The 72,089-nt window shown below is 43.2% G+C and overlaps 2 long non-coding RNA genes across 2 annotated transcripts; one reads left to right on the forward strand and one right to left on the reverse strand.

Moving 5' to 3' along the window:
- Positions 1-4,157: 4,157 nt before the first annotated feature.
- On the reverse strand, positions 4,158-4,995 carry LOC140129011 (uncharacterized). The gene is made up of 3 exons (XR_011855249.1): positions 4,928-4,995; positions 4,367-4,452; positions 4,158-4,267 (listed from the first exon to the last, which is right to left on the reverse strand). It is a non-coding gene; the product is annotated as an uncharacterized lncRNA (long non-coding RNA).
- Positions 4,996-10,180: 5,185 nt separating this feature from the next.
- Positions 10,181-40,945, forward strand: LOC140129012 (uncharacterized). The gene is made up of 3 exons (XR_011855250.1): positions 10,181-10,264; positions 31,468-31,535; positions 40,556-40,945. It is a non-coding gene; the product is annotated as an uncharacterized lncRNA (long non-coding RNA).
- The last annotated feature ends 31,144 nt before the right edge of the window (positions 40,946-72,089 follow it).

The following is a 72,089-nucleotide window of genomic DNA, read 5'->3' on the forward strand; positions in this document are numbered from 1 at the left end:
CAGAAAAAAAGTGTCGGTAACCTGGGAGTGCAGGAAAAGTGTTGGGGAGAAAAGGCTGCGCCCAAAATTAGAAAAGTTCATTAAATGTTATGAGCATGATAAATAAATAAATAAATAGCTTGCAGTAGGTGCACCAGAAAAAAATGGAAGCCAGTGCCCCAAAAAACGGCACAAATAGCATAATGTGCTTATTGTTCCCTTGTCTTTTCTTATGGAACGTACAGGGCTGGATTTTAGGGAAGGCACTCACCATCCTGCTTGCATCTACTCCTTCAGCATGATCAGCCGTATCGGTGTCCTGTAGGCTCCTCTTACCACTTTTGCTGTTTTAGGATAACTGACACATATCTGAAGTTCTGATAACTAACAAACACATTTATGCATTTTTTATGTCAATTCAATTTTATAACTTTGTGTTCTAAGACTTTGCGTTTTGGTGTTTATATCAAATGATGACATCATATATATTTCCCTCATTTCTGTATACAAGCTCCATAACACCACTTCTGTCTGCTGTATAGTATAGTGAGAATTATTATTGCTTAGTCATAGGGAAACAGTTTACAATACAGTCCAAAGTGTAAGCAAGCTCAGTCTGCTGTTTGCACACATAAGTAGAGCGCGTCTCCACACCCTCGAATGCACATCTGCCGGAAACAGATGTAAAATCCAATAAAAACATTGGTGGCTGAGTGTGGGTTTGTGAAGTACAAGCCAAGCACCCAAGTACTGAAAGAGTCAAAGTATTATTTTCTGTACAGCACTGAGAGCAAAGCTCATGTTTTCCTCATTTTACTGGAGTCACTGACAAGCACATGGAAATTACTCAGACTAATATCCTATCTCTCTCTCTGTTCTATCTGAATTTCGATTGGGCTGGAATCCCATTCCTTTGAAATACAGCCTGTTTTCTTTGCAGCGTGGGTTTCCCTTGGGACGTCTTGCGTAGGTGGAAGTCTACCTCTCTGGCTGCCCAGAGGAGATGTTATTAATGTCAGAGATGTGCCATCCCTGCGCCCACACAAATATCTAGCTAAAGAGGCGGGATCACCACTGCAGTAACATAGCGAGGATCCCCATCAGTGTTGGTAATACAGGAGGAGGTCTCCCATCACTGTATGTGTATTGGAATGCAGCATCTGAGATTATCCGTCTCCGCTTCGTTTCACCTCATTTACACCAACCTACCTGGGAAAAGCACTGGGAAACAATATGCTTCCAGTACAACCTGGAATTTCTGGGGTTAATTGCATAATTAGGACATATATGTCCATATAAGGTAATACTGCACATTATTTTTAGGAGCTGTCTGCATTTTAATTGGGTTTGTGGGAGGAAAGATGAGTCAGTGCAGATAAGGAGGAAGACATTTGAATGAAACATAGAAAAATAGATAAAGATGAGTAATAAAGAATACTTAAGTGAGGTTGATATGGAAGAAAATAGCCTGACAGTGCAGCATAATAAACAGGCACAAGTACAGACCCTGGGGCAAAATATTTACAAGAATTCTGACCAAAATCAATCCTGAGAATATGGATGAGCCTGCGCTTATTACAACCATTGTATATCGTTAATTGTAAATCTTGTGTTCAATAAAGTAAGTTTATTAAAGTACTAAGGTGTTCTATTTTCCATTATTTATAATAAAAGCACACCTCATGACACCAGGATTATCTTGTTGGTAATTCTCCAATCCCTGTGTCATTGTCCACCCCCATTAGTCCCTACGCTACAGTTTTGTTTCTTGAAAAACAGCTTTATTTCTACACAGAAACAGTTCATTATTTGCTCCTTTATTTTTTTACTTTTTGGCTTTAAAAAGTGATATCTTGGAATAATGAATATATTTGTTTTTATAGGACTTTAGAATCGCTGCGTGGGTATCTCATCGCCTCCTAGTGTGGGAATTTTTAAAAGTTGATCAAGACCATGAGATAATACTAGAATATAAAAATAATGAATATTGTCATACAGTCCCTTTTATACATTTCTAGTCACTCTCAGCAATGACAAATTTTATTAAGACCAGATTGAAACTGTTCTTGCTAAAGTGACCCAAAACACATTTCTGGAGTTTCAGTCATGACTGCTGCCCCTGAGTATATGATCCGGTTTGTTCTGCACAACAGTTGTACAGTCATGTTCCTTTTGCCAGTATGGTTGATTGCTGGAAGGTATCATATGCTGGCAGTTGCCTTGCAGTAAGAGGTGTCCAGTGTCAGTAAGGGTCCAAGATGGTCTCAGTACTGGAGCCTAATACAAAAGCCAGCTGCTGCAGAACCTCATATACACACACCAGCTGTCACAGAATCTCCGAATATACATGCTAGCCACTGCAGAACCTCCCAATACATACGCCAGCCACTGCAGAACCTCCCGATGTACACGCTAGCCGCCTGTTGCAGAATTTACCAGATTTCTGGTGTGAAAGGTCACTATAATTCACTCTAGTCCCAGGCAGGAGTCAATTGTGGTGAGCCATGTGCCAAATATATGTTGAGGCCTGAATCTTCTTATGTATCAGGCACCCACTGTGCAGGGGGTAAAAGGGTTATAAAAGCAGTATGAAAAATGTCAGTACAGGCAGTCCCCGGGCTACATACATGATAGGGTCCATCGGTTTGTTCTTAAGTTGAATTTGTATAGAAGTTGAAACTGTATAATTTCTAATTGTAGTTCCAGACAAAAAATTTATTTGTGCTCCAGTGACAATTGGATTTTCAAAATTTTGGCTGTAATGGGACCATGGGTTATCAATAAAACATAGTTACAGACACCTTACAGCTAATCATTGCAGCCTGGGACTTAAGTAAAGCATCCAGAGAGCTTCAACAGAGATCACAGAGAGGTCTGTCTTTAACTAGGGTTCGTCTGTAAGTCGGTTGTCCTTAAGTAGGGGACCGCCTGTACTGATAAATGCCCAACAAAAAGCAAGTATATTATATATCTCGGCTGCAAAATCTCATTATACAAATTACAATATGATAAATGGTTGAGGCAGGCACTCGGGGGACGACTTATCTCTGGCTGATTCCAATGTGTTATGGAGGGCACTACTCCTTCTTCTCTTCCCTCCCTCTCCTATCCTCTGAGTCTCCCGTGCTGCTGACATGCGGAGCAGGGATTGCTACAGATAGGGATTCTCCTTTCCTCTCTGATGTTATTTCCTTCCTGATAAAACCTGCACAGATTTTAAGGAGCCAGCTTCAAGGAGGGAGAGGATGGTGCCCACCCCTTAATCCAGCCCTGCATAGTGCCCTGTGTGTGGTTTCAATGGTGCCACTGACATATAACAGAGGGTGGTTAAGGTAAATTTTTTACTATTGGGCTTTGGGCGGTCATGGGCCCCTGGAGAACCAGAGGCCCCGAGCGCCTACTCTTTCCGGCCGTATGAGGTTCCACCATTGCTTCTGCCAATGCTATCAGTTGATAATATTCAATTATAAATGTCAAATTCTGTTCTGTCATTATTCATAGCAGTAATTGCTTTTCACTTAAAGTAAATAGAGTACACACAACACACACAGATGACAGTGAAGAATATGTGGCCTGGAGCAGAACATTGTGGCTGTGCACCACATTATTCCTGTCCTCATCAAGACAAATTTACCAACAGTAACCTGACAAACTCACCCATGGGCTACGGAAATACAAAGGGAAACAGAAATGTGCACACAACAAGCTAAGAAGGATTCAGAGTACACTACAAGATTACCCAAGTTAGTGAAATACCTTTCATGTATTAAGATGATGAAGAAACAAGTAATATGACACAGGACATCTTTGAACCTTTACAGCACGTTTTCCTGTATAATTAGGAAAAGTCACTAATAATCTATTGGTTCCCTTACTCATCATAATAGTATGCACAGTGACAAGTTGTCAAATGTGAGATATGGATATTGAAATCTAAAAAAGTCACTCAAACTGAATCCAAAATAGCTTAAATCAAATATTGGTTTGATGGTGATAAGAGTATCAGTCCTAAGGTTATAACAAAGACCTGCAGTGATTACTTATCTCATAGAACAACCCTAAAACCCACCAACACATCAAGACGTTGATTTGTGCAACACATTTCATTTGGCCACCCCAGTTATAGACCTACATCACTTTCAAATAGTGACGTCAAATGTATGCAAACTTACTATTATCGCTGAACAGGTTGGATTTGTTAAAATTAGACAAACTTCAGAAAGCACAAGAAGGATGATAAACCTTATCTCTTCAGTGGCCGCTGTTGGACGCCTTTTTCTGTTTCTCTCTTTGGACACAGAGAAGAGATTTGACAGTTAGTTTTCCTTTGAAAAGAAAAATGGCAACTACCACTTGGGTGGTAGTGAAGTAAGCTAACTATACTTACCTGTCAGCAGCTTCTCCATGATCTGGGTACACATCTTCTTAACCCTTGATACGCTGGAGTTCTTGTGATATCACTGCGCAACATCACTGGGATAGAGCAGGGGAGAAGAGGCAAGTATGGCTGCTGGAGGTGTGCATAATTATTAACCCTGAGCGCTCTGTGTATGTCAACACACAAGGCTAAGTAGCATATTTTAAAAAGTTTTTTTTTTCACAGGAACGTCAGTGATACTTTTAAATCCCTATCGACAGTACTATACAAGCCCTATACTCAAGCATCTTAGCTAGAGTGATAACTAATGGTGTTTTTTCTAAGCCATCTAATATTACAAATTGAACATTAACCTAGAGCCCATTGCAAGATCCAACCTGCTTTTATGGAATAAAGATTGGCAATACTGTACAAATGATGTTTGCAGACCGCATTATCCTTACACTACAAAACCAACTTGCCATATTTTTCAGACTATAAGACACACTTTTTAGTGTCAAGAATATCAAGAAGATCCAGCACTGCCAGTTCCTCCTGACCACCGTAATAGAGATGGGGGAAGACACTCACAGAGCCTCTGACTGCTCTCTCTCTCTCCATCCACTGGCTGCTGCGACTGTAACATTCAAGGAACTTACATGACATCATTGGGTCATGTGATTATTAAGTCACATGACCCAGAAAATAGACTCTGAATACAAAGGATGAGATGTATGTGTCTTGCCGCTACATGTAGAATGTGAGTAGCTGTAGGCTGCAGGCTGGGGAGCTGGAGGAGAGGGTAGGGAAGGATATATACTGAGGGGACGAGAAGGTGAGGGGTTGCTGTATACAGGGGACAAAGAGCTGATGGTTGGGGGGGTTATTAATTATAAGTGTCTGATGGCTGACTGCATAGCTCCCAACCGTCCCGATTTTGCCAGGAAAGTCCCGTTTTTCTTACCTCTGCCCCGCGTCACGGGCAGCTATGAGATTGTTACGGATTTTCTCCCCAGGTCCCGCTGTGTCCCCATAGTAAATACTTTGAAAGCCAGAACTGATAGTACAGAATGGCTTCTACAGACATCGGGCAGGGAATCCTTTTAAGAGAAGTGTCGGCTTAGCGAGAGCAGGGACCACATCATCAGGTTCAGATCTCTATCCATATATGGTCACTGCATCTCCTAGGGTTCCCCAGAGCAGACATCGGGCAGGGAATCCTTTTCAGAGATGTGTCGGCTTAGCGGAGAGCAGGGACCACGTCATCAGCTTCAGATCAGCATCTGTCCATATATGGTCTCCAGGGCTTCCCCAGACACAAGCTCTTTCTTTAATTAAATTAAATAAAGTTTTGCCCAGGCTGAGATTTGAATCTTGGACCCTCTGCACTGTAGACAGGAGCCTTAACTAACTGAGCTATAAGCCCAGTGGTACTTATCACAGGATTTTTGGTAACTAAGAAGTGTTATCTGCCACTGTTACATTGTGACACAGACTTAATGTACTGATATATAGAGAGGGATCTTCTCAGAGATTATTATTGTAATTATTGAGACTATTGTTATTATTAGAAATTTTATTATTTTTATTATTATGGAGATGATTATTAATAATAGTAAAAATAATAATAATCTCCATAATTATAATAATAATAATAATAATAATAATAATAATCTCCATAATAATAATAGTCTCAATAATTACAATAATCTCTGAGAAGATCCCTCTCTATATACCAAGGCATTAAATCTGTATCACAGTGTAACAGTAGTCATAGTTCTAAGTTACCAAAATTCTACACCTTGATAATCATTGAGATTATAGCTCAGTTGGTTGAGGCACTGTGACATTATTGTTCATGGACACTGCAGGTTCTGGGTTCAAATCCCAATGAGGATAATTTTTTTTTTTTTTATTGAGATGATTTTTATTATTATAATATGGCTAAAATTTGGGGCGTGGCCAGGGAGTGATTGGGGTGTGTGGCTTAGGGGGATCGCGTGCCGCCACTTTGTCCCTCTTTCCCTTTCACAAATGTTGGGAGGTATGTGACTGTATGGGGGTGTTATACTAAGGGAATGGAGAACTTATATGAGTTAGTAAATATGGTGGACAGGAAGCCGAGGGTATGGAGGGGGGGGGGGGTTAGTCACTATGAAGGGTTGAAAGCTTATGGTGTATGTAGGGAGAGCATACACGCACAAGGGCTTTATCTGTAAATGAAGCAGCGCTAAATATGTGTGAATGTAGCAGAGCTGTGTGAAATAATGTAGCATAGCTGTCTGTGTGAATGAATGTAGAAGAGATGTCTGTGTGTCCATGTAGCAGAGATATTGAAGACCTAGGTGTGTGATCAGCAAAATTGGTGTCACATATATTTTTCCTTTTTTTGATATCCAAATCTTGGGGGAGTCTTATGGTAAGGTGATATATACACAGTACTATACAGTGCAAAGGAAAAGTCAGAGTCCAGCACTGAGACAGTGGGCCTGCTGCCTCGGAGTTATAGTTATAACAAAGACAGAAGTGGAGAGATAGCAGAGACAGCAAAAAGAGACAGTAAATGTTTGAGGACAGTGTCCTTCAGGCCAATGGAGGAGGAGCTAGTACTCCACTGTATTAAACACTGCTGAGAGATCCAAAAGAAGCAGGAGAGAATAGTCCCCTTGGGAATTAGCAGCGTGGAGATCATTGTGGACTTTAGGAAGAGCATAGTAAGAAAACTCAATTGTAGGGGGTCAAGGAGGAAGTTAGCTGAGATAGTGGTTTAGCCGAGAATAGATCAGGCGTTCCAGGAGTTTGGAGTTGAAAGTGAGATTAGAAACTGGTCAGTAATTAGCAGCACTGGAAGGGTCCAGGGAAGGTTCCTTTAGTAATGACAGCATGCTTGAAAGAAGAGGAAACAACACCAGAAGAGAGAGAGAGGTTGAAGATTTTAGTGAGGTAGAAGTGACTGCTGAGGGAGAAGGATTGTAGAAGATGTGAGGGGATTGAATCACTGATGTAGGTAGTGGGGCGAGCAGATAAGATGAGCCTGGACACTTTAAGGGCAAACTGAGGTGTATGGAGGCTTAAATCCTACTTTTCTATAATACTGCTGCTGGATATTGGCAAAGTCTATAGTTGGTACAGTAAAAACTCCAGTATCCACAACAGCTGATAACAAATGATTAGATTACTGTTCCTATGTCAGCATCCTAATGCTGAGCACTTATACATTGCTACATCACATTCATACATAGTATCATGTTAAAGCAGGACGGATATAATATAGCCACTTCAATATGTATTTCATGTAGCTAGGGATCTATTTGAAGTTTATCTGACCTACTTACTGAATTCATCCTTTGGGGAAGAAAAATGAAAAATATCTTCAATGCTTTTTGCATTGGGATTTCAACATCTGTAGTGTAGAGAATATAGTTATTTCTAATCCTGATGGATACTTATAGCATTTAATTACGAGCTCTGTAAATGAATAAAGGAAATAAAATGGCACAATTGTGACAATGAATGCTGGACATTCCTCTACATATTATAGTATTTATAGATTCCACATTTAATCAATGTAACTAGTAACTGAAAACACTTCCCATTGTCATGTGCTTAGGATACGTGTTGTTGCTATGGAGACCCTGCCATCCCATACAACCTTATAATCAGAGGATAAAGGGAACATTTCAATGCAATGTGCTAATACATTATCAATTACAAGATATTGGGTGAAAGTTGGTGTAATGTACTGGAATTCAGACCAGAACACATTTGCTTGCTCAGCAAATTATGTTTTTTTTGTGCTGTTTTTATTTCAGTTTTGAGGGCAAGTTTCATTTTCTTTCTGCCATTGTCCTGAGAAAGGGAAATAAAATATTTGATCACTTAAATTCAATGTTCACTGCATTGCTTTCATTTGCCAATTATTGTTACTGCAAAGCAGAATATTCATGTTCTACCAATTTTTTTTTTTCATGTGCTATCTATATGATAGATAGATAGATAGATAGATAGATAGATAGATACTGGTTCAAGCAGTGGCATTTTATTGTGTGCAGGGGGCATGTGGTGAACATTTTTCTAATAAACCTCATTAAAGGACATCTACCATCAGATTACCTCCCCGTCTCATCCCAAAGCAATATTCTATATTTTTAATGTTTCAGAATGTCCCGGTTTCCTAGAAAAATAGCTTTATTAACTATGGAAATGAGCCTCATGGTTTCCGACGATAATTAATTTATGCATGCCTCTTCCCTGGCCATTTGACACGCCGATACAATGCTGAGGGAGACGGTGACTTCACCGGCTCTCCCTCTGCTATTCTTGCGCTATGCTATCGTAGTGCTTAGGGCGAGAATAGCAGAGGGAGAGCCGGTGATGTCAGCATAGTGTAGGCGTGTCAATCAGCTGGGGGGGGTGGCATGCACAAATAAGTGCCCCAGGCTAACATGCAATTGAAGATATACATATAAATATATATATATATATATATATTTGGCGGATGAATTCAATTTGACGTGAATGCCCAGACAGGAATACCCCTTTAAGTCAGCTTGTCACATTTCGTCCCTCCTAGATATTCTACAACTAGTAGTGGCTAAAGGATTACTGAGGCATCTGGGGCATTAAAGACGCTAACATTCTGTGAATCCCTATCTGCAGACATCCAAACCCCTTCTAATATTAACAACAGCATAGGAACTGGTGTGCCGGGAGCTTCATGGCATGGGTTTCCATACAAGTTCTTCATTACCAAGCACAATGGCGTGTGTTGGGTGGAGTGGTTTAAAGCACAATGCCACCACTTGACTCAATAGTTCTGTAAAGTGATGGATCAGGCTTCTCAATCTGACACTCTGATAGATGACTCTGGGTTTGGTGAAGTAATGAAACTAAATTGTGCCAATTGTAAAGTTTGGTGGAGGAGGAATAATGCTGTGGGATCCGCATAGGCTGCTTGGTTCCTTTGATGAGAATTGTTAATTATTCTGCACTTTGTGTAGTTAAATGCTTATATATGTTAGAATGAGTTTGGTGAAGAATTACTATTCTGAGCCATGACATAAAAAAGAGATTACGGGTCAGGCCCTTTCATCCAATATCTCCTAAATTCTAAAAATAAATGATTAAAACTAGAATTTTTGTTTTCCGGTTTGGCCATCTAGTTTCCTCTAGTTTTTTTAGAATCCCTGCATGAGAACCACATGCTGATGGTCTGTATTCATACTCCTGCCATGTACCAAGTACTGTTCAATATTTAATTGAAAACTTTATTAAACTATAGAGAGTACTGCGAATGGGTTTACTGCTTAGTACATAGTAGTTAGTATGGTTAAAAAAAGACATCTGTCCATCATAGTTTTTCATCTAATCATGAGGCAGAGAGATGAGGATGAGTACTGTATTTTTCGGGCTATAAGGCGCACCGGATTATAAGGCGCACCATCAATAAATGCCTGCTAAAACGTCTAGGTACATATATAAGGCGCATCGGATTATAAGGCGCACCTGATTATAAGGATGAATGACCAGCAGGTGGCAGACCTGTGCACAGTTCAAGGCAGCTGTTGTCTGTAAGTACAGTTCATATTTAAGGCGCACTGGACTAAAAGGCGCACCTTTGATTTCTGAGAAAATCAAAAGAATTTTTTGTGCGCCTTATAGTCCGAAAAATACGGTATATGGGATCAGGTACATAGCCTTTTAATCAGTACCAGCAAACATAAGGCGGCAGTAGCATATCACTAGAATGATGGCTGATTTACTCCCTGTGGCTTCCAAGTTTTCTGGCAGTTGTCATGGCAACCAAGCCTCAAGAACTCCATGACAAATGGGGGGGGGGGGGCAGAGGTTTTCACGGGACAAAGGTCCTCCTGCTGTCGGAATTCAAAGCTTAAAATAAAACATTGGGACGGCATTGTTTTAGCGCAGGTAATCATTTCTGTTCTACCTCTAGTTTCAGAACACTTGAATTATCACAAATGAATGCATTTAGAAAGCTCCGGATGCTGCTGTAATTCGCGTTCTTGGTATCATGGCAGTTATAATTTAGGCTATTTTGTGCATTTACTTCTTTCACATGAATTGTATGTAGTTGTCATGGTTATGTTCCGCTGCTTGGATAAACCAAGCTATTGACTCTCCTTTGTTCTATAACAGTTAACCTCGTCCCTGCCGCTATTCCTTCTCTGCTCCTCTGACAGATGGAATATATCCACATAGTCAGCCAGGTGTAGGGTTAATGGTGGCTTTTATTTAAACATGAACAGTGGGGCTCATGTCACCCAGCTGATTTCTTCGCACATACACTTGAACACCTTTCCCGAAATAATTGTTCGGCTTTTGATTGTGAGTGGTGCTAAGAATAAATACAAGTACTAATTCCCTGAGGCATTTATTTCCTTCAAGACAACAATATTCCCTGCCTTACTAAAAATACCCAAATAATGCTGCTCCCCTGCACAATTGGCTTTCTTCTATGTACTTATCCTTTCCAAGTACATATATATATATATGTATCTGTCAAACATAAAGGTAGAATGGGTTGAACAAGATTGATGGTCATTGTGTCAAACATACTTGTAAGCATTCTACTAAAATCAAGTCAAATTCCTCTATATAAAGTGACTGAAAGAAAGTATTAAATATATTTACAAGGTCATTTGTCATCACTTGCCTTTAGATTTTTTCACAGTATCTGAAAATGTATTAATGGACAAAAAAAACCCAAAATTACACAGAATAAAGAGGAATTTTTCGTAATTCTTTTGTAGAATAACTTTTTAAGTCAGCTTCCTCGTTCACCATTAGGAATAACTAAGTCTTGCTTTGTTAAGTCTATGAATAAAAGTGCATTAGAAAAAAATCCATTACTTTTTGCGAGAGCAGAACGCAACCTCTATGACTTATATACAATTTTACAGGATTTCAATTATTACCTTAAATAGTACAACATAAAACAGTTTTTCAGGCTTCTTTTCAGATGGATTAAAAAAATAAAACACGTTTGATCCTCTCTAGTCACTACTGTAGATTGTTGGTAAACTCTTTACAGAGGGGGAGGGGGGGGGGGGAGAATAAACTAGGCAAAATGAGCCACAATTCTAAAATAACTGGAATAGAATTTCAACTCATCCCACAGGAATGGGAGCAAAATTAGGTGGGTCTTTTTTTTGCATAATGTAATAAAATATTAATAAAATGTCTAAAAATTTAACCATATTAACATAAGCAGAGTAAAGTTAACTAGTTACGTAATGTGCAAAGTGAATGCCATAAAGCCAGAACCTAAACAATTCTACCTCTACAGGAATACCTAAGCTGGACCAAGCTCTGATGTTGTGTCTTGTGGATTATTCTTAAGGAACAAGGATCAAAATAAATCCAGAAGCAGATTATTTAGTATTGATAAACTCTGCTTAGGAACTTTCCTATGTAAAGCCAATCCAGGCTTGTTGCTAGGCAAATCGTATATCATGTGATAATGTGTATTGAAGCAATAGACAGAAATCTGCATGTCCTTGCTGCACTTGCCTGTGGCATTTGAGATTTCTCATTATTGGGTGTTATTAGTTATTTCTGTAGTACAGAATGAAAAAGGAATGTAATACAAGATTTTTGTTGTTGGAAACAACCCAAATCACCTTGTATCTAATGCTCTTCTTCAGCCTGTATTAGCTTGATATTGTACACCAGTCACCTATGCACCTTGGTCAAATACACAGCTTTTCTACTATATAAGTCATGCAGAAGATCTATAAAAGGCTCTTGGCCACAGGTATTTGAGATATCACAGCTGCATACTTTGGATAACCAACAAATAGTCAGTCTGAAGCTCAACTACCCTAAAAAATGTTTTGCTTATTTTTAGTTTATACTGCTAGGATACTCAACTGTATACCCAACTGTCAAAATATACATAAAGTGTCTCCAAATCCTTAGACCTGTATTTGCTGTTTGAAAACTTTGTGATTCAATATTTTGTCAGTTATGATAACAATAATAATTCTGTTATTTTTATAGCGCACACATGTGCCCAGTGGGGCTCACAATCTAATCAAACTACCAGTATATTTTGAAGTGTGGGAGGAAACCTGAGGCCCCGGAGGAAACCCATGCAAACATGGAGAGAACATACAAACTCTTTGCAGATGTTGACCCTGGGACTTGAACCTAGGTACCCAGTGCTGAAAGGCTATTATATTTTCCTAACATAACTTTATTATTTTGGTCCGTATTTATAGAATAATCTACATGTTAAATAGGCAGTTGGTGCACCACGGACATGTATTCAGCACCAGGAGCTCTGCTATTCCTGCCTTAAACACTTTCCACTTCTTTTAGGGTCACCCCATGCAACTCAAAAGACAAATCTACTACCAACTACCTTATTAGCAAACTTATTCAAAAAGGAGTTGCTCAAATTATTGCTATAATAGTAAAGGTGTATTTATTGGGGGTGGGGGTTGTGCGAGGTGCTGCCTCTTAGGTATCATCTGACTGTGGTACCTTGGCTACCCTGGTATATTTGTTGGGGGCTTCTGGGGTTATATTTAGTGCTGCAGTCTGCTTGTCAGTTCTTGGGTGTGCTCTACTGTTTTACTTGCGGCATCTACAGTAAATGTTGGAGCCTTGATGTCGAATAATATGACAATGTGGCTTTCAGAGCACAAAGATTTTGCACCACTGCTCTAGCCTATGAAATGTAATATTTTACTGGAGATTACTTATGTTCTGGGCTGGTGTCTCAAAAAAGGCACTTACACCTACAACAAAGACAGTAGCATTGTTGTAATTGAAACATAAATATATTATAACTCTGTGTTAAAAGTGTCTATAATTATTTCATAAAGGGATTAGATCAACAAGAAAGAAGCATATTACTTATTTAGAGGCTCAGCTGGTACCAACAAAAGTAGAGCTGTAATTATTTTGCAGCCTGGTTATCTCTCTGTCTGACATAATATAATATGTTTGATAGGACAGGAGTTGTATGATGAGCATATCACCAGGTATCTTATGTTATTTACACACTCATGTAGTGCTGGTGCACTAGTAAATGTATACAGCAGTTGGCGTCTGTAACTCCAATCTAATATTCTGTTATTTTTTTTTAAATCCTTCATAATTCCACAACTTGGTTAAAGGGGTATTCCAGAAATAAGCATAATTCATATGCAAATGGGCTTTCGAAATGTAAGCTAATGTTTAATTAGTTGTTATTTAAAATTTTGTTCCCCTTGGCAGAAAAGTGCTGTTGACTGTAATAGACTGTAATGAAGAATTGGGCTACTGGCCCTTTAATCAGTCCGTTAATTTTCTCCGTGCAGAGCAGACAATTAACAGAAGATGGCCGCTGGTCACATGTCCACATCACATGTCCTGCACCTGCCTGGGAAGGTCATGTGATCACCTCTATGTTTGGCTCTAGTCGGTTGGTTGAAGTGCATCCACAGTGGCTAGTGATGTGGTGAGATGTCATCTCAGTGAGGTAATGTGCTGTGATGGCAGTTACACACATCATAACTATGGTAACAGAGCAGGACAGTCTCTTACATCATCACTGGGAGCAGAGCTTAAGAGGGAGGATGAGTTACTGAGAACTAAAGGATCATGGGACTTGTAGTTTCCAGTGGGGACCATCTTTATGATAACTTCACCTACTTTACAGTGGCCATAAAATTTTGGGAATCTTAAAATCAAACTATTTAAGCTCCATTTTGTGACTAATAACATTGAGTATTGTTATATTCATTTATAGCAGTATGGGTTTTTGTATCAGATGTTCATATTCCCAGAATAACCCTTTAAAGTGTTTATTTAATCCAGGATTTTAGAATCTAAAGTGATGGTCATGTTTCCACTAGGGGTGCTCATGTATTTTTATGTATATAGCATGGAGAGTAATAAAATAAGGCTTTGATTGACCCACAGGTAAACGGGTAAATCCCCCAGTGGGTCCTTCAGCTTGGTTGGCCCCAACCACTGCATGGTGGTACATGACAAAGTGCCCTCACTATACTTCATCCCGATTTTCAGCATACAGCACCTTCACCATCCTACGCATTCCATATAATAATATGGGTAAATTATGTAACAACCTTCCCAATCTATTTTTATATAATGTAATACATTGGGTGACTGATATAACATGTAAATTAGGTATCTCTTCTACCCAGACTCCACTTTCTCAATCACACTTTTGGGCCCCAATTACCTTTTACTATCCTGCTACTGCCACTTATAGCTGCTGCTGTGTGGACATATATTCCTGACTTACAGAGCTAAGAGGCCTTAGTCCTAGGCTAGAAGCAGACAGCAGGTTACTGACTGGGCTCCCAGGACAATGCCAGTAAGGTACAAAGGATAGGATTCAAGCTTCTACTGAAAGCAATTTGTGTCGGCTATGTTTCAGTAATTTGCGCATGAGAGTCAAATAATATTTACATATAACTGCATATTAACTGGATTTGCTGGCAGCTTCTAGATCCCAATCTAACTCTGGTTATACAGTGCACAATCCATGTGCTCTATATTTCCCCTAGTGGTGGTTACATGAAGTCAGTATCATAGGGGGAGATTTATCAAATGCCAGTGTATACGGTAATAAAGCCTGGACCCCCGCTGCCACTGTGCATACAGTGGGTATGGAAACTATTCCCTCTTTGTTTCATTGCAGCCAATTGGTAACATCAAAAAAGTCATTTTTGCTCATTAATGTACAATCTGCACAACTGTTGTTTTTTTAAACAAGAAAAACTGAAATATCACATGATCATAAGTATTCAGCCCCTTTGCTCAGTATTGAGTAGAAGAAGCTTTTGAGCTAGTACAGCCATGAGTCTTCTTGGGAATGATGCAACAAGTTTTTCACACCTGGATTTGGGAATCCTCTGCCATTCTTTCTTGCAGATCCTCTCCAGTTCCCTCAGGTTGGATGTTAAATGTTGGAATGTTGATGGAAGCCATTTTCGAGACTCTCCAGAGATGCTCCATTGGGTTTAGGTCCGAGCTCTGGCTGGTCCAGTCAAGAATGATCACAGAGTTGTTCTGAATGCTTTGTCATTTTAGCTGTGTGCTTAGGGTCATTGTTTTGTTGGAGGGTGAACCTTCATCCCAGTCTGAGGTCCCAGGCTCTGGAAGAGGTTTTTTCCAGGATATCTCTGTACATGTCCACTTTCATCTTTCCTTCAATTGCAACCCAGTCGTCCTGTCCCTGCAGCTGAAAAACACCCCCATAGCATGATGCTGCCACCACCATGTTTCACTGTATTTGGCAGGTGATGAGCAGCGCCTGGTTGAGAAAGAATGCATGGGGAGACTGAGACAAATGCACTCTGCTCCTTTCCTGGGACTCACCACAGGCTGCTGGCAAGGAGCCAGGTAATGTGAACTCAAGTTTTATAAAGTAGTGGCAGCATTACAAATGCTGACAATTTTTTTTAATCAGCTTAGCATAGGCTATTGGAACCTGTCACCAGATAGAAATGACATTCCCACTGACATGTTTGCATTAAGGCTCTTTAGGGGCAATAGAAGGGAAATAGATTATGATATGGCTAATAGGGGCAAGAGGGCTAAGAGGGGCACTGATGTGGCTACGTAGCCCCACATATATTTAAGTGTTTGCACCAGTTTTCTGTCTGACTTTGCACTGAAAAGAACATTTAAACTGCTTGTACATGTATTTATAAAGTGTCTGTGCCAGTTTTGTGTCATGGCTGCACTGTGTCTGACAAGACAGGATAACTGCGCACCTAAAGGGGCGTGTTACTGCTTATTCGGAATGTGCACAATTCTGTCCGATGTGCGCCACAATTGTGTCTGTGCCACAATTCTGCGGCATGAACAAAGTGCACAAAAACATGGTGTACACTTCCTCAGCAGTGCAGGGGGCGCCAGATTCATGAAGAACGTGCACCACAATTCATGTGCACCCTGCACACTCCACAGGCAATCGGCACATAGTTCAGTTTTCACTGTTCTTGATAAATGTGGGTCATGGTGTGCAGGTAAACATCACCCTCTAGGGCAGTAATGGCAAACCTTTTAGAGACCAAGTGCCCAGGCTACAACCAAAATCCACTTATTTACTGTGCCAACATGGCATTTTAAGCAGTAAGTTATTGCTACCTGTTCTTCCACATCTTTCAATCGTATCAGCCCCTGAGACCACCAATACAGTTGAAAGAAAGAGGACAAATTCAGACTCTCATTGTAGCTTCTCTACAGGGTCTCTCTATAGAGGAAGAATGAAGGGTCCAGCAGGGGGAATAAGGGGGACCTTAAAAAGATAATACAGATAAGCCACACAGCCAATGAAGTGTCACTTAAAAATAGCTCTGAGAACAACATCTCTTAAGTTGCCTGGGACTGCAGAAAGATTTAGTGGATCCGTTCCTGTCTGGTGAACTCTGTCCTGGGGTGATAACCTGAGTGCCCACAGAAATGGCTCTGAGTGCCACCTCTGGCACACGTGCCATAGGTTCGCCACCACTGCTCTAGGGTGAGACTGGGACGTGCTTCTGCAGTGTAGCAACTGCTTGTGAATCCAGAGCACAGAGGCCTTCTGTAACATGCCCACAGTCCTTCTGGCTCATTAGCATAATTGTAAAAGTTGCTTTTAGAAGAGAGGAAGCCTCTAATAAGATTACTACAGTCACGTGGCTGGATCTATGAATAATTTCTACTTGATTTTGATGGTAGCTTTCCATTAAGGTGCCCCATGTTGTAGTCCACTCTTTAGGCCTTGCAGGAAGTAACATCATAGTGATGCTCTCACCTGCTGGACACTATAATTCCAAAAGCCTACAGTATCTTCAGCCACTTGTAATAACTGTCAGGACATTTAATAGTAGGTTTGCATCCAACCACAACATGCATGTGGAACAATCACTCCGTCTGTGGTATTTGTATCTAAGGACAGTTCTATCTTTTCTAAGGGACAACATGGCTTCATTCATAGGAAATTATCTTCATACCAGTACATATTTTCTAAATTTACATCCAAATGAAAAAAAGTATGTATATGGCAGATGAATTATGTTAAATGTCCAGACGAATATGTTCAGTCCACAGAAACCCATTTGCTTGTGCGATCCCATGGACTGAACACAGTGCACAGGAAAGTGCAATGTTTGAGTCACTTTTAGGGGCTAAAAAAGTTTTTTTTGGCCCAACTACACACATGCTGTATGATATTATTGGTACATCTTGCTAGAAATGGGGAACTTTGCTCTTTTTTTTTTTAAAACACTTGAACACATATATATAGCAGTGAAATCATTTACATCTCATACATATCTGGAATCCCAGAATATCGAATAACTTAAGCATATTAGTCTAGATACATGTATACACAGTATATTACAGCACATATTCAAAAACAACCATCAGTTCCATTAAATATTTCATCTTAACCTGTATGCATACATATATCCCGTACAACCCCAAACCAGTGAATTCATTAGAAATCCAACAACATATATATATATTTGATATCAACAATATATCCCTTTCTCCCCCACCCCCATCCTCCTGGCAAGAGGGGGAATAAAAGAAGGAAAAAAAAATCAAATATACAGTTTTATCTATTTCCATTTTTCCCAGGTTCTAGCTCATTTCTTCATTGTTCCCTTTTTTTCTGCTTGAATTTTTTCATATTGTTTGACCTTGAAAGATAAGTTCAACCACTTCTGAAACATCAAGGTCTTACCACTATTACTACCCCATTCTCTCACTATAAGTACCTGGGCCAACATCAACAGTCTAAGAATAATTGACTGATGAACAGTTCTACTCTCAGAGATGTTGATTCTTCCAATGATGGCTGTCATGATGGATGGATTAAGAGAGAGATCTAAAGTACTATTTATCTGTTGAAATATTTCATTCCAGAACTTGTAGATTTCTGGACAGTACTATATAACGTGTAAAAAAAATCAGCCTCTATCTCTCCACATCTGTTACATTTAGATGATTCCCTAACTTTCATCTTGTGGAATCAGAGGCTGATTTTTTACATCAGTGTTGAATCTGAATCATCTTTGAACCTGACAAGTTTCTGAATTTTTTTTTTAAAGTTTTTAACATTAAATGATAGATTTGTGGGATCTTTGCATGGACATCTGATGACAAAAGGCATTCATGCACTATGGGGCACATTTACTTACCCGGTCCATTCGCGTTCCAGCGGCGACTTCTCTGACGAGCGTTCGGGTCTTCCGGCGATTCATGAAGGTCCTGCGCCCGATGTCCACCAGGTGGCACTGCTGCGCCGAAGTCCGCCGAGGTGCCCCGGAGTTCATCGTCTTCATCGTGGTGCATGTGAGTACCGACCAATTTTTTTTTTAAATGCTGCAGTTTTTCCGAATCCGTCGGGTTATCGTTCGGACGCGCCCCCGATTTCTGTTGCGTGCATGCCAGCGCCGATGCGCCACAAACCGTTCGCGTGCGCCAAAATCCCAGGGCAATTCAGGGGAAATCGGCGCAAATCGGAAATATTTGGGTAACACGTCAGGAAAACGCGAATCGGGCCCTTAGTAAATGACCCCCACTGGGTTTTGTATATTTTCAAATATTATACAGGCGGACCCCTACTTAAGGACACCCGACTTACAGACGACCCCTAGTTAAAGACGGACCACTGGTGAAGTTCTCTGGATGCTTTACTTTAGTCCCAGAATGCAATGATCAGATGTAAAGTGACTGTAATGAAGTTTTATGGATAATTCTTAGTCCCATTACAGCAACAAATTTTGAAACTCCTATTGTCAATGGGGCAAAAAATGTTTTTCTCTGGAACTACAATCATAAAATGTACAGTTTCAACTTACATACAAATTCAACTTAAGAACAAACCTATGGAACCTATCCTGTACATAACCCGGGGACTGCCTGTACATTATTTCCATGATTTTAATGATTGGGAATGTCAAGGAATTTTCCACAGTGCATGGTTTTGACATATGACATGTGAGTAAATAATATACAGTAAAAAAACCTATGAGCATCATGGAAGGGAATTATGAAATATGCAAAAGAAACATTGAGAAGTTACCTCTATGAGGTCCCTTTATATGATTTACAAAAGACAACGTTTGCTTTTACTGGTTTCGATGAATCTCACCGAAGGTGTTCACCATAGTTTTGAACAGACCTATATTATTCCCTTGGGAGGACAGTGGCAATAGTAGATTAACGGCTATAATTGAGAATATCCCCTTTAGGGAGGAAGTACATTATAATAAAACTCTGATTCCAGCTTTCTAATAAACCTAGGTCTAGGGTTAGAAGACAGGCAGTGTTATAAATCATATAGTCATTCCACCCTTGTAATTAGAATAAAAGAGAAAGTAGAAGGCGAGCTAAATATAGTACTCTCCTACACTACAAAGGAAGTCATAGAACATGTTGTATAGCGCTCACTGGAATTATGAAGAAAATCGAAAGTATATTTACAATGTATACTCCCTTATCTCCGCTGCTATTGGTTGAAGGAAGCAATGTATTGCAGCAATGTCTGATAATGAATGCCCATTGTGTGACAATTAATTGGAGCATTGCTCAGGCCACTTAACAAGAAGCTAGACATGACTTGTCTATGGCTCAACAGTGATAGAGCAAACAGGTTCCAGAATGTGAGATTACACGCTATCCCCAGACTCACCTGCACCTGCTGAGCCCCATCCCCCTCCTTATTCTACATGACCGAGCTTTTCCTACTGAGATACAAGCCCTGCGATTCTACACGCTGTCACCAACAGAGGAGACACTGCCGTGATGGATGTGTTAGGATTCCCTTTGACGTCAGATGCTGGAAATCCCATTTTAATCAAGTTTGCTGGGATTATGTGTCCCTACAGGCCAGTTAGAAAATGAAAAAGGAGGTAGAAAGAAAAGCAAACACATTACAGAAGAAAAAAGGGCTAATCTTCTAAGTAATATAAAATGAACACATGGGCTTGTGATGTGTGATCATTACCGCTGTTATCTGTAGCACTTCATTATGAAAATCTATCACTGTTCTCAGTGTAGCGTTGTAGAGAATGCTTTTATTCTGTACTAAAAAGCAATAGGTTTACTATAAAACATATTACTTCATCCTGCATATAATAATTGTAAGTTCAATATAAATACAGTGTCACCAACTGGGTTAAAAATGTCTAAGTACTGTAAATATATGCTGTTTTATATCCACTTTAAAATGTTTATGTATATTTTTTTGGCTGTGAATCCTCATTGTTTGCACTGAACAGGGAAAATCTAGGGTAACAATCTGAGGTGTCTACACACTTTACATAAAATCTGTAAGGGCTGCACGGTGGCAAAAAGGGCGAACATCACAGCTGTTTTGTTTCTTTTATTTTTCAAGCATAACTTTTTTACAAACCTATATGAGGGCTTTTTATTAGTGAGACAAAATTCTATTTTCTAGAGGCACCATTTAAAATTCTGTGCCATGTATTGGGAAGCTGGAAATAATTCCAAATGTGGTGGAATTGGTGAAAAAACACAGTAGCGCCACTTTCTGATGCGCTTTGTTTTTACACCTTTTAATGTGTAATGTGATCCAGATGACACCTCTGCTTTATTTTTTAGATCAGCATGTTCACAGAGATACCAAATATATAGTTTGTTTTATAATTTATTTATAATTTATAATTTATTTATAGTTTATTATTATATAGTCATGTATAGTATTATAGTTTATGCATTATGTTTCAATACCTTTAAACAAATTCAAAAACCTTGCACAAAAAAAATGCCGTCATGGCCAAGCTCTGCACTGCTGGTAGCCCCATCCCGAAGCTGAAGCACTTTTAAGAGGCGGTCCTTGCACTTGCTGGTCCTTCTTGGGCGCCCTGGAGCCTTTTTAGCAACAATGAAACCTCTGTCCTTGAATTCCTTGATGATGCGATAGATTGTTGACTGAGGTGCAATCTTTCTAGTTGCGATACTCTTCCCTGTTAGGCCAGTTTTATGCAGTGCAAAAATGACTGCACAAGTTTCTTTAGAGATAACTATGGTTAACAGAAGAGAAACAATGATGTGTCCAGTGGGGTGGATCTTACTTAATAATGACAGATTGATCTCCAGCCCTGTCCTCATCAACACCCACACCTGCGTTACTGGAGCAATCACTGAAACAATGTTGGCTGCTCATTTTAAGGCAGGCCTGCAATGAAGTTGAAATGTGTTTTGGGGAAAAAGTTCATTTTCTAGGCAAATATTGACTTTGCAATTAATTGCTGTTAAGCTGATCACTCTTTATAACATTCTGGCGTATATGCAAATTGCCATTATAAAACCTGATGCAGTAGACTTTGTAAAAATTAACATTTGTATCATTCTCAAAACTTTTGGCCATGACTGTATTTGATACTTCAGTGTATGGAGCTGTGTCATTGGTTGCGGGATGGGATGACATTTTATGGGCAGTGCCCAGATGCAGCACTCTTGGGTGCCGTGGTCAGGTTAGACCACAGCACCTAACAGATTAACTGCCGTAATTGGATGCAGCACTGGATAATACAGCTGACACTGCCGCATATAGAGAGGGCTAAGTCTTTGAGCCCTCTCCATTATGCCCTTCACGACTGGCTGACATGTAGATATGCTGACCTGATATGAAGTGGTTAAAGAAACAATACAGTCTTTTTTATTTTCATGATGTCTTTGACCTGAAATATATTTGTATGATTTAGATTTTCCTCTTTAGCTGGATCATGTGATCTCATGGTAACACCCTGAAAATGACATGCCTTTCTGATGTCTCATGGTGGTCACCATTGTAGGCCCCAGGCATGGACTGCCACACAGACTTTTCACAGAAGGGGACACAAACTCCCTTAATTATTAGACTGGCTCCAGTTACAACACTGTAAAAGATCACAGTTGTTCCTCCTGAATGTATCCATCAAATTTTTATATATTAAGAAGCAGAGGTGTTACTTGAGGAGGCATAGATGTACCCTGGCCGAGGAGTCTTCGGGGGCACATAACAATTTGGCTCCAGTATCGCTGCCAAGTGAGAAATGGCAAATGGCCTCCAGGAAGAGCCCAAGTAAAGAAGCGTATCGCTCTACTGTGACCTGATTGGAGTTCTGCAATGCCACCACAATGTCCTCTAAGCAGAACAGGCTAGTCTGCTGTTTTTATTTCGTACAGTTTTCTATTCTTATTAACTTTCTTTCGCTTTGGGCATTGGGCCTTGACAGTCTTTACCTAATATGGCATGCTCATGTTGCAACCTCTTTTTGGCAGGGATGCTTCTGGAGACTCACCCCCCATTGGTCTCCTCTTCCTCCCTCCTGGGGCTGCGGTGCTGGTCACCGCTTTGGTACAGTTAGCCATCCTTTTGAATAACCGGGTTCCGTAGGTTGCAATATTGTGTTTTGTTTGTTCTTGTTCCCCTCTTGTACCTTCCCTTCCCATCATCCCGATCCTATTTCCCCCTACCCCTCACAGCATTCTGGGCATCCATGTAGCTTATTCCATCCCACTCTGCACACATGGCGGTCTTAACCTTCTGTACTTATAATGCTAGAGGGCTTAATAAGCCTGAGAAATGTAGTCAGATTCTTTATTGGCTCCATGTATGAAGATTGGTGGTGGCCATGTTCCAGGAAACACATTTTAAGGTGGACAAGGTACTGAAGTGCTCTAGCAAATGCTATCCAACCTGGAACCATGGACCCCATCCCACCCAAAAGGTATGTTGGGTTTCCATTGCCTTTCATAAGTAATTTAATTAAGTAATTTTTGGCTTTTGAGGTTGATCCTGATGGTCGTTTCTTGTTTCTTAAAGTTGAATTTTTAGGAAATATTTAACATTTTACATTTACAAATGTTTCTTTTCTGAATCAGGGTCAGGTATCATTAGGCCTTTGGGTTATGAAACAACTGGCTGTCTTCTCTCATGGTTCTGCACTGGTTCTAGGAGGTGACTTCAACATTCCATTCAACCTTCCGTGGACTCCTTTACTGAGGAGCGCCTTACTGGACCTAAAACTGATAGACTTGTGGGGGGTGCTCCATCCTGGGGTCAGGGAATACAGCCATCATTCCTATGCTACGGCCGAATAGATTTCCTCTTTATTTCCCATTTCTCCTAGACAGTGGCCCTAAAACATCAATTGACACTATTCTCTGATCAGACTATGCTCCAGTTTATAGGTGTTTGGGCAACTTGGGGAAGCGCTCTAGAGAGTTCTCCTGACGACTCAATAATAATTTATTAAATGACACCCTCTGTGTGAATGCAGTTCAGGAAGTAATTGCTAAGTTCTTGAACACACAACGGACATCCACCCTCGCAATTCCACTTTTATGGGAAACTCTCAAGGGTTCCATACGCGGCACTTTTATGTCTCTTGGAGCCTGCCTTAAAAGAGAGAATTCTAGTAAACTGTAATCCTTATTTATGGAACTAGGCTCTTGAATAAGGCCACCCTTTCTGATACTCTTAAGGCTGAAATATCAGCACTTAGACACAAGATTCTACAGATACTGGACCAGAAGAGCCTTAGGAAAGATTATTATGAATATGGAGATAAATATGGCAAATTGTTGGTCAGATCACTGCACCCAACGTATTTCTTTACTCTCCTCATGGTTCAGTAGTAAACCCTCCCTCTGAGATTATCTAAGAATTCAGGAATTATTATGCCACTCTTTACAATTTAGATGCCACTTCTGGTGCGAGTGACCCTGGTTCAGCTAAAAATGAGATTTAAGCCTATCTGGACATTTATCCGATATAACTTGTAGAACATTTGTCCCTGACTTTATATATTCACAATAACATTATGACATTGAGATTTGTGCTGGCCTTTCTGCTTGGACAGAGGTGCCTTTTGACACTTGTTTGTGGATTGAAAATATCCTGACGGCGGAAGAGATGCTTTGATTTTTGCCTTCACATACACAAAATAAAACAGAGTAGAGCACCTTGTAAATGGAATTAATTTTCCACTCTGAACAAGCGTTTGGGAAAGTGGTATGCAATCATCTTTAGGCTGCGCCCTTCCATCCCACACACATATGGCCACCATACAAAGTCATAAAGAATATGAAAATATGAAGACGTTTTAATTCCTGAGTCATCCTTTTCTGTGGTACAGTGTGTTCAAGATTTACAGAGGTTCTAGGTGACAACTCCTGTGGGAAATAAAATAGTTTATTTAGGGTAAATTGCACTTATATTATTATGAGTTATTATGATAATGATTTATTATGATACAATAAACAGAGTACAACAAGCTTATATATTTTCTCACAAATATAAGAAATAACTTTAACCGGTTCAAGACCATTTTTCACTCCCCACCTTCAAAAATCTATAACTTTTTTATTTTTACACGTAAAGAGCTCTGTGAGGGCTTGTTTTCTGCATAACAAATTGCACTTCATAGTGACGGTATTTAATATTCCGTGCCGTGTATTTGGAAGCGGGGAAAAAAATTCCAAATGCAGTGAAAATGGTGAAAAAACGCATTTGCGCCGTTTTCTTGTGGGCTTGGATTTTATAGCTTTCACTGTATGTCCCAAATGACATTTCTACTTTATTTTTTGGGTCAATACGATCACGGGGATACCAAATTTGTATAGGGTTTATAATGTTTTCATACATTTACAAAAATTAAAACCTGTACAAATATTTTTTTTTTTGGCATTTTTGGTGCTAATAACTTTTTCATACTTTGGTGTATGGAGCTGTGGGTGGTGTCATTTTTTGCAACTTTTGATGATGTTTTCACTTATATCATTTTTAGGACTGTACAACCTTTAGATCACTTTTTATAGCTCTTTTTTATATTTTCAACATTTCCGACTTTGAATGCAGTGAAAAAACGTTATCCTATTTTGCTAGATCGGGCATTTTCGGAAACGTCGATACCTAATGTGTTTATGATTTTTACTGTTTATTTTTTTAGGTTTTTTATTATCATTTTTTTTAATTTTTACTATTTTTCTGACTCCCTAGGGTACTGCAAACCTAGGTTGTCTGATCGATCCTATCATATACTGCCATACTACAGTATATGGGGATTTTCCTGATAGCACATTGTAATGAATGGGTTAACACGAGTCACAGGGGGCAACGATCCACGACAAGATGGCGGCGCCCTTTGCCGCTGGCAAAGCACCGAACGCAGGTGTTACCGGTAAGTCTTTGCTGCAATATGAGCAAAGACTTACCGGCTATGGAGAGGGCTCAGCCCGTGAGCCCTCTCCATGCACTGGGACCCGACCCCTGCCAAGAATACACGGCGGGTGGGCATGAACTGGTTAATACAGTAGAACAAAAAATACCCATTGAAATACATGACCAGCATTGTACACAAGTAAAAGGGCTTGGATTGAAGGGAATGACCAGCCCAAACATATTTTGATGACCTATCCTTTGCCATCAATTCTTGATTTTTGCCGAAGGGTCAGTGTGTCCTGTGGGTTTTACCAGTTTCATGTCATATTGTAGGCAGGATGGGGGGACTTGAGCAGTAAGTTCTCTTACAGCCAAACTGAACAGTGACCACACAAAGAGATTATTTTCCACATTGTTCAGGTTTAGATTTGAAATATAAACAAAATAGGATGTAAGGAAAATAGGGGATTAAGGAAGAAATTGCAACCATTAAATAAAACCCCACAATCTTTAATGTTTCAGTGGCAACAACTTCTTGTTATGCCTTATTAGTATTATTTCAATATCTATATCTAGGTAATCCAATAGCCTTAAAACTATTTTCATCATATAATCCCCATATTCAATATTTCCATATACAAACCTTGGGAAAGATGCAGTATGCATGTCCCAGTGGACATACTAATGGCAATACAATAGTTCTTTATTTGAATATTTAGAAAATGGTCGTCATTTCTGTGACATTGTTTCAGATATTTATAGATCAATAAAGAACAACTGACTTCATAAATGTAATGAAGGATACATGTTTCTATTATTGTGTAAAGAATTTAAAGGGGTATTACAGTTTTTATGTCATCTTTTATTGCTGTAGAGATAGGATATCTTACACTTTTCTGACTAACGTTATAACCCTAGTGCCAGCAATATCACAATGCCCATTAATATCCACTATTCACAGAGTACTACTAAAATATCCTTTAACTAAACCTGAATCCTGCCATGACCCATAATGTTGTCAGCAGAAACAATGCTGATACGTCAACTACTATACTGTTATGGACTCTATGTCAGCCAAAATGTTCATATACACTGCATCATTAGAACCAGTACAATGTGCATCATAATATGTATACAGTATAATGGTGCACATCCTCCATTCTTCAGTGTAGAAGGTCGGATGGCGGGGCAACCTGACACTGGGGGCCCCATAGCAGCTGTTACTACCACTGTACTTACGGCCCTGAATTCTTACATATGCAAACCACAATGCCTACATAGTAACTACATCATCTTCATGACTATCTTCATGATCACTTATTGACACGTTTGAGATCCACAATCCCTAAATGAGAGCCACAGGGTCCTATGACAACCGCAATGCAGTCAATGCCCACATGGCAGCTGCAATGCCCATATGACCAGGAATTTCCACATTGTAAGCCACAATGACAGCCACAGAAGTCACAATGTGTAAATACCATATATACATACTAAGGTGTCTACTAAGATAATCCTAACTACAGTGCTTCATGAAAGCTATAAGATCACTTATAAGAAAAAATAGAAAATATAAGCCATTTAATGCCATTCCCATTATACTCAGACACTTGTCAATTCTAATTTGTCTAAGACTGGAAAAGAAAAAATCCTGTAAACAGTCACAATGCCACCGACGGCCAGTATGCAAGCTACTATTCCCAAATGTCAACTACAATTCCTGACGACAATCTCAATTTTGATCTTTACAATGCTATTGATGCCGGCCACAGTGCTCTCTTAATAAGACACTTATTGTTCATGACACTTTTTATGCCAATGTATAAATGCGTAATAAAACAGTCTCAAAACTTCTTTGGTCAGAATGTCCATTATACCAACAACAAAATCTGCTACTGCCATATACAGTATATTCTGGCAATGCTCCATATGCCAACTGAATCACCCACCGGAAATATCAATAACAACTGTGTCTTTAAGACAGAGATGCAATTGATATACAAAGCGGTGCAGAGCTAATCACTTATCTGCACTGCTCTGTACTTTTCAGGGTTCATCGCACTCTTTGAGAGTGGGGGTTGTGTATTATAACATCATGGCACCTGTGATGAATCCCCACTCTCGAGTTTGATCATGGAATACACTTACACTAGGGCAGTGATGGCGAACCTTTTAGAGGCCGAGTGCCCAAACTAGAACAAAGACCCGCTTATTTATCGCAAAGTGCCAACACAGAAATTTAATTTGTGATTTATACTCCCTTCTCTGTCACAGTTTTCATTGATACCAGCACCCTGAGGACACCAATAAAGCAGAAAATAGTCCCAGGTAGAGCTGTCACTTTAATATAGCTCTGTGCACAGCAAGCCCTGGGCTGTCTGGGACTGCAGGAAGATACCTGGAGTCATCTCTGGTGATGGCCTGAGTGCCCACAGAAAGGGCTCTGAGTGCCACCTCTGGCACCAGTGCCATAGGTTAGCCATCACTGCACTAGGGAATCCTGCGATTTACAACATAAAGCCCTGCTCACCTATGCTAAGTCTACTCCCAAGCACTCTCAGAACCAGCACAACACCAAAATGCCACCACCAATGAATTTAATTGAACTTATTTTTAAATGATTTTTTAGACCCTATGGTACTTTAACCTTAGATGGTCTGATCGTTCCTACCATATACTGCAATAATACTGTATTGAAGTATATGGCATTTTTACACAGTATTCATTACAATGTGCCACTGGTTCATTGTAACGAAACTGCAGAAACGAGACAACCTCGGGTCTGGCGAAGTGGCAACCGATCCCCAATGATCTTTAAATACCCATCTTTTTACTGGAGTCAGAGAGCACTGCAGTGTGCAGACAAGAGAAACAATTCATGAGAAGAATCCAACCACAGTCAGAAGATGAATGGTCGTATCCAGGGGCAACCAAAATTAGATACACCAGGACTGATAGAAACAGGTTGGAATTATATATGTGAAATAACAGTGATTTAGAGAATGTGTTATTTTGTTATCCTGAGTAAATCTAAGAAGATTGGGGCACATTTACTTACCCAGTCCTGTCGCGATCCAGCGGCGCGTTCTCCGCCGAGGATTTGGGTCTTCCGGCGATTCACTAAGGTAGTGCGCCCGATGTCCACCAGGTGTTGCTGCTGCACCAAGGTCCGCCGGAGTTCGCCGGAGTTCACCATCCTATCCTGGGTGCATGTAAGCGCGTGACACTTTTTTTTTTTTAAATCCTCCTTTTTTTCCGAATCCGTTGGGTTCTCCAATGGCCACGCCCCCCCCATTTCCGTCACATGCATGCCGGCGCCGATGCGCTACAATCCGATTGCGTGCGCCAAAAACACGGGGCAATTCAGGGAAAAACGGCGCAAATCAGTAATATTCAGGAAACCCGACGAAAAATATCGATTCGGGCCCTTAGTAAATGACCCCCATTGTCTTCTTGGGAATACCCCTTTAATATGCTTCAATGTACAATACACTTATAGAAATATAAACTTTTCAGATAAAAAAGGTTACAAACAATAAACATACAATACATACAAACAGTTTTGAAAATAAAATGGGATAAAATTAATGGAATATCCTTACTACGGAATATTTACTTTGGCCAGCAAAGACAATTCGGTAGCCATCCAGTGATGATGGATATCCAAAGACTGATAAAGGGGTTCCCCTAGATTCACCAATTAACCCCTAAACGACCTGGCCGTTTTTTGTTTTTTCATTTCCATTTTTCCCTCCCCATCAAAAATCTATAACCATTTTATTTTTACACGTAAAAAGCTCTGTGATGGCTTGTTTACTGCATAACAAATTGCACTTTGTGATATATTCCATGCCGTGCAATGGGTAGCGGGAAAAAATTCCAAATGCAGTGAAGCATGGTGGAGAATTTTTTTGTGGGCTTGGATGTTACGGCTTTCACTGTGCACCCCAAATGACATGTCTGCTTTATTCTATGGATCACTGATATAACAAATTTGTATAGGTTTTATAATGTTTATTATGCATTTACAAAAATTAAAACCTCCTGTACAAATGTTATTTTCGTTTTTGCCTTCTTCTGGCGCTAATAACTTTTTCATACTTTGGTGTCATTTTTTGCAACCTTTTTATGAAGTTTTCAATGCATTTTTAGGACTGTTCCACCCTTTGATCAATTTTAATAGAATTTTTTTATATTTTTCAAAATGGCAAAAAAGTGCCATTTTCGACTATGGGCGCTATTTTCCATTACGGGGTTAAACGCAGCGAATAACTGTTATAATATTTTGATAGATTGGGCATGTTATGACGCGGCAATACCTAATGTGTTTATGATTTTTACTGTTTATTTATATTTATATGACTTCTAGGGAAAGGGGGGTTATTTGAATTTTTTGGGTTTTTAATATCATTTTTTGTTAACTTCTGTTATTTTTATTTTTACTATTTTTCAGACCCCCTTGGGTGTGGGGGGGTTTCCACCTCATTCATTTCAATGTGCAAATCGCACATTGTAATTTATGGTTTAAAACGAAACAGCCTCGGGTCTTCGGAAGAACCAAGGCTGTCATGGCAACCGTTTGCCACCCCCAGATGACGTCGCGGGGAGCGACGATCTTCATGCCGCCATCTTTTTGACTGCTGGCGGTGATGGACGGGTTAACACCCGCTATCTGTGCTAGCATAGATTGCGATGTGTTAGCTGTAAGTGTTGGCTGAAATATGCAGCAAATACTTACCGGCTATTCAGAGGGCTTAGCCCACAAAAAACCTCCATGCACCCGACGCATGCCATACTATTACCGCGCACATCAGGAAGGGGTTAAATCCAGTGGCTTTTTGGCCTCCACCCCCTGACTGTGATGTCACTGTCAGGGGGATGTCTGCATTACCCCGTCCCTTCAGAAAGGTACCCTCTGTTCAGGGCCGGCTCCAGGTTTTAGTGCGCCTCTGGGCGACAGCGCCTTAATGGGCCCCTCCGTGGACCGCCCTCCAGTGGCCACACTGCGCCCCCTCCCCCTGCGGACACACTGACCCTGGGGACACACTGATCCCCCCCCCTGCGGACACACTGAATCCCCCCCTCCTCTGTGGACACACTGAACCCCCCCTCCCCTGCGGACACACTGAACCCCCCGCTCCCCTGCGGACACACTGAACCCGGACACACTGAACCCCCCCCTGCTGACACAATGACCCCCTCCAGACACATTGAACCCCCCCTCTCCCCCTGTATACACACTGACCCCCCCGCCCCCCGCGGACACCCTGACTCCCCTCCGGAAAAGAAAAAAGAAAAAATTTACCTTTCCTGGTTCCCCCGGAGCAGCGCCTGCAGCTGTCTTCGGCCTGGGCCTCCCGTACGCGCCGGCTCTGAAGCCGGCACACGTGATCCGATGACGTCATCATGTGCGCTGGCTTCAAAGCCGTCGCATACCCTGCGGAGCGCTGCATCGTGGGAACCGGGACAGGTGAGTTTTAGATTCTGCCTCTATTCTGCGCTCCCGACCAGCGGAGCATAGAGGCAGAAAAGTGATCGATCCAGATGGTGATCAATTGTACCAGTGTCTTATAGCGACACTGGTACAATTGATCCGGGGGCCCCTCCAGTACCCCGGGGCCCCGGCACTTTCCTGGGCTGCCGGGTGCTGGCGCCGGGCCTGCCTCTGTGGATGATTTCCATTAAAACCCCATAACTTTTGATAGGAAGATGTCATAACAGTGCCATTGCTTCCAATCATCGGGGTGAATGTTGGTGGCAGTTGAATAAAAGCAGCATCTGTCCGGGCCCTTTTAAAGTTCCTACGTTCACCTGATCACCTTCTGTGGAGAAATGGCTCCTAGAGCATATGGACAGTCTCATGCCTGTAAATCCAATATTATGGGGTAATAAATAAGAGCAAGTGGACCCTAGTCAATAAAATAAACAAAAGAAAAAAAATGTATAACTGGTGAAATATTATCACAACTCTTATGTCTCTGCACAGACCTGCAGCTGGAATAAGAGCTGGGAGAAGAAGGAGATCTGCACGATGTTTGAGCAAAAGGGCTGAAGGTAAGTATTCATTTTATTTGTTTTCCTGGCCAGATATTGATTAAACTGTGAAGATTGGTGAAGGGTTTTGGGGAATGGACCTATTATTTTATAATTTTACCGGAGGTGGGGGAATATTGATTAAACTGGACTGTGATCTATAATTGGGGCTAGATAAGATATTAATCAAAATAGGGGGGAGGCTTTTGTATATAACGGTGGGGGATTCTGATTATAATAAAGCTGGGGGGATCTATATATGGGGACCAGATAGTAAATAAACTGGAGTAGTAGACTAAATGGGAGTCCGTGATTTATGATTAAACTGGGTTGAGCTGTATAAAGGGGCCATATTTTAATGAAAAAATTCATATGACCTGTATTATTTAAAAAAAGTTACAATGTAACATTAAAATCACACAGGAAATGTAAGAGTAAGAAACAGAACAGAAGTAGTACATTACATCCCGGTGTTAATACATTTGAAAAATAATTACACCTCTAATATTTCTATATGCTGAATAAAGGAGGCTTTAATATACCCTCCTATGCCAAACATCAGTGGTAACCCTGTTGGGTAAAAGTACCATGGCCTTTTTCACCCCAATAGTAAGTTTTCAGCATTCTCTAAACAGGGAATGGGTACTTTATAAAGATTTATCTGTATATTCAGGGAACCAAATAGAGCAGGCGATCATTGGCAGGATGCTGGGGAAGGCGAAGGCAGCACTTTACTTTTTGCCTCTGTATCTTTTCGGGCATGTGCTAATTATCTTCAGAGGCTGCTTGGGGTGTGGAGTGTCCTCTGTGAGCTCCCAGGGCTAAGGCTACTCCATGACCTGAGCAGCCTCAGCAGAACTGCCCCCCTGTGTTTTCATGCCACCCGTTAATGTGGCGCTGCATAGGGGCAGTGGTTTTTGGCTTGTCGCCAGCCAGAGTGGAGCTCAGCACATTTGCAGAAGCTCCTGGTCCCCAGCCAGCTTGTAATTTAATGGACTTACTTAGGGAAACTGGTTATATATAACACTAAAGAAAGACTTAACACAATTAGTTAAAATATAGGAAAAATCTTTATTTATACTTAGCTTTTCGATGCTAAAATCAACTCAAAGTCCCAGGGAGTCCCAGCCACTGCGTCTTGAGTTACGTTAAGTCTTGTGGCCCAGGTAGAACAATCAACTTGTTTGGACAAATAGCACATTGGTCTTCTGTAGAGATGAGCGAGCACTAAAATGCTCGGGTACTCGTTATTCGAGACGAACTTTTCCCGATGCTCGAGTGCTGGTCTCGAATAACGAGCCCCATTGAAGTCAATGGGAGACTCAAGCATTTTTCAAGGGGACCAAGGATCTGCACAGGGAAGCTTGGCCAAGCACCTGGGAACCTCAGAAAAGGATGGAAACACCACGGAAATGGACAGGAAACACCAGGGGCAGCATGCATGGATGCCTCTGAGGCTGCTTAATCGCACCATTATGCCAAAAGTATGGGCAACAGCATGGCAATGACAGAGTGACCGAATGAGGCTAGATAGCATCTAAAACATCCAATAATTGACCCTGACACTATAGGGGACTATGCAGAGGCAGCGGCAGCAGCGGCAGGCTAGAGAGTGTCTTGGCAACATACCCCAAATGGACTCAGGCTTAAAACCAATGGGTGGCAGAGAGGAACCAAAGGAGGTGAGCAAGAAGCGCTCAAATAATATCGGTAAATGATAAAAGTTTGCCAGTATATTTTGTGGATTACACAGCAGGGTGGCGACAAAATTAACAAGTTTGATGAGGAAGCCATGAAAACAACCCAAAATTCTGCCTGACACAGCTCGTTTGATAAGGGGACCATGTATGGAGGCAGTGAACTAGTAGTAGATTAAAGGTGCTGCAGTTAAAACTATGTTAGTTGGATCTTGGGATGGAGCTGGCGCTCCGCTGCCAGGCGAGCTTTCGCCAATCCAAGCCCCTGTCTCTAGACTACTCCCCAAACAGCACTTCTAAGAACCTTTTGTATAAGATCAAGTGTAGTAGCGTTCTTATAAGTTTGGGTTCTGGCGGGTGAGGGGAATGTAAACAGATGCGCAAGAAGCGCTGAAATAATATTGGTAAATGATAAAAGTTTGCCAGTATATTTTGTGGATTACACAGCAGGGTGGCGACAAAGTTAACAAGTTTGATGTGGAAGCCATGAAAACAACCCAAAATTCTGCCTGACACAGCTCGTTTGATAAGGGGACCATGTATGGAGGCAGTGAACTAGTAGTAGATTAAAGGTGCTGCAGTTAAAACTATGTTAGTTGGATCTTGGGATGGAGCTGGCGCTTCGCTGCCAGGCGAGCTTTCGCCAATCCAAGCCCCTGTCTCTAGGCTACTCCCCAAACAGCACTTCTAAGAACCTTTTGTATAAGATCAAGTGTAGTAGCGTTCTTATAAGTTTGGGTTCTGGCGGGTGAGGGGAATGTAAACAGATGCGCAAGAAGCGCTGAAATAATATTGGTAAATGATAAAAGTTTGCCAGTATATTTTGTGGATTACACAGCAGGGTGGCGACAAAGTTAACAAGTTTGATGTGGAAGCCATGAAAACAACCCAAAATTCTGCCTGACACAGCTCGTTTGATAAGGGGACCATGTATGGAGGCAGTGAACTAGTAGTAGATTAAAGGTGCTGCAGTTAAAACTATGTTAGTTGGATCTTGGGATGGAGCTGGCGCTTCGCTGCCAGGCGAGCTTTCGCCAATCCAAGCCCCTGTCTCTAGGCTACTCCCCAAACAGCACTTCTAAGAACCTTTTGTATAAGATCAAGTGTAGTAGCGTTCTTATAAGTTTGGGTTCTGGCGGGTGAGGGGAATGTAAACAGATGCGCAAGAAGCGCTGAAATAATATTGGTAAATGATAAAAGTTTGCCAGTATATTTTGTGGCGACAAAGTTAACATGGAAGCCATGAAAACAATCCAAAATTCTGCCTGACACAGCTCGTTTGATAAGGGGACCATGAATGGAGGCAGCTATATGGACTACTTTTGGAGGCAGCTATGGCGATGACGTGTGGAGGTAGCAATGGAGACAACGTGTGAAGGCAGCTAAAAAGACGATGTGTGGAGGCTGCTATGGAGACAATTTAATTTGGATAGTGCCTGTATGTGGCAGTCCAAAAAAGTTTTCAAACCAGAGGAGCAGGTAGCTGGTCCTCCAGAAAAATTACATAGATTGAGTGCCTGTATGTGGCAGTCCAAAAAAGTTTTCAAACCAGAGGAGCAGGTAGCTGGTCCTCCAGAAAAATTACATAGATTGAGTGCCTGTATGTGGCAGTCCAAAAAAGTTTTCAAACCAGAGGAGCAGGTAGCTGGTCCTCCAAAAAGATTAAATAAATTGAGTGCCTGTATGTGGCAGTCTAAAAAAGTTTTCAAACCAGAGGAGCAGGTAGCTGGTCCTCCAGAAAAATTACATAGATTGAGTGCCTGTATGTGGCAGTCCAAAAAAGTTTTCAAAGCAGAGGAGCAGGTAGCTGGTCCTCCAAAAAGATTAAATAAATTGAGTGCCTGTATGTGGCAGTCCAAAAAAGTTTTCAAACCAGAGGAGCAGGTAGCTGGTCCTCCAGAAAAATTACATAGATTGAGTGCCTGTATGTGGCACTCCCAAAAATTGTTTAAAACAGAGGACAGGGTAGTTGGCCCTCCAGAAAAATTAAATACATAGAGTACTATAGCTAGAGCCAGTTGGCCCTGGCAAAAAAATAGCCAGTTTCCTCTGCTTTAGTGTACAAAGAGGAGGAGAAGGAGGACAATGAGGAGGAGGAGTGCATACATTATTCAGGTTCAGCTTCTTTCACCTGGTGGAGAATGGAAATGCAGAGAAATCCAGGCTTTATTCATCTTGATAAGCGTCAGCCTGTCAGCGCTGTCAGTCGACAGGCGTGTACGCTTATCGGTGATGATGCCACCAGCTGCACTGAAAACCCGCTCGGACAACACGCTAGCGGCAGGGCAGGCAAGAACCTCCAAGGCGTACAGCGCCAGTTCGTGCCACATGTCCAGCTTTGAAACCCAGTAGTTGTAGGGAGCTGTGTGATTATTTAGGACGATGGTATGGTCAGCTACGTACTCCCTTACCATCTTTCTGTAAAGATCAGCCCTACTCTGCCGAGACTGGGGACAGGTGACAGTGTCTTGCTGGGGTGACATAAAACTGGCAAAGGCCTTGTAAAGCGTACCCCTGCCAGTGCTGGACAAGCTGCCTGGTCGCCTACTCTCCCTTGCTAATTGTACCGCAGAAGTACGCCCTCTGCCGCTAGCGCTGTCAGAAGGGAAATACTGTTTCAGCTTGTGCACCAGGGCCTGCTGGTATTCATGCATTCTCACACTCCTTTCCTCTCCAGGGATGAGAGTGGAAAGATTTTGCTTGTACCGTGGGTCCAGGAGAGTGAATACCCAGTAATCGGTGCTGGAATAAATTCTTTGAACGCGAGGGTCACGGGATAGGCAGCTTAGCATGAAATCTGCCATATGCGCCAGAGTCCCAAGGCGCAAGAATTCACTCCCCCCACTGGCCTGACTGTCCATTTCCTCCTCCTCCTCCAACTCCTCCAACTCCTCTTCTTCTGCCCATACACGCTGAACAGTGAAGGACTGAACAATGGTCCCCTCTTCTGTCTCGCCAACATTCTCCTCCTCTTCCTCCTCATCCTCCTCCACCTCCTCCGATATGCGCTGAGAAACAGACCTAAGGGTGCTTTGGCTATCAACAAGGGAATCTTCTTCCCCCGTCTCTTGTGACGAGCGCAAAGCTTCCGACTTCATGCTGACCAGAGAGTTTTTCAACAGGCCAAGCAGCCGGATGGTGAGGCTGATGATGGCGGCATCACCACTGACCATCTGTGTTGACTCCTCAAAGTTACTCAGCACCTGACAGATATCAGACATCCACGTCCACTCCTCATTGTAGACTTGAGGAAGCTGACTGACCTGACTACCAGTTCTGGTGGAAGTTGACATTTGGCAGTCTACAATCGCTCTGCGCTGCTGGTAAACTCTGGATAACATGGTTAGTGTTGAATTCCACCTCGTGGGCACGTCGCACAACAGTCGGTGAGCGGGCAGTTGGAGGCGGCGCTGCGCTGCCCTGAGAGTGACAGCATCTGTGCTGGACTCCCTGAAATGCGCACAGATGCGGCGCACCTTCGTGAGCAAATCAGACAGATTGGGGTATGTCTTGAGGAAACGCTGAACTATCAGATTTAACACATGGGCCAGGCATGGCACATGTGTCAGTCTGCCGAGTTGCAGAGCTGCCACCAGGTTACGGCCGTTGTCACACACAACCATGCCTGGCTTCAGGTTCAGCGGTGCCAGCCACAGATCAGTCTGCGCCGTGATGCCCTGTAATAGTTCTTGGGCGGTGTGCCTTTTATCGCCTAGGCTCAGCAGTTTGAGCACCGCCTGCTGTCGCTTAGCGATGGCACTGCTGCTGTGCCTAGAGCTACCGACTGATGGCGCCATGCCCACGGATGGTAGTTCGGAGGAGGAGGTGGAGGAGGGGTGGGAGGAGGAGGAGGCATAGTAGGCCTTTGAGACCTGGACCGAGGTAGGCCCCGCAATCCTCGGCGTCGGCAGTATATGACCAGCCCCAGGGTCAGACTCGGTCCCAGCCTCCACCAAGTTAACCCAATGTGCCGTCAGCGATATATAGTGGCCCTGCCCGGCAGCACTCGTCCACGTGTCCGTGGTCAGGTGGACCTTGTCAGAAACGGCGTTGGTCAGGGCACGGAGGATGTTCTCTGACACGTGCTTGTGCAGGGCTAGGACGGCACATCGGGAAAAGTAGTGGCGGCTGGGGACCGAATACCGAGGGGCGGCCGCCGCCATGAGGTTTCGAAAGGCCTCGGTCTCTACCAGCCTATAGGGCAGCATCTCCAGGCTAAGCAACTTGGAGATGTGGACGTTGAGGGCTTGGGCGTGTGGGTGGGTTGCGCTATACCTCCTTTTGCGCTCCAGCGTCTGGGGTATGGAGAGCTGAACGCTGGTGGATGCTGTGGAGGATCGTGGAGGCGAAGATGGGGTTTTCGCACGGGAGGTGTTTGGGCCGGGGTCCTGGGCAGGGGGCTGACTAGCAGATGACACAGGGGAAGGAGCAGTGGTGTGCCCGGCCGGAGGTGAACGGGCTTGGTGCCATTGAGTGGGGTGTTTAGCATTCAGATGCCTGCGCATACTGGTGGTAGTTAAGCTAGTAGTGGTGGAACCCCTGCTGATCCTGGTTTGGCAAAGGTTGCACACCACAGTCCGTCGGTCATCCGGTGTTTCTTTAAAGAACCTCCAGACTTCTGAAAATCTAGCCCTCGCCACGGGAGCTTGACTACGGGCAACATTTGGCGCTGATGCACCAGCTCTGGCCCTGCCTCTCCGTCTGCTATAGGACTCGCCTCCGTCTCAGAAGCACTGTGTTCACCCGGCCTATCAACCCAGCTTGGGTCTGTCACCTCATCATCCTCCGATCCCTCAGTCTGCTCCCCCCTCGGACTTCCTGCCCTGACAACAACTTCACCACTGTCTGACAACCGTGTCTCCTCATCGTCCGACACCTCTTTACACACTTCTTCCACTACGTGAATAATGTCATCATCACCCACAGACTGCGACTGGTGGAAAACCTGGGCATCGGAAAATAGCTCAGCAGCAGCAGGACAAGTGGTTTGTGACTGTGGGAAGGGTCCAGAAAACAGTTCCTCAGAGTATGCCGGTTCAAATGCCAAATTTTGGTGGGAGGGGGCAGACTGGGGGGAAGGAGGCTGAGGTGGAGGAGCTGGAGAAGTGCCGATTTCGGTGACATGGGTGGACTGCGTGGAAGACTGACTGGTGGACAAATGGCTAGAAGCATTGTCCGCAATCCACGACATCACCTCTTCGCACTGTTCTGGCCTCAACAGTGCTCTACCACGAGTCCCAGTAACTTGAGACATGATGAACCTAGGGAGTGTACCTCTGCGGCGTTCCCCTTCTCCCCCATCAGCAGGTGGTGTCTCACCCAGCCCAGGACCACGGCCTCTGACCCCTGCAGTAGTTGGACGCCCACGTCCACACCCTCGTCCTCTACCCCTAGCCCTCGGGTTAAACATTTTCCAAATTAAAGTGTAAACTTGAAAAAAAAAAATTTTGTGTTTATTTTTTTTTATTTTTTTATTTTTTTTAACAAAACGATGCTATCCTATTGCTATGGCTAGTTTCTAACCTACACTGACAGCACACAACTGGATTTTGTGCTTTGCAAGATGAGTTTAAACTATAAAATGAAATAATGGTAAAAAAAAATAAAAAATCAGCAGACTCTGCCTAATTCTACTCAAACCCCTAATAAATTGTCCCACTTCGGTGTTTGAGGTGGATATGCATGTCACTAAGAGCTAAACACAACGGTCGCAGGTCTCCCAGCAAATTCCTCACAGTATGGTACTAGCTGCACTACCAGTGCCAGCAAGCCCAGCCACAAGCAAACAAAAAAAAAGGAAACTATAACGCTATTGTAGGCCTAAGTAAGCCGTTGGGGTTCTCCTATGGCTATTTTGTAGCCTACAATGAGAGCACACTGCTTTGCAAGATGAGTTTGAGCTATAAAATGAGAGCACACTGCTTTGCAAGATGAGTTTGAGCTATAAAATGAAATACAGCTAAAAAAAAAAAAATCAGCAGACTCTGCCTAATTCTACTCAAACCCCTAATAAATTGTCCCACTTCGGTGTTTGAGGTGGATATGTGTGTCACTAAGAGCTAAACACAACGGTAGCAAGTCCCCCTGCAAATTCCTCACAATATGGTACTAGCTGCAGTACTAGTGCCAGCAAGCCCAGCCACAAGCAAACAAAAAAAAGGAAAATATAACGCTATTGTAGGCCTAAGTAAGCCGTTGGCGTTCTCCTATGGCTATTTTGTAGCCTACAATGAGAGCACACTGCTTTGCAAGATGAGTTTGAGCTATAAAATGAAATACAGCTAAAAAAAAAAAAAATCAGCAGACTCTGCCTAATTCTACTCAAACCCCTAATAAATTGTCCCACTTCGGTGTTTGAGGTGGATATGCATGTCACTAAGAGCTAAACACAACGGTCGCAGGTCTCCCAGCAAATTCCTCACAGTATGGAACTAGCTGCACTACTAGTGCCAGCAAGCCCAGCCACAAGCAAACAAAAAAAAGGAAAATATAACGCTATTGTAGGCCTAAGTAAGCCGTTGGCGTTCTCCTATGGCTATTTTGTAGCCTACAATGAGAGCACACTGCTTTGCAAGATGAGTTTGAGCTATAAAATGAAATACAGCTAAAAAAAAAAAAATCTGCAGACTCTGCCTAATTCTACTCAAACCCCTAATAAATTGTCCCACTTCGGTGTTTGAGGTGGATATGTGTGTCACTAAGAGCTAAACACAACGGTAGCAAGTCCCCCTGCAAATTCCTCACAATATGGTACTAGCTGCACTACTAGTGCCAGCAAGCCCAGCCACAAGCAAATAAAAAAAAAAAAAGTATAACGTTATTGTAGCCCTAAGAAGGGCTGTTGGGTTCTTGTAGAATCACTCCTGCCTAACACTATTCTAATAGAACACCCTAACGCTTTCCCTGACCAGCAGCAGCTCTCTCCCTAGCGGCATCCAGACACAGAATGATCCGAGCAGCGCAGGCAGGGGCTAGTCTATTCCAGGGTCACCTGATCTGGCCAGCCAACCACTGCTATCGACGTGTAAGGGTACCACGTCATGCTGGGTGGAGTGCAGAGTCTCTTGGCTTGTGATTGGCTCTGTTTCTGGCCGCCAAAAAGCAAAACGGCGGGAGATGCCATTTTCTCGAGCGGGCGAAGTATTCGTCCGAGCAACGAGCAGTTTCGAGTACGCTAATGCTCGAACGAGCATCAAGCTCGGACGAGTATGTTCGCTCATCTCTAGTCTTCTGTTATGCCAAAAGCTGTAGTGGTTCTTAAACCACATTTCTAGCTGACAGGCTTTCAGAACTGAGATCTGTAAATGACTTTATATCCAGTCTCTACCCCTTGCACAAGGGTAGATCCCTTCCTGTTTTACCTCTTCCAGTGTACCAGTCGAAAAACACCTCCTCGCTGACCTCATCAGTGTGCCCCAGGAAAGACACCCATTGAATAACCTAGTCAAGAGCGGAGTCAAGCGTCCTAAATCATAAATCTCAGAAGTTAAGCCATGCAGACCTGGGGATTTCTTGAGGGCAAGCCATTCAATTGCCGTACTGTCCTCCTCTTTCCTGATCATCTCTGTCAAATGTCAAGAGAGGGGTCTACTACTGGTTCAGACGCAGTTTCTGCCGAAAAAGCACACATCACAACCCAATCTAAATCCTTCCTATTCAAGAGATTTGAATAGAAGAATCTGATGACCTCCAGGATTTCTAATCTGGGCCTTTTCACAGGTCTTGTACCGTCAACCGGTCCTGTGACAACTTTTCTCTCTGACATCTTGATGCTTCTTTAGGGGTCAGATGACTGATGGCCTGTACCATACTACTGTACAGATATAGGTCTGAACTGATTAAATATATACACGCAAGATTTTGTTGAATTCTATAGACACATTTTAAAAAAAATTGGAATACCCCTTTAAGAGGGTGTATAATATTCAGTGTGGCAAATAAGATTAGGGTAGCTACTTGTCAAGTCCTCTTTCTGCAGGTAATTTGTCACACAAATTCAATTGCTTTGTTTTCCATGTAAACAGATGTCCTTTCACTGGCACAAGCCCATCAGAAGTCACTGAGGTGGGGTGAAATCACATTTTCCACTTCATGAAGCAGAACATCTCCAGCTTCATTTTCTCTACAATCCTAAAGGGCATCTTAATCAAACTTTAAAGTATCAAGATAATCTGGAGGTTTGTGATATAAAAAAGTATATATATATATATATACATATACCGTATATATGAAAAACGTCCCCTCGGCTTATACACGAGTGTATTACCCCAAAAAAATTACCTACTTAAAAAAATAAAATTAAATACTCCAATGTCAGCGCGGCTCCCCGGTGTCGGCGCGACTTACCGATGTCCCCGATGTCAGCGCGTCCCGTCTTCTTTCTTCTCCGCGGCTCCTCTTCTTTCTTCTTTCTTCTATCATCGACGCGGCCATGTTTTCTTCATGGCCGCGCATACTATGACGTCAGCAGCGGCCGCGTCATAGTATGCGCCTGCTAGAAGAAAACATGGGCACGAGAAGAGTGAAGAGGAGCCGCGGAGAAGAAAGAAGACGGGAAGCGCTGACATCGGGGACATCGGTAAGTTGCGCCGACATCGGGGAGCCGCGCTGACATCGGAGGGTGAGTATTTAAGTTTATTTTTTTAAGGGCCGTGGGGGCAGGCTGTATACTACTAGGGGCAGGCTGTATACTACTAGGGACAGGCTGTATACTACTAGGGACAGGCTGTATACTACTAGGAGCAGGCTGTATACCACTGGGGGCTGCTGTATACTACAGGGGGCTGCTGTATACTACTAGGGGCTGCTGTATACTACTAGGGGCTTGCTGTATACTACTAGGGGCTTGCTGTATACTACATGGGGGCTGCTGTATACTACTAGGGGCTTGCTGTATACTACAGGGGGGCTGCTGTATACTACTGGGGGCTGCTGTATACTACTGGGGGCTGCTGTATACTACTAGGGGCTGGTGTATACTACTAGGGGCTGCTGTATTCTTCTGGGGGCTGGCAGGCTGTACTACTGGGGGGGTTTGACCAATGCATTTCCCACCCTCGGCTTATACTCGAGTCAGTAGTTTTTCCCAGTTTTTGGTAGTAAAATTAGGGGTCTCGGCTTATACTCGGGTCGGCTTATACTCGAGTATATACAGTATATATATATATATATATATATATATATATCCCTATGCAAGAATTAAGTACACAAAGTAGTCACATAGACACTTAAAGTGCTGTAGGCATAAACGGAGAGGGATGAGAAATACGGAGTAAAGTATGTTATGTCTTTAAACCCTTCTAGTTCTTGTTATCTCCTATTGGAAGGAATGTCTCATTTTGGAGTCAAGTCTGTTTTCTATATGTTCAGTGATTATCTAATAGTTGTTGAAATTGCACCAATTGTCCCATTGGCAGGCAGTAATTTTAATTATGTAGTTTATCTCTTTTTTTCAACTTCAATTTTATTGAGGTATTTTTGGTACATAAAAGAATAACAGTAAAAACCATAGCAAGTACAATGTAAAAATGGTCTCAAGTAGGTCTCGCAGGACCAATAGTAAAAAAAAAGAAAACCAACATTTGCAAAATTGAGCAAGGGAAAGTACATCAAAATGCACAACCAAGTGTATATCAGCTTAACGTTAGAGATCAGCTAAAAGATAAACATAGTGTAGTTATGCATAGCAGTGATCCTTTTGACAGTAGCATATTAACTTCGGCCAATGAAGGGAAAAAAAATAAAAAGAGAAAACAAACTGCTGAAACAGCAATTGAAACATAGGGAAAGGTACAAGGAAAGCATATTAATATAGTATGAGGTGGTCTGTCTTATATATGAGGAAGCTGTCACATATTCCATAAAGGTCCAGTGAAGATGGGGGGAGGGCGCAAATGTCTCCAATATGGAGAAATTAAGGCCACACAAAAAAATATGTAAAAATAACAGATCTCAGTTTTCCAGTCTGAAAAGTCCCACCAAGAAAGCTACTGGCTCTTTTTCTATTGACGTCTCTAGCAGCGTTTCCAATAAAGAATGCACTTTGTCACAAAATGGTTGGATATTCCAACATTCCCAAAAAATGTGATATAGGGAAGTCACTTTATTTTCTTTCTATCTTTTGCATTGAAGAATCTATTCAAAATTCAAAAAACTTGCTGAAAAATGTTATTGCATCGGCTTATCCATTCATAGATTGTAGGAGCTGCCGTTTTATCAGTGTCTTGTGATTATACTTTTGGCTGCTGCTAAGAAGAAAGGAGGTTCCTTTATATTATATATGGTATCAATATAGAGTATGGCTAGTTCGAGATTAGGATCTCACTCTTTAGTCAGCTGATATTTTGTATAAACCCCCATACCGGTTAGAAAAGGAGATCCTTATACTTATAGACATTGTCCTTATGTGCCACCGTTACTAGTGCATGGAGTCTTAAAGGCAATGCTACCATTTAGGAAAACTGAATAAGGAGAAATATTTCCTTCCTGACCTACATGTTTGGCCTCAGACCAGTTCAATATACTGTACTGATAAAGAACAAGGATCCAGAAATAGCACTTTCTACAATTGGGTGTCTATTATCTTTAGAAAAAGATTACTGAGTTGGCTAATATAGCATGTCAGGCTTCCTGAAAGTCAGTCATTGATTTATAGGTAGCTGCCTTATCCTAGAAAACTATTTGCACATTCCTCCTCTATTGTTATCAGAGCTCTTACACCACCAACACCTGGGGTTGGTTTAGATGTATATTACTTAGAAACTATGGGTTTGTAGTATTTTGAAAAGATTTCATGATATCTGGTAATTGTGGAAAAGGACTACAAGGTTTTAAGTATCATTGTGACTTGATATGGGTGAAATCTAGTGTTGAGTTACTACTTCCATCTTTCAAAATAGGTTAATAACTGGTATAGCTACTGATTTCTTGGGGGTTTTCTAGGATTCCATTTTTTATACATTTCCCATCAAACTTATATTGGAGCCATACTACTTTGAAACTATTTGTCTTTTGCGAGTGGAATGTCTTTTGGAGACCAAGAATATAAATGGGGTGACTTGTGATTTGATTCGAATTTCTGATTTGTAGGGAATTATAAAACTGTCTGGGATCCGCTCAACTTTCAATCCTTGTCAGGATTCGGGATCAGTGGATCCTCTGGACCACCGCAAGAGGTGGTACTGGCCGACACTTGGGACCAGAGTCTAAATGGCACCTGGTCTTCACCAGAGCCCACCACAAAGTGGTTAGGACTTGCTCCGGCGGGGTACCACCAGGTCGTTCCACAGGGGTTAAAGCAAAATGTGCAAACTGTAATATTTTTCAACAATACATTCATTTAAAAAAAAATTAAACATTCACAATGGATTAAGTGACAAAAAGCTCCACAAAGTTTGATACCCAATTTCTCCCAAGTGTACCGATACCCCATATGTGATTATAGAATGGAAGGAGTGCTATTCAGAGCAGATTTGCAGTGTCACATTGTACAGGCTATACATTTTTTCTCTTTTTGATGTTTGTATGTTGCCATGTCACATGAGATGTACTTTTCTGGTACATTATTTTGGGGCAATTGATAAGATTTTACTAACTCTTTGTTGGTGGATGAAATGAAAATCATTAATTTTTTAAAAACTTTTGTATCCATACTTGAACTTAAACCAGCAATGATCTGATCACTGGTTCAAGTCCAATGCACTACTCTACAATACTAATGTATTGTAGAGCAGTGAAAACTATCTGGCATGTAGCTCCGATTGCTGCTGTTAGAATGTAGTATCAGCTATAGTCAGGGCCGGTTCTAGACAAAATGGGGCCCTGGGCAAAACTAAAAGTGGGGCCCCCACTTTTAGCTCGTGGCTCAGCACTATGCTGGTCAACATCTGCAGAGTTTGCATGTTCTCTCGGTATTTGCGTGGGTTTCCTCCGGGTCCTCTGGTTTCCTCCCACACTCCAAAAAATTACTGGTAGGTTGAATAGATTGTGAGCCCCATCTCCTAAATGTAATAGATGGACATTTGTAGAGTTCACAAATGTCCCATATTGATATGTTCACATAAATAAATCCACATAATATTACTAAAACTGTAATAACTAGATATTTACTTTTCAGCTAGAAATTCGAGCATTTAATTAAGAAAAGACAGTGAAGAACAGTGAAGAATACAATTAAAACAGTGAACACACGATCATTTAAGTGAAGAACACAGTGAAGAACAGATTGCAGATGTTCCGAACATCTGCTCACTTAGCCGAAGACACGAGCGCCGACGCTGGATCAGGCATGCAGGAGGGAGGCTGAAGTAGAGCGGAGCGGGGGCTGGAGCGGGCATGGAGGAGCAGAGCAGGCATCACGGAGTGGGTATGGAGGAGCAGAGCAGGCATGGAGGATCGGCGTGGGCATGGAGGAGCAGGCATCATGGAGCATAGCGGGCATGGAGGATTGGAGCGGGAATGGAGGAGCGGGCTTCACGGAGCGGAGTGGGGGCTGGAGTGGGCATGGTGGAGCAGAGCGGGGCTGGAGTGGGCATGGAGGATCGGAGCGGGCATCACGGAGCGGGGACTGGAGCGGGCATGAAGGAGCAGAGTGGGGCTGGAGTGGGCATGGAGCGGGCACAGAGCGGGCATCATGGAGCGGAGCCGGGACTGGAGCGGGCATGGAGGAGCAGAGCGGGGCTGGAGCGGGCATGGAGGATTGGCGCGGGCATCATGGAGCGGGCATCACAGAGCGGAGGCTGGAGCAGGCATGGAGGAGCAGAGCAGGGCTGGAGCGGGCATGGAGGATCGGAGCGGGCATCACGGAGCGGGGGCTGGAGTGGGCATGGAGGAGCAGAGCGGGGCTAGAGCAGGCATGGAGGATCGGAATGGGCATCACGGAGCGGGGGCTGGAGCGGGCATGGCGGAGCAGAGCGGGGCTACAGCGAGCATGGAGGGTCGGAGCGGGGGCTGAAGTGGAGGCTGGAGCGGAGCGGGCTGGAGCAGGACCAGCAGCACAGAAAGAACACAGTGAAGAACATAGTGCTATGTGCTATGTGTTCTTCACACATATTGTTCTTCATATACTATTGTGAAGAACATCGTTCGGTTCGCGTGTCTTCCGATAAGTTAGCAGATGTATAGAAACATCTGCAATGTGTTCTTCACTGTGTTCTTCAATGTGTTCTTTCAGTGAAAACATCTGCAAACATCTGCAATGTGTTTTTCTTCTGTGTTTTTTCAATGTGTTCTTTCAGTGAAAAATGCTCGAGTCTCCTATTGACTTCAATGGGGCTCGTTATTGGAGACGAGCACTCGAGCATCGGGAAAAATTTGTCTCGAATAACGAGCACTCGAGCATTTTAGTGCTCGCTCATCTCTAGTGTGAAATAAAAACTTCATTCCGGAACATGTGTGTGTTTTGGTGTTACATATAAATTTATGGACATGTTATGGGTTCTGTTGTTAATACATAATAGGAACAAGGATCAAATGATCTTTGTATCAGTCAATTTTCGCAAAAAAAAAAAAACTATCACTAAATAAAAGGCAATAAGAGAGAAAGTGTGTTCTTAGATACTTCTGTATAGAGAAGGGTTAAAAACATTAGTTGATATTATTCCTTATCAAAATGTAGTAACATATAAAGTGAATATTTCCATTATCTGTGAGGCGCAGCAGCTCCTGTGTGCAGCAAATTCTCCCTGTAGCCTTTTGGCCAAGAATCTGGATGGTGGAAATCACATCAGAGGGCTGTATCTCTGGCTCTGTGACACATAGAAGCTCACTTCTTTTTTCCTATGAAAGGAGAGAGTCTTCTCTTTTATATGAATTTATATTTGTGTTTCTAGATGTCAGGAAAACGAAGTTATTAACTGTTAAACTGCCGTCGGAAGTGATTTTTATATATAAAAAAGGCACCCGATATTCTCACTTTAAACCTGAATATCTCTGGATCCATAGCACCTAGAAACAAAATTCAAGATTGATTTGAAAGAAGAGATTCTGGGCAATTGTCCACTTTGCCTAGCCATAGCGCCGGCCCTGGCTATAGTATACAGCTGACACCTGCTGCTTCTGTTGCCGGCTCGGCTTGTGAGCCGATGCCAGAAGCTGGGCATAATAGCACATCCTGGTATCTTTCTGCAAGTATGTACTGTTTGCATGTAGGGGTTAATAGACCTTTTCAACTTCTGTATCCAGTCTGACTCGATGCACCTGTCACATTTTAATAGTAATCGAAGGTTAAAATTCTCTAAACTGCTCACAGAAAGTTATTTAGCTTGTGGGTGAAATTTCAGGATGCACTCAAATGTTTACAAGGAACTTAATCACGGCATCACGGAGCGGGGGCTGGAGCGGGCATGGCGGAGCAGAGCGGGGCTACAGCGAGCATGGAGGGTCGGAGCGGGGGCTGAAGTGGAGGCTGGAGCGGAGCGGGCTGGAGCAGGACCAGCAGCACAGAAAGAACACAGTGAAGAACATAGTGCTATGTGCTATGTGTTCTTCACACATATTGTTCTTCATATACTATTGTGAAGAACATCGTTCGGTTCGCGTGTCTTCCGATAAGTTAGCAGATGTATAGAAACATCTGCAATGTGTTCTTCACTGTGTTCTTCAATGTGTTCTTTCAGTGAAAACATCTGCAAACATCTGCAATGTGTTTTTCTTCTGTGTTTTTTCAATGTGTTCTTTCAGTGAAAAATGCTCGAGTCTCCTATTGACTTCAATGGGGCTCGTTATTGGAGACGAGCACTCGAGCATCGGGAAAAATTTGTCTCGAATAACGAGCACTCGAGCATTTTAGTGCTCGCTCATCTCTAGTGTGAAATAAAAACTTCATTCCGGAACATGTGTGTGTTTTGGTGTTACATATAAATTTATGGACATGTTATGGGTTCTGTTGTTAATACATAATAGGAACAAGGATCAAATGATCTTTGTATCAGTCAATTTTCGCAAAAAAAAAAAACTATCACTAAATAAAAGGCAATAAGAGAGAAAGTGTGTTCTTAGATACTTCTGTATAGAGAAGGGTTAAAAACATTAGTTGATATTATTCCTTATCAAAATGTAGTAACATATAAAGTGAATATTTCCATTATCTGTGAGGCGCAGCAGCTCCTGTGTGCAGCAAATTCTCCCTGTAGCCTTTTGGCCAAGAATCTGGATGGTGGAAATCACATCAGAGGGCTGTATCTCTGGCTCTGTGACACATAGAAGCTCACTTCTTTTTTCCTATGAAAGGAGAGAGTCTTCTCTTTTATATGAATTTATATTTGTGTTTCTAGATGTCAGGAAAACGAAGTTATTAACTGTTAAACTGCCGTCGGAAGTGATTTTTATATATAAAAAAGGCACCCGATATTCTCACTTTAAACCTGAATATCTCTGGATCCATAGCACCTAGAAACAAAATTCAAGATTGATTTGAAAGAAGAGATTCTGGGCAATTGTCCACTTTGCCTAGCCATAGCGCCGGCCCTGGCTATAGTATACAGCTGACACCTGCTGCTTCTGTTGCCGGCTCGGCTTGTGAGCCGATGCCAGAAGCTGGGCATAATAGCACATCCTGGTATCTTTCTGCAAGTATGTACTGTTTGCATGTAGGGGTTAATAGACCTTTTCAACTTCTGTATCCAGTCTGACTCGATGCACCTGTCACATTTTAATAGTAATCGAAGGTTAAAATTCTCTAAACTGCTCACAGAAAGTTATTTAGCTTGTGGGTGAAATTTCAGGATGCACTCAAATGTTTACAAGGAACTTAATGTGACCTCTCTGAAAGATCTAAATGCACCAAAGTCCAACTTTTCAACATTCTTTTGAACAACAAAGGTATAGTAGGCCTTTGAGACCTGGACCGAGGTAGGCCCCGCAATCCTCGGCGTCGGCAGTATATGACCAGCCCCAGGGTCAGACTTGGTCCCAGCCTCCACCAAGTTAAGTGTAGTAACGTTCTTATAAGTTTGGGATATGGCGGGTGAGGGGAATGTAAACAGATGCGCAAGAAGCGCTGAAATAATATCGGTTAATCATAAAAGTTTGCCAGTATATTTTGTGGATAACACAGCAGGGTGGCGACAAAGTTAACAACTTTGATGTGGAATCCATGAAAACAACCCAAATTTCTGCCTGACACACCTCGTTTGATAAGGGGACGATGTATGGAGGCAGCTATATGGACGACTTTTGGAGGTAGCAATGGAGACAACGTGTGGAGGCTGCTATGGAGACAATTTAATTTGGATAGTGCCTGTATGTGGCAGTCCAAAAAAGTTTTCAAACCAGAGGAGCAGGTAGGTGGCCCTCCAGAAAAATTGAATAAATTGAGTGCCTGTATGTGGCAGTCCCAAAAATTGTTTAAAACAGAGGACCGGGTAGGTGGCCCTCCAGAAAAATTAAATGCATAGAGTACTATAGCTAGAGCCAGTGGGCCCTGTCAAAAAATAGCCAGTTTCCTCTGCTTTAGTGTACAAAGAGGAGGAGAAGGAGGAAAATGAGGAGGAGGAGTGCATAAATTATTCAGGTTGAGCTTCCTTCACCTGGTGGAGATTGGAAATTATGAGAAATCCAGGCTTTATTCATCTTAATAAGCGTCAGCCTGTCAGCGCTGTCAGTCGACAGGCGTGTACGCTTATCGGTGATGATGCCACCAGCTGCACTGAAAACCCGCTCGGACAACACGCTAGCGGCAGGGCAGGCAAGAACCTCCAAGGCGTGTACAGCGCCAGTTCGTGCCACATGTCCAGCTTTGAAACCCAGTAGTTGTAGGGAGCTGTGTGATCATTTAGGACGATGGTATGGTCAGCTACATACTCCCTCACCATCTTTCTGTAAAGATCAGCCCTACTCTGCCGAGACTGGGGACAGGTGACAGTGTCTTGCTGGGGTGACATAAAGCTGGCAAAAGCCTTGTAAAGCGTACCCTTGCCAGTGCTGGACAAGCTGCCTGCTCGCCTACTCTCCCTCGCTACTTGTCCCGCAGAACTACGCACTCTGCCGCTAGCGCTGTCAGAAGGGAAATACTGTTTCAGCTTGTGCACCAGGGCCTGCTGGTATTCATGCATTCTCACACTCCTTTCCTCTCCAGGGATGAGAGTGGAAAGATTTTGCTTGTACCGTGGGTCCAGGAGAGTGAATACCCAGTAATCGGTGCTGGAATAAATTCTTTGAACGCGAGGGTCACAGGATAGGCAGCCTAGCATGAAATCTGCCATATGCGCCAGAGTCCCAACGCGCAAGAATTCACTCCCCTCACTGGCCTGACTGTCCATTTCCTCCTCCTCCAACTCCTCCAACTCCTCTTCTTCTGCCCATACACGCTGAACAGTGAAGGACTGAACAATGGTCCCCTCTTGTGTCTCGCCAACATTCTCCTCCTCTTCCTCCTCATCCTCCTCCACCTCCTCCGATATGCGCTAAGAAACAGACCTGAGGGTGCTTTGGCTATCAACAAGGGAATATTCTTCCCCCGTCTCTTGTGACGAGCACAAAGCTTCCGACTTCATGCTGATCAGAGAGTTTTTCAACAGGATAAGCAGCGGGATGGTGAGGCTGATAATGGCGGCATCGCCACTGACCATCTGTGTTGACTCCTCAAAGTTACTCAGCACCTGACAGATATCAGACATCCACGTCCACTCCTCATTGTAGACTTGAGAAAGCTGACTGACCTGACTACCAGTTCTGGTGGAAGTTGACATCTGGCAGTCTACAATCGCTCTGCGCTGCTGGTAAACTCTGGATAACATGGTTAATGTTGAATTCCACCTCGTGGGCACGATGCACAACAGTCAGTGAGCGGGCAGTTGGAGGCGGAGCTGCGCTGCCCTGAGAGTGGCAGCATCTGTGCTGGACTTCCTGAAATGCGCACAGATGCGGCGCACCTTCGTGAGCAAATCAGACAGATTGGGGTATGTCTTGAGGAAACGCTGAACTATCAGATTTAACACATGGGCCAGGCATGGCACATGTGTCAGTCTACCGAGTTGCAGAGCCGCCACCAGGTTACGGCCGTTGTCACACACAACCATGCCTGGCTTCAGGTTCAGCGGTGCCAGCCACAGATCAGTCTGCGCCGTGATGCCCTGTAATAGTTCTTGGGCGGTGTGCCTTTTATCGCCTAGGCTCAGCAGTTTGAGCACCGCCTGCTGTCGCTTAGCGACGGCACTGCTGCTGTGCCTAGAGCTAGCGACTGATGGCGCCATGCCCACGGATGGTAGTTCGGAGGAGGAGGGGGAGGAGGGGTGGGAGGAGGAGGAGGCATAGTAGGCCTGAAAGACCTGGACCGAGGTAGGCCCCGCAATCCTCGGCGTCGGCAGTATATGACCAGCCGCAGTGTCAGACTCGGTCCCAGCCTCCACCAAGTTAACCCAATGTGCCGTCAGCGATATATAGTGGCCCTGCCCGGCAGCACTCGTCCATGTGTCCGTGGTCAGGTGGACCTTGTCAGAAACGGCGTTGGTCAGGGCACGGATGATGTTGTCTGACTCGTGCTGGTGCAGGGCTGGGACGGCACATCGGGAAAAGTAGTGGCGGCTGGGGACCGAATACCGAGGGGCGGCCGCCGCCATGAGGTTGCGAAAGGCCTCGGTCTCTACTAGCCTATAGGGCAGCATCTCCAGGCTAAGCAATCTGGAGATGTGGACATTGAGGGCTTGGGCGTGCGGGTGGGTTGCACTATATTTCCTTTTCCGCTCCAGCGTCTGGGGTATGGAGAGCTGAACGCTGGTGGATGTTGTGGAGGATCGTGGAGGCGACGATGGGGTTTTTGGGCCAGGGTCCTGGGCAGGGGGCTGACTATCAGCTGACACAGGGGAAGGAGCAGTGGTGTGCACGGCCGGAGGTGAACGGGCTTGGTGCCACTGAGTGGGGTGTTTAGCATTCATATGCCTGCGCATACTGGTGGTAGTTAAGCTAGTAGTGGTGGAACCCCTGCTGATCCTGGTTTGGCAAAGGTTGCACACCACAGTCCGTCGGTCATCCGGTGTTTCCTTAAAGAACCTCCAGACTTCTGAAAATCTAGCCCTCGCCGCGGGAGCCCTCGCCATTTGGCGCTGATGCACCAGCTCTAGCCCTGCCTCTCCGTCTGGCCCCACCACTGCCTCTTCCAACCTGTTCTGGTCGAGGACTCTCCTCCGTCTCAGAAGCACTGTGTTCACCCGGCCTCTCAACCCAGCTTGGGTCTGTCACCTCATCATCCTCCGATCCCTCAGTCTGCTTCCCCCTCGGACTTCCTGCCCTGACAACAACTTCACCACTGTCTGACAACCGTGTCTCCTCATCGTCGGACACCTCTTTACACACTTCTTCCACTACGTCAAGAAGGTCATCATCACCCACAGACTGCGACTGGTGGAAAACCTGGGCATCGGAAAATTGCTCAGCAGCAACCGGACAAGTGGTTTGTGACTGTGGGAAGGGTCCAGAAAAAAGTTCCTCAGAGTATGCCGGTTCAAATGCCAAATTTTCCTGGGAGGGGGCAGACTGGGGGGGAGGAGGCTGAGGTGCAGGAGCTGGAGGAGTGCCGATTTCGGTGACATGGGTGGACTGCGTGGAAGACTGACTGGTGGACAAATTGCTCGAAGCATTGTCGGCAATCCACGACATCACCTGTTCGCACTGTTCTGGCCTCAACAGTGCTCTACCACGAGTCCCAGTAACTTCAGACATGAACCTAGGGAGTGTAGCTCTGCGGCGTTCCCCTGCTCCCTCATCAGCAGGTGGTGTCTCACCCCGCCCAGGACCACGGCCTCTGACCCTTCAGTAGTTGGACGCCCACGTCCCCGCCCTCGTCCTCTACCCCTAGCCCTCGGGTTAAACATTTTGAAAATGAAAGTTATAACTTTAATTTTTTTTTTTTACTTTTTTTTTGTGTTTTTTTTTTGTGTTTTTTAGTTTTTAAAACCAAACGATGCTATCCTATTGCTATGGCTATTTTCTAGCCAACTATGAAAGCACACTGCTATGCCAGATGAGATGACGCTGAGTTATGAAAAAATAAACGTAAAATAAAAAGTAAATGGCAGACTGTGCCTAATTTCAATCAAACCCCTAATAAATTGTCCCACTTCGGTCTTTGCGATGGATATGTGCGTCACTAAGCGCTAAACACAACGGTCGCAAGTCTCACTGCAAATTCCTCACAATATGGTAGTAGATGCACTGCAGCAAGGCCAGCCACCAGCAGATCAACCAGAAATAAAATATATAACGCTATTGTAGGCCTAAGTAAGCCGTTTGGATTCTCCTATGGCTATTTTCTAGCCAACTATGAAAGCACACTGCTATGCCAGATGACATGACGCTGAGTTATCAAAAAATAAACGTAAAATAAAAAGAAACTGGCAGACTGTGCCTAATTGAAATCAAACCCCTAATAAATTGTCCCACTTTGGTGTTTGAGGTGGATATGTGTGTCACTAAGAGCTAAACACAACGGCAGCAAGTCCCCCTGCAAATTCCTCACAATATGGTACTAGCTGCAAATAAAAAAAAAAAAAGTATAACGTTATTGTAGCCCTAAGAAGGGCTGTTGGGTTCTTGTTGAATCACTCCTGCCTAACACTATTCTAATAGAACACCCTAACGCTTTCCCTGACCAGCAGCAGCTCTCTCCCTAGCAGCATCCAGACACAGAATGATCCGAGCAGCGCAGGCAGGGGCTAGTCTATTCCAGGGTCACCTGATCTGGCCAGCCAACCACTGCTATCGACGTGTAAGGGTACCACGTCATGCTGGGTGGAGTGCAGAGTCTCCTGGCTTGTGATTGGCTCTGTTTCTGGCCGCCAAAAAGCAAAACGGCGGGAGATGCCATTTTCTCGAGCGGGCGAAGTATTCGTCCGAGCAACGAGCAGTTTCGAGTACGCTAATGCTCGAACGAGCATCAAGCTCGGACGAGTATGTTCGCTCATCTCTAATAAAGATATAAAATTATGAAAAATCGACAACAAGTTGGTCACAATTGTGAAGTGAAGCAAAATGTATTGGGTATTTTAAACTTTTGTAAAAAATAATAAACTTAGAAGTGGGGCGTGCAATATTATATATTTTGTAGCTCCACTTTTTGCTGCGATTACAGCTGCAAGTTGCTTGGGGTATCAGTTCTCTATTAATTTTGCACATCGAGATGCTGAAATTCTTGCTCATTCTTCCTTGGAAAACAGCTTGAGGTCAGCGAGGTTGGATGAAGAGTGTTTGTGAACAGCAGTTTTCAGCTCTTTCCACAGATTCTCGATGGGATTCAGGTTTGGACTTTGACTTGGTCATTCTAACACGTAAAAATGTTTATTTGAACTTTCCATTGTAGATTTTGCTTTGTCCTTTGTCTTATGCAGACTCCAACAAGTTTTTTTCCAGAATGGTATTGTATTCGGCTCTATCCATCATCCCAGTCCCTGCTGAAGAAAAGAAGGTCCAAACCATGATGCTGCCACCACCATGTGTGACAGTGGGGATGGTGTGTTCAGGGTGGTGAGCTGTGTTGCTTTTATGCCAAACATATCCTTTGGCATTGTGGCCAAAAAGTTAAATTTTAGTTTCATCCTTCAGAGCACATCCTTCTTCCACATGTTTGGTGTCTCCCAGGTGGCTTGTGGCAAACTTTTAACAAGACTTTTAATGGATACCTTTGAGAAATGTCTTTTTTCTAGCCACTCTTCCATAAAAGCCAGATTTGTGCAGTGTATGACTGATTGTTGTCCTATGGACAGATTCTCCCACCTCAGCTGTAGATCTCTGCAGGTCATCCAGAGTGATCATGGGCCTCTTGGCTACATCTTTGACCAGTCATCTCCTTGTTTGCGATGAAAGTTTAGGGGGACGTCTGGGTTTTGGTAGATTTACAGTGGTCTAATACTCCTTCGATTTCAATATTAATATAGTTTTTGAAATTTTTTTGTGTCTAAATCTGGCTTTAAACTTCCCTACAAAAGTATCATGGACCAGCCTGGTGTGTTCCTGAGTCTTCATGATGCAGAACCCTGAGACTATCACAGAGCAGGGGTATTTATACAGAGACTTGATTACACACAGGTGGATTATATCATCATCAGTCATTTAGGACAACGTTGGATCATGCATAGATCATCACTGAACTTCTGAAGTGAGTTTGCTGCACTGAAATTAAAGGGGCTGAATAATTTTACACGCCCAATTTTACAGTTTATTTATTGATTTTTTTAAAGTTTGAAGAAACCAATAAATTTTATTCCACTTCACAACTGTTTCCCACGTGTTGTTGATTCTTCACCAAAAAATAAAATTTTAGATCTTCATGTTTGAAGCCTGAAATGTGGCAAAAGGTAGAAAAGTTCAATGGGACCAAATACTTTTGCAAGGCACTGTACAAGTCCTGCTAATTATCAAGAATGGCATCCCCCAGAAGCTGTCTACATATGGTTAACATTTTGGGAATGCTTTGCTTCATCTTAAAGTGTACCTAATTTTGCATGAATATAGGCACCGTGTTTGGTTTGTGGGGGCTTTGTGACAGGTTTCCTTTAAAGGACACTCAAGCATGTCGGTTTGTATGGTTTTAATCAAAAAAGCACAAACTAACCCTCAATTACTGTATTATTATCCATTACTATTTGCAAAATGGGGATTTTAGTGGAATCTTCCAGTGGTGAGTTCTGAAAGGAACTCTACCATCAAAATCAAGCATGATAAACCTTACTCAGACCCAGGCACCTTGTTACCATGTTACCAGAGCACCTCTGTGCTGCTGCTCCCCAGGCTGTTTTATTTTCTGCCACTTCACTTCACGCCTCCCTCTGCCCTTCAGACTCATTAGCATAATTTTAAAAGTTGATTTTAGAAGGAAAGCTGCCAGTAGTTATCAAATTGTCCTAAAAATAAATGGAATTCTAAAAGAAGGTTCAGTCAAAGACATGAATCAGGGTCAGAGACCAAAGGTGGAAAATAGAGCTTTATGTAAATGCAGGATGAGGGGTCCTGTTTAAATCTGTGGGCTTGGTTATGTTTATTCTAACATGAATCAACATCTTACATAAGTATTCAGTATCCCAGAGGTTCAAGAGTACTGATCGTAGTTAAGAAACCATGACTGGGGGACCAGAAAATCCTTATTAGGCAACTGCTATTTATATAGAATTGTAATATGATCTTACTAATTAGCAGGATATTTTTTCTTTTTTTTGGTCAAGAGATTGAAGCAAGGGAGGAACATAAGTAAGCAGCGTAAAAAGAAAAAGTTTTGGCATAATTTCTTTATTTATATAGCGCACACAGATTCCACAGCGCTGCACAGAGCTTCCCAAATCAGTCACATACACAATGTTTCCCTAACTTGAAATGAATATTGCTGAATACGATGTTACATTTAAACCCTCTATACATAACTGGCACTACTTGAGCCAACCACGGAAATAGTCTCCGCTTCCTCTCTCTGCATCTTTTTTCAATCCAAAGAATAGGGAAATGCCTAACAATAAGATTTAAATCAACAGCTTTCACCCCAGATGAATTTTCTGACAGCAAAGTGCTAGATCTGTTGGATTTCAAAGATGTGGAACCGCATGACATCAACAGTGAGCAATTAAAACTGTTACCATTCAACACATTTCCCTTCCCAGCTGCTAGAAAATGGCACCTTTTCACTAGTGCCTGACATTTGCAGTTCTTTCCATGTCATTCCTAGCTATTTATAGGTTCTTTTTGTGGAGGAGTCATGGATAATTAGTGTGTGCAAAGACCTACATATATTAAACACTTTGGAGGAAAAACAGAAGATATGTGAAAGTATAACATTAATAACTCCGGCAGTGAACTTGGGAGTATTTACAGCAGGCTGCCGGCTGTAGCTGAGGTGTGGGTGGCACACTTAGCCTCCCTCTCGTCATCTAGCCAAGAAGGCACAACCTTAGCCAAAATATCTACATCATAAGTTGCTGTCTTGAAGTCAGCCTCCTTTCACTGTTTCTAGTGACATCTTCACACTGTAATTGCTCTGCTGCATGATGTTATTTTATTAGCTCCTGGGGTTTTCTGACTTTGGCTTGTGTACTTTCACAGTATACCTAAGGCAACTTTGCCAATATTTATAACGGACTGCGTGGAGGTGGTGGGGGTCATTTCTTACTCCTTTTAAAACTAAAATATTTGGCACTGGAGAAGAAATTATGACCAACTGCTGAATCCTAAATGATAGGTATCCCTTAAAGGGAACCTTCCATTCTAATTGACTCAAAATAAATAATTCATTAAAAAGTATGATTAAAAAGCAATTGCCCTTATCCCTACATGGTTCCTTTTCATGGATGCCATGTTAAATCAGTTTTCAAATTTATATTGAAATCAACTGATGTGAGTCAAATGATATTAAAGGGGTCCTGCCTATGCAGTGATCACTGCAGTCCCCGGCTCTCTGTTCCTGATTGACAAATCTTATTGCTACAAACATGCTGCCAGTATGCAACTAGCACTTAGGGACTGTCTGCCAATGTTAAACTACAGACATATACAAATCCATTTTACTTTCCTCTGCAGGTGCTTTAGAAAAGGTGGAATTCTACACAATCCTTTGTCAGAACATTGAAAGGAAGAGACAGACAGGAGCTGTGTGTGACTAAGCACTTCTACATCATTAACCACTCCCACAGAAAGGTGGAGGCTTAGAGAGACCTGGCTATGTAAAGATAAATCAAACTCCCCCCAACCTCATCAGTGTCACATGTCTCTCTCATTCATGAGAGGGGCTGTCAAAGTCTGACATGGTAAACCCAAACAGTAGGGGCGTAACTACAGTGGTAGTAGCCATAGCAGCTGCTTTGGGGCCCACAGTGTCAGGGGGGCCCCATCATCCGAATTGACTCTAAAAATAGAGCATGGGCACATTTTATATATGCACATTTTACAGCGTAATATGTATATAACATATATGTGATGTGTGGATCTGTGATGTGTATATATACTGTATGTGTTGTGGGGATTTGGCCCAGTAGAGACCGTGGTAGCGGGGTGCTGTGATGCAGTTCAAGACAGGGACACCAGGGTACAGTCCAAACAGGTCTCGCCTGCGTTTATTGCAGCAAAATAAAACCAGCCTTTACATTCAGGTATTTGAATAAACAAAAAGAAAACCTACCCGTCAGGGTGCTAACTATACAAAATAGTCCACTAGCTCACACTAAACAAAGAACACGTGGCTGCTCCAGACACACAGGTCAGAGCTGTGTCCTCTCAGCCTCCTTCCACAGAGAGACAACCCACTCAACTCTGCTGAGTCATTTTATCCAGGCTAATTAGGCTGTTCCCATCACCTGTGTCCAAGGTGCTGGACAAACCCACCTCAGCACTAAGGCCTTGCATAGAAGCAAAACCTAGGGGAAACATACCGCCCATCCACAGTTAACCCCTTCAGTGTCTCACATACCCTCCCCCTCTGTTTGACCCTGTGGGGACGAACATTTTTGGCCATCAGACAGTGGGTACGGGATAGGGCATCGGCATTCCCATGCAGCTTTCCTGCTCGATGTTCCACCGTGAATTTAAAATTCTGGAGCATTAGGAACCACCTTGTGACCCTGGCGTTCCTCTCCTTGGCCTGACTCATCCAGGTGAGGGGAGAGTGATCAGTCACCAGTGTAAACTGCCGCCCTACCAGATAATACCTCAGGGATTCCAGAGCCCATTTGATCGCTAAGCACTCCCTTTCAACTATACTGTAGTTCTTTTCAGGAGGTGTGAGCTTGCGGCTCAGGAATGTTACAGGATGTTCCTCACCCTCCACTACTTGGGACAGGACAGCCCCTAAGCCCACGTCAGAAGCGTCAGTCTGCACAATAAAGGTCTTGGTGAAGTTAGGGGTAATCAGTACCGGTCCCTCGCACAAAACCGTCTTAAGTCGCTGAAACGCCCCCTCAGCCTCTTCACTCCACTTTACCATCACCGCCCTGCTACCCTTGGTCAGGTCAGTCAGGGGTGCCGCTATTGTCGCAAAATCGGGGATAAATCGGCGATAATAGCCCACTATGCCCAGAAAAGCCCTCACTTGCTTCTTGCTCAAAGGTCGTGGCCACTGCTGGATTGCCTCTACTTTATTTACTTGGGGTTTGATGACCCCTCGCCCAATACGGTACCCCAGGTAACGGGCCTCTTCCAGACCCAGTGCACACTTTTGGGGGTTCGCTGTCAGCCCTGCTGCCCTCAGGGAGTCTACCAATGCTTGTACTTTGGCTAGATGACTCTCCCAGTCGTTACTATAGACTATGATGTCATCTAAGTAGGCCGAGGCATAACTCCGTTGAGGTTTTAGCACGAGATCCATTAACCTCTGGAATGTGGCGGGAGCCCCATGTAGCCCAAAGGGGAGTACCACGTACTGAAAAAGCCCATCAGGGGTAACAAAAGCGGTCTTCTCTTTAGCCCTGTCAGTCAGGGGTACCTGCCAATACCCTTTCGTCAGGTCAAGGGTGGAGAAGAACCTAGCCTGTCCAAGTCGTTCTATCAACTCGTCAACCCTGGGCATGGGATAGGAATCAAATTTGGACACCTCGTTCAACTTCCTAAAATCATTGCAGAACCGTAGGGAACCATCAGGTTTGGGAATCAACACAATAGGACTCGACCAGTCACTTTTAGATTCCTCGATAACCCCCAGGTCTAACATCTGCCTGACTTCTTCGGATATGGCAAGCCGGCGCGCTTCAGGGACCCGGTAGGGTTTTTGGTGTACCCGGATGTGGGGTTCGGTTATGATGTCATGCTTGATGACTGAAGTACGTCCCGGCAACTTAGAGAACACATCCATATTTCGGAGCACAAACTCCTTCGCTTCCTGAATCTGGGCCCTGGAGAGGGACTCCGAGATCCGTACTTCAGGCACCTTGGCATCGGGTACACCTACCTCCGGTGTCCCCTTCTTGGGAACAGACGCCTTCTCTACTCCCATGGCCATCAGGGACTCTCTTTCCCTCCATGGCTTTAGGAGGTTCACGTGGTATATCTGTTCGGGTTTCCTCCTCCCCGGCAGAGATACCCTGTAGGTTACCTTCCCCACTCTCTCCATGACCTCATATGGTCCTTGCCATTTTGCCAAGAACTTGCTCTCCACGGTGGGCACCAGAACTAGCACTCTGTCGCCTGGGTTAAAGCTCCTGAGTCTGGCTGACCTATTGTAGACCCTAGACTGGGCCTCTTGTGCCCTTGTCATGTGCTCCTTTACAAGGGGCATTACCGCCGCTATGCGGTCCTGCATAAGGGAGACGTGTTCTATCACACTACGGTGGGGGGTCCTCTCCTGTTCCCAGGTCTCCTTGGCTACATCCAAAAGCCCACGTGGGGAACGGCCATATAACAGCTCAAAGGGTGAGAAACCCGTGGAGGACTGGGGAACTTCACGTATGGCAAACATCAAATAGGGCAACAAACAATCCCAGTCCTTCCCATCTTTGCTGACCACCCTCTTGAGCATCCCCTTCAAGGTCTTATTAAACCTCTCGACCAGGCCATCTGTCTGAGGATGATACACAGAGGTGCGGAGCTGTTTTACCTGTAGTAACTTGCACATCTCCTTCATTACCCTAGACATGAATGGGGTACCCTGGTCAGTCAAGATTTCCTTGGGGAGGCCTGTGCGTGAGAACACCTGGAACAGCTCCCTAGCAATATTTTTGGAGGAGGTGTTCCTTAACGGAATCGCCTCGGGATACCGCGTAGCGTAGTCCAGGATAACTAGGATGTATTGGTGCCCCCTGGAGGATTTGACTATGGGGCCAACCAGATCCATTGCAATCCGTTCAAAGGGCACTTCTATGATCGGTAGCGGGACCAAAGGACTCCTGAAGTGGGAGACCGGGGCAGTAAGTTGACACTCAGGGCAGGAGCTACAATACCGGTTTACCTCCTCCCACACCCCGGGCCAGAAAAATCACTGCAGGATCCTCTCTCGGGTCTTCTCAGCACCTAAGTGCCCTCCCAGCACATGTTTGTGTGCCAACTCTAGCACCAGCCTACGGTGAGATTGGGGTACTACAAGTTGCTCAACCTCCTCACCCCGTATCTGGTCGACCCTGTACAACAGTTCCCCAATAATCACCATTCGGGGGTATATTTTATCAGCCCCTGGTATTTGGAGCACCCCATTTATCACCTTGACATTCTCCCGTGCTTTAACCAAGGTAGGGTCCTGTAGCTGTGCAGCCCCAAAATTGTCACGGGAAATCTCAAGGTCCAGCATGTCGGCCACCTCCTCGTGGCCCTCGACCTCACCAGCTAGGACCTCTAGGGGAGAGAATTCATCACATGGGGTCACCCCTACTGCTGGTGTGTGTACATCGGCCTCAAAGGGTTCAGGGGCCAAGGCCGGACATACCTGATGTCCATTATCTGCAACAGCACCTGAGGTGGGTCTTCGTCTCCAGAGGTCCCAAAACACCGGTAAGTCTCTGCCGATAATAGCCTCATGAAAAAGGGACCCCACCACCCCCACTTCATGGGTAACAGTACCACAAGGGGTAAGTAGGTTGATGACAGCAGTGGGATATTCGCGAGTGTCCCCATGTATACACAACACTCCCACTCTCCGCCCACTGTATAGTCCAGGATCAACCAAAGTTCCCCGCACCAGGGTGACCAGACTCCCTGAGTCTAGCAAGGCTTCCACTGTGTGACCACCGATTGTGACCATGCATACTTGGGGTTCTGCATCCGTGACTGACTCAGCCGCCAGAACTGGCCGGGCAAACAGTGACACTCGCCGGGTCTGGTTGCAGTCCATTGGCTCCACTGACAGTGGACAGTTGGCAGCAATATGGCCCATTTCATGGCACCGCCAGCACTGGATACGGCCATGACCTCTGTCACGAGCCTCACTGGGTTTCTGGGTATCCACGCCCCCCAATGAACCCCCTCCCAACCTGACATGTCTCCCCTTTTCCGCAGTAGCAGTCTTACCAGCTGGTTTGGTGACCCTGTCACTGGCACTGCTTCGTGTCGGAGAGGTAAGTAGAAGGTCCTCCGTAGCCCGATACCTCTCTACTAGGGACACAAGCTCCTCAGCTTTTGTGGGACCGGCCTGTCCAACCCACCGCTGGAGCCGAGAGGGCAGAGAACGGGTGAATTTGTCGAGGACCACTCTCTCTACCATCTGTGCGGGGGTGCAGTCCTCTGGTTGTAGCCACTTCCGGACAAGATGGATCAGGTCATGCATTTGGGAGCGCGGGGGTAATTTTTCTGAGTAAGCCCACTGGTGGACCCGGCTGGAGCGAACTTGAACGGTGACCCCAAGACGAGCCAGAATCTCCGCCTTTAGCTGGGGGTACTCACGGGCCTCCGTTTCACTCAGGTCGTAGTAAGCCTTCTGCGACTCGCCGGTCAGGAACGGTGCCAGGACATCTGCCCACTGCTCAGCCGGTAACTCCTCTCGCTCAGCCACTCGCTCGAACACTGTGAGATACGCCTCCACGTCGTCGGTCGCCGCCATTTTTTTGTAAAGCCTTTTGTACTGCAGCCTGTGCGGAACGCTGGACAACCGGGTACCCTTCAGTAGTCGATGCTTGCGGTGCTGCCATAATGCCAGAAAACTTCTCCATCATCAGCTGGAACATGGCTCGGGACTCCTCCTGCTGTTGCTGGAGCATGGCTTGCTGCTGTCGGGACCTCTCCTCCTGCTGCTGGAACATGGCTTGCTGCTGTCGGGACCTCTCCTCCTGCTGCTGGAGCATGGCTTGCTGCAGCTGCCGATTAGCCAGGGACTCTTCCTGTTGCTGCTGCCGATTAGCTCTGGCCTCCTCTTGCAGGTATTTAATAAAGTCCTCCATCTTGGCTTTATCCTGCACTTTGCCTGCTGCTTTCACCCAGGCCATGCAATGTTGCAGGATGTAGCGAGCCTTTCAGGTGTATGTCTTTTTGAACTGCCCGCATCCTCCACCATATGTGGGGATTTGGCCCAGTAGAGACCGTGGTAGCGGGGTGCTGTGATGCAGTTCAAGACAGGGACACCAGGGTACAGTCCAAACAGGTCTCGCCTGCGTTTATTGCAGCAAAATAAAACCAGCCTTTACATTCAGGTATTTGAATAAACAAAAAGAAAACCTACCCGTCAGGGTGCTAACTATACAAAATAGTCCACTAGCTCACACTAAACAAAGAACACGTGGCTGCTCCAGACACACAGGTCAGAGCTGTGTCCTCTCAGCCTCCTTCCACAGAGAGACAACCCACTCAACTCTGCTGAGTCATTTTATCCAGGCTAATTAGGCTGTTCCCATCACCTGTGTCCAAGGTGCTGGACAAACCCACCTCAGCACTAAGGCCTTGCATAGAAGCAAAACCTAGGGGAAACATACCGCCCATCCACAGTTAACCCCTTCAGTGTCTCACAGTGTGTATATGTGATGTATATGGCATGTATGAGTATGTCTGTGATGTGTATATGCTCTATATGTGTGTGTGAGTGTATAAAAGTATGTGTATGAGTGAAGAACTGTATGTTTATGTATATAGGTATATAAATGTGTTTGTAAGTGTAATGTGAGTGTAGTATGTGAATTTTAAGGGGGCCCCATTATGAAGTCTGCTATGGGCCCCTGTCTCTCCTAGTTACTCCCCTGCCAATATATTCCCCCTATATACCAGCCCCTCAAATTATCCAGAAGATGCTTCATCTTAAAGTGTACCTAATTTTGCAGCAAACTTTCTCAATGTAGTAATTTAGTGTGGGTGCATGAAGAATAACTCTAGCTGACTTGTACTGTTCATTTTACAATGGCTCTCATCTCTACAGTCTGTATCATTCTTTTGAAGTCCTCTCTGTCCTTGGAGATGGAAACCCAGCTTCTGTGACTCACAAGTTTGTTGAAAAAATAGTGATGATCTTATTTTATAGTTAAACAAGGTTCTCCAGTTTCAGCAAATAAATTAAATTGTTAGTTTAATGCAAAGTAATCCAACCTTTTAATGTACTTTCTATTTAAATTTCTCACGGTTTGATCTAACTATCATTTCATGTATGTCATAGACATCTTATAATGTTTATGTCCAATGTATAGACATGTGTCCTGGTCATGTGATATTACACAGGTGATCGGCTCATTCAGTTCTATGTGAGCAGCTAAAATCAGTAAACCCTAGGTTTTGTCAGATCTTATAGTCATGTATTCCTTCTATTCTTCCAAACATTCAGGGCACCACAGAGAAATTTTTAGGTCAGTGTCCCCCACATACTAAGCTTCACATCCCTGAAAAAGCTGCTAAACAATTTTTCTGAAAAAAAAAAAAAAAGTTGCACAGGACTACATGCAGATTGGTTATGCTTCTACTTTACTTCAGGCAACTTGACCCTAATCGAAAACCATAATATTGAATAAAGGCCAGGATGGGATTATGCAGAGATTTTATTAAGTTAAATTAGCATAATGTAAACATTTTCCTTGCGTAATTAGATATTTTTATTTAGTGCAAATCACAAACTGTTATACCCATAATGTACCTTTAAGGTACCCCTGTTCTCATAATTGCTTGACTGCAAGGATAGAGAAAAAAAAGCAGCCAAGGAGGATGTGAACAAATACTCTGCCCTACTCTGCTTGCCAACAAAAGTAAGACCCTTCTAATCCCTTACTGGAGGCCTGACATGAATATGTAGAGGCCAATGTCGTTCAGATAAACTGCATCAAATAAAAATGGAGATAAATACTTACTGGCGCAACTATGTTTGATCGGTGCTGCAATATACTAGATACCTCCTATCATGGTATTCATAAGGGAATGCAAATAAATCAGGTTTATGTATATCGCGCTCCTCCAATATGAAAAAAGTTGGTATTTACCTTTAGTTGTTCACGGTACTTGGGTGTAGGGTAGAGAGTAGAGAATCAGTGCACTGTTTTGTTTCTGCCACGGATCCGGCGCAGCCCCGGCCGGTGACCGCGTTCGGATGTGCGTGGACGCTGTGCGGAGTTCTCCGGTGTTTGCTTCGGTGACGTCACCACTGGAGCTACGAAAACAAAGGAGGAACAAATTTCCTACGCGTTTCGGAGACAGGGACGGTCTCCTTCGTCAGGGATCGCTACGCTCCTTTGGAGGTATCCTTAAGTAGCTACTTGGCCTCACCTTTGAACTACTCACAGTAAGTACTCAGTGCACCTGGAAACGGTTGGTTTAAAAGGCAAATGTCTCTATTTCGCTATTTAGTCCCCCCGGGACAAGGGTATTGAGGTTAAAAATCCATTTGCTTTCAGCTCTTGACATTTTATTAATAAAATTTCCCCCCCTTAGATCGGGGTGGATAATTTCAATCCCAAAGATAGCAGTTCCAGATAGTAGTCCTGAATGTTTTTCCATGAAGTGTCGGGACAATGGATGTCCTTTATTCTTTTTCTTTATGTTCCGTATATGTTCGTTTATTCTTTTGTACAGGGGCCGTATTGTTCTCCCTACGTATAGTTTTTCACAACTACATTTTAATCCATATATCACCCCTTTAGTGTGACAATTGATTCTATTTTTGATAGTGAATGAAGTTTGGGACCCACACATTTGTACCTCCTGAACTGGGGTTTTCAGTTTCAAGGTCTTACACATGGAGCATCTTCTGCATGGGAAAAATCCGTTTGGCATTTGTGTCTCTAAGGTGATTTTATTTGTAGTTTTCGGTGTTTTTTTGTGGTTCTTAATGGTGGGTGCTATTAGGTTTCCTAAATTTTTTGCTTTCTTGAAAATGAAAGAGGGGTTTTCTGGTATTAGTTCACCTATCACTTTGTCCTCCTTCAGGATGTCCCAGTGTTTTTTGATAATCTTCTTAAACAAACCACCATGGACTGTGTGGTTGATCAAGAAGGGGACTTTAATTTCCATGGATTCAGTTTGTATTTTAGGTGTTCTTTCTTTCAATAGATGTTCTCTTGCTAAATCTGCTATTTTGTGTTTTGTTTTTTCCAGTTCTTTGTCGTTGTATCCTTTTTCTTCAAATTTTTTAGATAGCACATTAGCCTCCTTCCAATAATCCTCCATCTCTGTACAGTTCCGGCGTATTCGAGTGAATTGGCCTTGAGGAATATTTTGTAGCCAAACAGGGTAATGGCAGCTGTCAAGTGGTATATAGCTGTTACTGTCAGTCGGTTTTCTATATGATTTTGTGAGGATTTTTTTGTCCTTAATGAATATTGTGAGGTCCAGAAAATTTATTGATTCCTTGCTGTATACCGGGGTGAAGTGTAAATAAAACTCATTTTTATTAATATCATTAAAAAACTGTAATAGAGATTGCTCACCCCCTTTCCATATAAATACAATATCGTCTATAAAACGATGCCACAGGGCCAAGTTTGCCCGTGCTGACGGATTGGCATAGATGGCGGTCTCTTCCCATCTGCCTACGTATAAGTTAGCATAGCACGGGGCAAACTTGGTCCCCATGGCCGTACCCCATGTCTGTAAGTAAAATTTATCTTCGTATAAAAAGTAATTATGGGATAAAATAAAGGAGATGCACTCTCCTATAAAATCAATTTGCTCCTTTGGTATTCTTTGTTCCTTATTTAGAAAATATGTAGCTGCTTCTCTTCCTTTTTCATTTTCGATGACTGTATATAATGAGGTGACGTCTAGGGTTCCAATTATGTAGTCATCCTCCCAAGTGGTATTCTCTAGTATCTGTAGAATATGCTTAGTATCTTTTAAATAAGCTGGGAGTTGTTGAGTGGCTGATTGTAACATATTATCCACATATTCTGACATATTCGCCGTTAGGCAGTCGATGCCAGATATGATAGGGCGTCCTGGTGGGGTAGTTGTGGACTTGTGAATTTTCGGTATGTGATAAAAGGCAGCTATGCGGGGAGTTAGATTATTTAGGTAAAATGATTCTTGTTTTGTTAGGATGCCCTTCGTTAAGCCAGTTTTAATTAGTATATTCAATTCCTTTTGATATTCCTTTGTGGGGTCCTGTGCCAACAGTTTGTATGTTTTGTTGTCCCCTAACAATTTTTGTGCTTCTAGCTTGTAGTATTCTTGATCCATAATTACAATACTCCCGCCTTTGTCTGCCTGTCTAATAATTCTTGATCCATAATTACAATACTCCCGCCTTTGTCTGCCTGTCTAATAATTCTTGATCCATAATTACAATACTCCCGCCTTTGTCTGCCTGTCTAATAATTCTTGATCCATAATTACAATACTCCCGCCTTTGTCTGCCTGTCTAATAATTCTTGATCCATAATTACAATACTCCCGCCTTTGTCTGCCTGTCTAATAATTAGACAGGCAGACAAAGGCGGGAGTATTGTAATTATGGATCAAGAATACTACAAGCTAGAAGCACAAAAATTGTTAGGGGACAACAAAACATACAAACTGTTGGCACAGGACCCCACAAAGGAATATCAAAAGGAATTGAATATACTAATTAAAACTGGCTTAACGAAGGGCATCCTAACAAAACAAGAATCATTTTACCTAAATAATCTAACTCCCCGCATAGCTGCCTTTTATCACATACCGAAAATTCACAAGTCCACAACTACCCCACCAGGACGCCCTATCATATCTGGCATCGACTGCCTAACGGCGAATATGTCAGAATATGTGGATAATATGTTACAATCAGCCACTCAACAACTCCCAGCTTATTTAAAAGATACTAAGCATATTCTACAGATACTAGAGAATACCACTTGGGAGGATGACTACATAATTGGAACCCTAGACGTCACCTCATTATATACAGTCATCGAAAATGAAAAAGGAAGAGAAGCAGCTACATATTTTCTAAATAAGGAACAAAGAATACCAAAGGAGCAAATTGATTTTATAGGAGAGTGCATCTCCTTTATTTTATCCCATAATTACTTTTTATACGAAGATAAATTTTACTTACAGACATGGGGTACGGCCATGGGGACCAAGTTTGCCCCGTGCTATGCTAACTTATACGTAGGCAGATGGGAAGAGACCGCCATCTATGCCAATCCGTCAGCACGGGCAAACTTGGCCCTGTGGCATCGTTTTATAGACGATATTGTTTTTATATGGAAAGGGGGTGAGCAATCTCTATTACAGTTTTTTAATGATATTAATAAAAATGAGTTTTATTTACACTTCACCCCGGTATACAGCAAGGAATCAATACATTTTCTGGACCTCACATTATTCATTAAGGACAAAAAAATCCTCACAAAATCATATAGAAAACCGACTGACAGTAACAGCTATATACCACTTGACAGCTGCCATTACCCTGTTTGGCTACAAAATATTCCTCAAGGCCAATTCACTCGAATACGCCGGAACTGTACAGAGATGGAGGATTATTGGAAGGAGGCTAATGTGCTATCTAAAAAATTTGAAGAAAAAGGATACAACGACAAAGAACTGGAAAAAACAAAACACAAAATAGCAGATTTAGCAAGAGAACATCTATTGAAAGAAAGAACACCTAAAATACAAACTGAATCCATGGAAATTAAAGTCCCCTTCTTGATCAACCACACAGTCCATGGTGGTTTGTTTAAGAAGATTATCAAAAAACACTGGGACATCCTGAAGGAGGACAAAGTGATAGGTGAACTAATACCAGAAAACCCCTCTTTCATTTTCAAGAAAGCAAAAAATTTAGGAAACCTAATAGCACCCACCATTAAGAACCACAAAAAAACACCGAAAACTACAAATAAAATCACCTTAGAGACACAAATGCCAAACGGATTTTTCCCATGCAGAAGATGCTCCATGTGTAAGACCTTGAAACTGAAAAACCCAGTTCAGGAGGTACAAATGTGTGGGTCCCAAACTTCATTCACTATCAAAAATAGAATCAATTGTCACACTAAAGGGGTGATATATGGATTAAAATGTAGTTGTGAAAAACTATACGTAGGGAGAACAATACGGCCCCTGTACAAAAGAATAAACGAACATATACGGAACATAAAGAAAAAGAATAAAGGACATCCATTGTCCCGACACTTCATGGAAAAACATTCAGGACTACTATCTGGAACTGCTATCTTTGGGATTGAAATTATCCACCCCGATCTAAGGGGGGGAAATTTTATTAATAAAATGTCAAGAGCTGAAAGCAAATGGATTTTTAACCTCAATACCCTTGTCCCGGGGGGACTAAATAGCGAAATAGAGACATTTGCCTTTTAAACCAACCGTTTCCAGGTGCACTGAGTACTTACTGTGAGTAGTTCAAAGGTGAGGCCAAGTAGCTACTTAAGGATACCTCCAAAGGAGCGTAGCGATCCCTGACGAAGGAGACCGTCCCTGTCTCCGAAACGCGTAGGAAATTTGTTCCTCCTTTGTTTTCGTAGCTCCAGTGGTGACGTCACCGAAGCAAACACCGGAGAACTCCGCACAGCGTCCACGCACATCCGAACGCGGTCACCGGCCGGGGCTGCGCCGGATCCGTGGCAGAAACAAAACAGTGCACTGATTCTCTACTCTCTACCCTACACCCAAGTACCGTGAACAACTAAAGGTAAATACCAACTTTTTTCATATTGGAGGAGCGCGATATACATAAACCTGATTTATTTGCATCAAATAAAAGAAGAGCCCTGTTGTCACCTTCTTATGAATGCAAACAACCACTCCCTTGTGGGACCTTACATGATGAAATACCAAGCTGTGAAGTAACCTATGGGCCCTCTCCACTGCATAGGGATCACATGCTCCATGTCAGACCGTCCTGGGGATAATCTTAGACCATTCCAAGACCACATTTGTGAAAAACGCAGGAAGCATTTTATGTTAGAACGGATTAACACAAACAGTTCTCCCAAGTGGACATGACAGAGATCATTACCCCCAACATGAGTTGCCAACACTGTAGGTAAAGATAAAAACAGATTTACTGACACCAACACAGGCAAAACCTGAAGCTAGTCCAGGTCGGGACTCCTCTTCAAAAGAAATCAGTATAACTAAAAGACGGAGTATGACCACCCGGTCTGACAATTACTATTCCCTCCGCTCAGTGAATAAAACTATGACTGATCAACCATACTGCAGGACGACCATCTGCAAAAGAATCAGTAAAGTAAATCGGAACCTACCAAGACGCATAACTGCTTAACCAGATAAACCAAGCTTGCTTGCAGTAACCACTGTGCCAATCCGGAAGGAGTGAGTTCCGAACTGATTTTAAGGAAGGTCAAGGGTGAATAGGGCTTTCCAAAAAAAAGAGAAGAACTGAAACCTAGTAAGAGGCTTGCCGGATTGGTAAGATAAAAGGAACAGAGATGGATTGTTAGCAGACAGTAAATAAGGCTAGCGGCTAACAGTACAGATGGGCCCCTTAAAGGCATCACTGGACAGCCATATACCCTTGTTAAAAACATCTGAATTACAGTGGTGGACCAGTGGTGGACCCTTATGGCAGCCTCCGTAATTACCAAGTCACCATTGAGGAGGGCAGCCACCTTAGTGACACTAGGCATAACTGGTTCTGAGATCCTGTGGGCACCTAAGAAAGTAAGGGTGTAAGCAATAGCAAGAGAGCAAAATAAATGGGTGGTGGGATTTCCGACAAACCAATTACTTTTTCCATCCATGCAGCACCAGATGAATGTTTTGCAGTTTTGCAACATCCGAACACCCAGCAAGAAGAAAAAAGAAGCCAACCCCAGGTAATCGATTCTGAGCCACAAGACTAGAAACTCCCTTCCTTTGGAGACAGGACACTTAATCAAGCATAACTCGCCTATGAACAGAATCTTAAGAATGGAAGTCATAAGCTCTGGCTACCTCCACCCATTTCCGCCATGAGTTGACCATGTAGAAGGAGCCACCAAGGATCTTATTAGTGGATGGAACTGTAGTCCAGCAGGGTCCGTAGTTTGATGCTTTGAGATCTGCTGCAGGGCAAAGGCAGGGGAGTTTCTGCCACTGACAATTGGAAAGAGCAATAGCAGAACAATCTGTGGTAAATTTTCCTCAGAAATGAATGCTAAAGTACAGTGACGCAGAAGACAACAAGGGTCAAGATGATGTGTTTGTGGCGTGGGGTGGCACGGAGACTGAATTAAAAGAATGGGTAACACATCTTAACCAATGCCATCCACTCATAGAATTCTCTGCAGAATGGAGTCCTACTAACATCCAATTTTTAGATGTTAATGTAATAGTTAATGAAGGGAGACTGACTACCACACTTTACTCTAAGCCTACTGATAAGAATAATTTATTGAATAGAACGAGTTTTCACCACCCAGGTACCTTTAAGGGAATACCGAAAGGTCAATTCATAAGAACTCGCCGTATTTGTAATAGAGACGAGGAATATAAAATACATAGTCAAAGGATGATCGAGAAATTTGTAGAAAAGGGGTACTGCAGGAATGAAATGAATAGGATTAGAGAACAAGTAGCTAAGGAAGATTGGCAGAGATTACGACAACAGAATATAGGACATGAAAAGAACCAAGACAGGGAACACGTTTTTGTGCTATCCTATGACAATCATTCTAATTTGATTAAAAATACTGTCCTTAAATATTGGGATATGCTCAGATGCGATCCACAATATGGACATATGTTTAAAGACAAACCGAAGTTTGTATTCAGGAGAGGTAAAACACTGGCCAACTGGCTGGTACGAGCAGACATAGAGAAAAAGAAACCAAATAAACAACAATTTTTAAGAGCCAGAAATAATGGAACCTATGCATGTTTATCATGCCAGAACTGCAACTCTATTATTAGAGGGGATAAGCTCCTACATCCACTATATGGTACAAATGTGATGATAAAAGGATGGCATTCTTGTAATAGTAAAAATGTCATTTATGCATTAAAATGCCCTTGTGGCAAAATGTATGTAGGGCAAACTTCGAGACCAATTAAAATCAGACTAAATGAACATAGGTCTGCAATCAGAACATATGGGAAACAAGATAGTGGTGAGACAACTGTAGAGTCAAATAAA

The sequence above is a fragment of the Engystomops pustulosus genome, chromosome 4 (genome assembly GCF_040894005.1).
Source record: "Engystomops pustulosus chromosome 4, aEngPut4.maternal, whole genome shotgun sequence".
In the NCBI taxonomy this organism is placed as follows: Eukaryota; Metazoa; Chordata; class Amphibia; order Anura; family Leptodactylidae; genus Engystomops; species Engystomops pustulosus.